The sequence below is a fragment of the Cyanistes caeruleus genome, chromosome 1 (genome assembly GCF_971803275.1).
Source record: "Cyanistes caeruleus chromosome 1, bCyaCae1.hap1.1, whole genome shotgun sequence".
Taxonomy (NCBI): Eukaryota; Metazoa; Chordata; class Aves; order Passeriformes; family Paridae; genus Cyanistes; species Cyanistes caeruleus.
This window is the reverse complement of record NC_141701.1, coordinates 68272728-68344816: the sequence shown is the minus strand read 5'-3', so window position 1 is coordinate 68344816 and position 72089 is coordinate 68272728. Positions and strand designations below refer to the sequence as shown.

General features: G+C 36.2%; 2 long non-coding RNA genes across 2 annotated transcripts; both read left to right on the top strand.

The window, feature by feature from the left end:
- The first annotated feature begins 34487 nt into the window (after window positions 1–34487).
- LOC147655566 (uncharacterized) lies at window positions 34488–49231 on the top strand. Its single transcript, XR_015289113.1, has 3 exons — window positions 34488–34606; window positions 40447–40649; window positions 46280–49231. It is a non-coding gene; the product is annotated as an uncharacterized LOC147655566 (long non-coding RNA).
- Window positions 49232–52249: 3018 nt separating this feature from the next.
- LOC147655565 (uncharacterized) lies at window positions 52250–60654 on the top strand. The gene is made up of 2 exons (XR_015289115.1): window positions 52250–52762; window positions 59133–60654. It is a non-coding gene; the product is annotated as an uncharacterized LOC147655565 (long non-coding RNA).
- Window positions 60655–72089: the final 11435 nt, after the last annotated feature.

Sequence of the window (72089 nt, the reverse complement as noted above, 5' to 3'; positions counted from 1 at the left end):
CAACTGAGCTCTTTTATACAGGAACCTGATAAAGAGCATCCCTATTCACCACACTTTTTTTTCCAGATAGCTTCTTTGGATGATAAACCCTGTTGGCAAAGGTGAACAGAAATTGAACTATTACAGTGACATCTCTTGAACTGCAAAATAGGAGTCATGAGGTCATTAGTCATCTTCCACTTGCAGGGAAAATCAAATATCTCGTGTTTTGTTTTTTCTCCTCATTAAGGTTATCTTGGGTTAATTTAGGCTCTCGATACATCCAGTAACTGACAAAGGTGAAACTGTAGTTCTGAAGAAATTGCTTCATTTTCACATGAGCAGTGCAGTACTTACTGTCCTGTGCTATTTTCAGCATTCCTTCAAAGGATAAGGTGTGACTCAACTTTTTTGCTTGTAGTTGCCAAACCAATAATGTAACTGAATAAATTTCCTTCTTTTATCCCTAAACCTGTCTCATTTTGCTTTATTTCCAGGCTTACTAACCCATTGATACAGCCCAAGTTTTGATTTCTTTTTTTCTAAATCTGCATGAAGATTTTCAGGGTTAAGATTTTCTTTTCTGTTACGTTTTTTGAATGACTGTTAATAATACAGTGCTATCAAATTCTACATTAGTCAGACTTTACCATCTGCATCATATAAGTACACACATACTGATTAAAAATCTGTCAAACAAATTGCAGTGTACAAGAGTCAAGCCTTTGTTTTGATGACATACAGTCATATCCCCAGCAGCATATCCTTTACAAAGTTTTGAAATTAAATCATGAAAGCTGGTCTGATTACAATGACAAGTACAATTAACATTTTGGTAATACCTGATTTTTGGTACTGGTATTTGATCACTATCACAGAACTTGCCCACTTGAATGACCCCAACTTTCAGTACTATTGACATATCTGTTTTGAGCCTAAAAAGGAGAGCTTTCACTTGGATAAATTATCTCAGTCCTAATGGAATTTATTTTTAGACAGATATATTCATTAATTTCTGTATTAGAAAGTGACTAACTATGTTAACTTAATGTGAGGGGTTGCATGACCTTTGTTCATTAATGAGTTGAAGATTTGCTAAGAAAACCCATGAAATCTTAGCAGCTTACTCATAGAAGTCTAGCTTTTAATAAGGAAAGCTGTAAGCATTTGTGTGAAACATTGGGCATATCAGTTCTGTGACTCCACACTGTACTCATAGGCTTCAAGTTGATTGTCTTCTTTTATTCAAGGGTCTCCATGCTAGAGAGAGATTACAGTCATGACACTGGTCTTCAGAGTCACCCTGTTTTGCATTTGTGTTAGCTTCCCACTGTATTGTCACAGCCCCAGAGACTGATGGGTAATTAAAAGTTGAAGACATCCGTGGGTTTTCAGTTCACACTGTTTTTTCATTTAGTTTTAGCTAAACTACAACAACAAGAGGCTCTGAGGCCCAGCACATTGAGTTTCTAACCAAGTAGCCAGATAGATCGAAATTTTCAGAGACAGTCTTTATTCTTATGTGTACCTTTTAAATGAAAGAATTTTCCACATTTGTATAATTTAATGAAAATTAAGAAAGCTCTAAAAGAGCATAAATTCATAACAGTTTAACTAAATACTGCTTCCCGCCTTCCTTTCCTTTTATTTATTGTTTTTAATGAATGCATCTCATGGTCACTGAGGAACTATTATCAATATCACTTGGAGAGTAGTAAACAAAGAAAATGAAACAAACCCAACCCTCAGAATGACATTTCTTAACTTTGCCCTCAAAAAGTACATGTTAGTCCCCACATGGCAGTGCATGTACCAGGTTTTGAAGGAACATGGCAAAATATTAGGAAAAAAAAAATAAAATATATGAGTGAGCTTTAAGCACTTTCTTGGCTTTCTGTTTGGCTTCAGTAAGCTAGACTGATGTGTGGAAGCAAAAAAGGCAACATTTCTCATTCCACCTTCTTATGGGTAATTTACTAGGGGGAGCTGTTTGCACCATATCCTGTGTTGCCAAATAAGAAAGGATAGGAGGTGAGCACTGGGAATCCAGACTGGCCTATGCCTTAGAATGGATAGGGCAGCAAGTCAGAGAAATGCTGGAAAAGAGAAAGACAGCTGTGATTCCCTGTTCATGTGCATTCCGATAAAATTCCTGGAGTGCCTAGAGGACAATTCAGGAGGAACAGGCATGGCAAGTGGGAAGTGACCATCTGGGTGGAGGAGAGAGGAAGGATGCAGGGAGACAGCCAAGAGTCACCAGAGAGGCAAAAGAAAGTCATTCTGGCTTGCAACAGGACTCTCTAGGTTCCCATCAAGTCTTAACACTTTCTGGGATGACAGCAAGGTCACAGAGAGCAAAAGATAGAGGAAGGATGCATTTTAAGCTGTGACCCAGAAAAAAGAATGAAAGAGTGAAAGAGTACTATGCTCACTTCAAAAACAAATGTCAGCTCCAAGCCCTCACTAGCTATAATAGAAACTCTTTCTTCCAAGGTACTTCTTCCTGAGGACCTTTCTCATTGGCTAAGCTGGAAGAAATACTGATCCTTCCTCATTTCAGGACCCCAGCATGTTGACATGAGTGAAAAAATAGACAAACAAGCCAACATGATTGTCCTAATGTTCATTTCATGGGAAGCCCCAGCACAAACATCTGAAAAAAAATACCCCATTACTTCCAGTTTTTGTGTATTGAATTCTTTCTCAGAACAAGCCTTAAACTAAAGTAATAATTTTCTTTTTTCTTCATGAACAGCTGTACTTAAATGTCTGGAGATTCCTCATTCCTTGCATATATTTTCAGGACATTCTAAAAGATTGCGTGGGCTTTCTCCGGGGAGCCTGTCCTGAAGATGTGCAAACACAGCTAGTACTGTCATTCTGCCACTTTTCATAGTGTTATTGTGAGTATCAAAACATATGGTGTTTTTCTTAAAGCTTCAGCTACCAGAGTAATGACTGTTTGTTGTTTACTTAGGGTATCAGCCTTGGAGATTTTAACATTGAGGCATTTCACAGACCTTACTTGTTTGAGGCAGAAACTCATCAAATCCTTATTTTACAAATGAAGAACAACGGCCATGGAAAGATTAAAAAGTCTAAGGTCACTGAGAAGATCTGATGCATGTATCCAGGTTTTTCCAAGTCCTTTAGGCTATTGTCCAAAACACTGATTCATATTTTATTCAGCTTTCACGTAACATTAGCAAGCAAACAGAAGACTAGAATACTTTGATCATGCAAAAATGACTGAAAAGGTTACATCTAAAATCTTAAGGTTCTAAAAAGAAATAAGAGAAAATATTATTTCTTCTTTTAACATTTAAACAAATTTAATCCATTTAGGTCTTGAAGTGCTCTCCAGCACAAGAAAAAGAGGAGTTTTCGAAAGAATACTTTTCACAGTATTCCTTAACTCCTCATACACATATGATAGAAGACTTGTTGAGCTGACTGACCAGATTATAATGATGCAACCAGCCATCTCTATATGTCTTATTAAAAGCATAATAACCAGGATCTGGCATGTTCAGTGCTCAGGAGCCCAGTAGAAAGAAATGACAGGTTTTGAAGTGACTGACAAGTACATGACAAAGACCATTTTTGTCCTGATTCAGGAGAAGCTGGCCTTTCAAAAGCATTTTTGCTGGAGGACACTGACCTACCAAAACAGTCAATGCCCCTTATACGTTGAAAAAAGCTTGTACTCAGCAAAGAGAAGGACTGCCTGAGGATGGAAAGAAATGTTCCCTTTAAGAAAGGTGATAAAGTAGTTAACTTAGCAATAACTTTTTGACCCTTTTTACTTCAGAAGAATGGTTTTATATTCAGACTAGATCTACAGTACCCCTTCCCACATAAAGAATGTCACTACCAGAAACTCCCCTTTGCAATTTTTTCTTACCTTGAGGTACACAGGGGGAGGAGAGCTGCTCAAGATCTTGCACAGACCTCAGGGTGGAAATGAAACCGATACAGAAGAGAAAGTTGCAAAATCCAATAAACTCAGTATAGGCTTTCCCTTTGATTCATTTTCCCTTTGCCTTTGCAGACCCGATAGCCAGCAGAAACACATTTCTCCCCTTCCAAACCAAAGTGAAACAAAGCATAGAAGCATCCTAACTCCAGACTAAGGAAATTAGATAATATGGAAACCCAGCTGTTTGTAGACACAAAGGGTCCATGTTTCTTCCTTAAGTTTTAGAACTGCTTATTATTTGTTATTTTCTGGGTTTGTTTTTTTTTTTTCTTTTTAACTGAAGCACATTATCTTTGGAGCCTTGGCCCTAACTTATTTGTGTCCTCAATGAGAAGGCACATTTCTTAAAGTACATAAAATATATTTCACCTTTTTTCTTCCCTGTTTTCAGAGCTATGTTATGCTGCTGCCCACTCAGAATTTAATAGCTGAAAGGAATGTATTCTAGCTCTTGATTCCCCATCCAAGAGTCCTTTATCAGACTGTTTTAGCTGTCTTGGTCAGTAACCTTACCTAAGAAGTAATTTTTAGACCTCTCTTCCATTCAAATAATTTTGACAAACAGTGGTTACTGAGCAATTTAGACCTCCTAGAGCAAACTGTAGGGTTTGCTTTTCACCGAGATGAAATTACAGTACTTTATAACATTGTTTTCTATCTTTTTATTTTCTCCCTGCATTCAAAGAAAAAATTTGACTGCCTACAAGTAGTGGCCAAAATACTACAGAAAGCAGGACACTAATTACAGTGACAATTGGAAAAAAAACAGGAATCTAGCATTAGAAGTTTTTGAGACAGAACTTAATTCCTGCTGTAACATACATGCATATCATACTGAATTTCATTTTCAATTCTGCTAAAATTGATTTAGTAAAAGGCAAGGGCAGCATGATTTACATTGTGGAAAAGCAAAACACTGGAAACTTAAAAGCCTCCAGAGAGAAAAACTAACTCTGATACTTCTGACAGTATAATTTCCTTCCTGATTATGCTTGAGAGAAGATAACTGTTAGAGAAAAATTCTATAAATGCTGAATTGAAGAAGTACACTTGCTAACTGCTCTGACAGCCTGCTCTGTGATCATAGAAAATGTAAGCACACTAAGCAGAGCAGGGCAGTGTCATGATCTGTATCTTGAATGCTTTGTATTGCTTTAGAAAATACACTTATGCAAAATAAATTTATACATAGTAACTGTGGAATACAAACCACAGTCTGTAAGGACTTTAAGAGGGCTTTAAAAGGGTATTTAATTTTGACTGAAAGTGCATGACACATAAAATGGAATTAAATGGGAGATCACAGTCAATTATGTGAAGTCTTCTAAAATCTGTATTCCTTTTCTACTAGGGGAGTAAAAATACCAAGAAAATCTCTAACACTCGCAGCAAACACTTCCAGCATAACTGCAGCCTTAACTACCCTGACATTAGAGGATGCAAAATGCTGTAGCTCTCCCATGACAAGTGATGCAACTTCTGAATACAGTGAGCAGCTCAAAGCTTTTCACTAATATTAGTGCCACTGTGCGTTCCCAGCAGATTCAAACTTCACAGAAGTACTGTGTCTCTTGCAAGCATGCAGCATAGTTACCTTTGATAAACATAAGGATGTAATCTTTGAGAGGGTTACAGTCTTAGACACAGAGGTAAACAAGCACAAAAACTTATATCAACTAGACATTAAAAAGTAATCCTCATGCAATACAAGTATCTGCACTGATCACAAAATCCAAGGTCATATTAATGATTTGACTTTCCAACTTCATTTGTAGTGTTGCCTCAGGAATTTTTATTTCTTCATTCTCCCTATATAGGAAACTAAGGTTAATCACAGTCCTCAAGGTCTAGACTGTTTTCCTGTGATGGGAAAAGACGCACACATATTTCAATTTCACCCCACTACAGGCTGCAGAACAGTCAGAGGCTGATCAGGTTGTGGAGTGTGGAGGCACTCCCAAGCTTAATGGATTAGTACTTCAAAGAGCAGAAGTTTTATGTCATGTATATGTAACTAGTTCTTATACAAAATAATTTTACCAGATTTTTGTTCATCCTTTCCAAACTATTTTTCCTCACTATGGCTCTCACAAAGCTGCATTTCAGCTGCAAAAAAACTCTTTCACTGGGAGAAAAATCAGGGTTTTTTTAAAAATGCAAATATCCCTATTACTCCTGTTAGCAGCATTCTGTGATAAAACTAGGAAGGGAATAATTCCCTGAGGTATTTAAGATGTCCCTTTTCACTTCTTTTTGTCAAAAAACCCCCTAAGAATAAGGGAATTTTGTATTCAAATTGATATTTCCCCCATTCTTTGACTTATATAAATTTGCATAATACTATTCATTATCATTTTCATTTTGACTTTATAACCTATATGGTCATCAGCTGTTATGCCACTGTTAGAGCAGATCAATCACTTAAGCCAATTTTTTCCTGTCATACTAATTGTTGACAAAGATTAATTGCTTACATTGCAGTAATATGGGCAAGTTCTACCAGAAGGCAAATCTCTCCTATCCCTCCCAGATCCACCTTCAGTACAGCTTGTGGTCAGAGGTAATTAATACTGTGTGCATTTTTACTCTAAAAATTTAAAATTTAGAGTAACATTTTTCATATGCTTCTTGCATAGAAAAACAACTTCAATCTGCTACAATATGTCAAAATGCTACAGTCAAGATGTTATTTCTCCCTTTAAAACCTGTGGAACAATCACAGAATATATTATATCTCAGAAAAAAAAAATAGTGTAATGTACAATAACATCCCAGGAGGAATGAGTTTTCTATTCCTTCTGCTGGGAAAACCCTGCTTGAAACATCTTTATGTCTACAAAACATCTATTTATCATTCTTTTTATGATAAAAAAAGAACTCTCATAAATAATTCTGCTTGTATTTTCCTGGTAGCAAAAGTTTTATTTCTAAGCACCTGAATTTCTGTCAAAAGCTCATACATGTTCTCTGTTTCCCTGGTGGGTTCACTGGAGAGAGACTGAGAAACTTTAGGACCAGGTGCCTGCAAAGGAGATCTGTCATGAGGTACAGCATCGGAGAGAAACCAACCTATCCAACTTAATGATCCAAATCCTCAAGCTGAGTTTATTTAGTAAAAATTTCAGAAAGAAGTGTGAAACGTTTTCCTGGGATTGTCTACAATTTTACAAAATACAGTTTAATGATGGAACCTCAGTGGCCTGTGCCATTAATAGCTTGGTATGTGGGGGAAATGATTTTTGCTTAGGGGAAGTTACCTAAGGAAGATCCCCCTTGCTTGGAAGTTGGTGAGGGTCTTCAGTAAATTAAAGGAGAAAAGACAGAGCAGATCTTGAACTATGCAGAGCATTCAGACTTTTTAGAGGTCTCAATTCCAGTCTAGGGAATTCCACTGATGCCTTCAGCAAAGTTCCCAGGACACTTCAAGCTGATCCTAATTCTCTGTCAGCAATACTCACAGCTCACACAGTTGATGTCAGGTTGAATAAAGTGTAGGCAAAGGGGTGAAAGTCACTTATATGAGAAATCTCTATTTTGCATTCAGAATTAGAACTCTTTTTTTTTCTTCTCTCTCTCTCTTTTTTTTTTTTTTTTTTTTTTTGTCCTTTGGGGATTGAAAAGAAATTCTGATCTTTGAACAACTTTCTTAGGAAAATTTATGGTTTGTTTTTACTAAAGGTATAAAAAGGAACAAGAAAATAACAGGAGATTTAGAAAACTTAGTGTTACAAAGAAATTGGGAGCCAGACTAGGAGAACTCATCAAGCCCATTAAAACATGATATCCACACTTCTTGAATCTGTTGGAAACCATTAGAAGAGTGTGTTTACAAATTAGGTGCTGGGATGGACATTACAACAAAGTAAGGAAGTTTAACTTGTAGTTTAACTTTTCACTGTGTTTAAAAGATTCACAACTGATCAAGCCTGATGGTTGTCTCCTTGTCTCCAGCAGAGAGACAGGTGGTATTTTTCAAAAGTTGGCATAATTCCAAAATATGCCTATTGCAAGAGCTGCTGAACTCTGGCAGGAGAAAATGTGAAACTTAATTAGTTATGGACAACTCTTCCCAACATTTATTTCTACAAGTGAGTTCTGTGATGATTTTTTTGTTCATAAAATTGTGTGAAGGTAGGAACTCTTTCATGCTTTCATATCTAAAACTGATAGATGAAAGCATTTTTCAATTTTTTCATAGAGATATTAAGAATTTTCAGAATGAAGTAGCAGAATTTTGCATTGCACATTAACTCATAAAAATCCCTTATATTAAAACAGTCAAAAATACAGAAAATCAAATTTAAACATAGAGGTACATTTCCCTAAAATAATTCCAATGACATTGATAAAAGCCCTTTATATATATTATTTCAGCCATATCTGTTGGGAAATTTGCATTTAAGCCTTTGTGAAAAACAAGACTGTCTGTGATGTCACAATTTGTAAAGAACTGCAGTATTAAATGCTGCAACCTTGACCAACAACACAGTGTGAATACAGAAGAGAACATTCATATTGCAGTATACGATATACATTTTATTTCTGATTTTTTGTTCTAATTTTAGTAGAAGTTGTAATGGTTTTCTAAAGATGAAACTGTGTGATTGCTTTAATATGGCAAGAATACGATGCCATGTTTTAGTGAAAAGAATGTCACATGTTCTAAGCTTATGTGTTTTCCTTGAAGGAGTTATTTCTTTTTCTCTTTAGATCATTAATAATAGTGAGCTAACATGACAAATACAGTGTACACTGTATTTCACTACAGTCTATATCTTTTGCTTTGCCAAGAAGGCATTTTTAAACTTCTGGGACAGAGTCAAAAACACAACACCTTTCTAGGATTTTAAATAATTAATAGAAAAATATATATCACAAAATTCTGTTGGAGTAGTGCTAGGAAACTTTAAATGTTTGAGGGTGAAATATCTATGTCTTGGTTTTTCATAAAAATAAGTGGCCTCCTGTTACAGGAAAGGAAGAAAAACAAAAAAGCAGACATTGATTTCTAAGACCTACTGAGGGAATACTTCTAAGCTAATTTCATTTTTTTTCTTCAATAAGATGGATCAGTACAGTATGTTTGTTTCTCTCCTGTAATTATAAAGCAAGTCTAAAAAAGACTAGTTCATACCTCAGCACCTAGCTTTTAAATTTTTAGTGAGAACAGATATATTTTTATCCTGGTTTAGGGCAAATTTGGAGAAAAAACCTTTGAATGGGGTCCCTTCAGAAAGGAAATTTCTCCCCCAGCTGGTTTGGAAGAAAGATTCCTTGGAGAGAAGTGGAGAAAAACTGTTTATTTAACAGAAATTTAATAATATTAAATAATAAAACCTTTCACTGTTCAGTGAGATGGAAAATCCAGAAAAAGTTCTTTTCACGTGGTGTAGTTCAGCACACTCAATCACTTATCAGTCCCTTTGGTGCTGGAAAGTGCCGAGGCCCAGGCCCCAGTGGGGCACAGGTGTGAGCTCCCTGGGTTTGTCTGGGTTTTCAGCCCAGAGCAGGTGGTGGCAGCTGTGGGAATAGAACCCACGTCCCCGAAGGGACTGGAGCCTCAATCCAGCCTTGGAACCAGTCTCACAGGTGCAGAACTTACTATCCAGCATAAACAGAACAGATGATTGGGGATACAAGCATTAATAAGTCATCCCAGGACAATCTTAGATATCACTGTATACTAAAATTATTTCTCTTCAAATAACATAGTTTTGAAATTATCAAATTTTTAACTTAGATTTTTTTCCTATAAATAAGGAAATAGATTCTCCTGGGACATTTTAATTTCAGCTACTGCTTAGATATCCATACAGCATTTTTTTTTATTTAAAGAATATTTGAATATATTTTTTTTCTCTTCCCTATACAGTTTTTCAAAGTAGGCCATTAACAAAAAATAAAACTAAGCCTTCAATAAAATAAAATTAAAAACAACATCCAACTTCATTAAAAAGGAGACCATTTTGTTTCATATTATACAATGCATATAAAAAGAGCAATTTCTGAACAAATAAGAGTGAGAATTATTTAAATGGAATAAAGGCAATTCTATATGCATGACATCATGATTCTGTTTTTTCTGATTTTATCAATTTAAAAAATATGGGGATGATAAGTCAAGTATATGGACATTTATGATAAAGATGTGTTCAAATTTAATTAATGTGCAATTGTTTTTTAATCCTCTACTTAGCTGGTTAACTAAAAGCTAATTCCATATGTTTTGAAATATAAATGATACAAAAATAAATAACTTTTAAATGGTATTTATTTTGACTTAGAGAAGAGTCTAGAATCTTAGATCAGTCAGGAGATGAAAATAAGCTTCAGGTATTCTTCACTGTCTTTTCAATTGTTCATGAACCACACTTTTCACAGTCATTATTGCACATCCATTTATAGGACAGAAGCTGAGTCTTTACAAAAGCATGAGTTTCTGTGAGTGACTCATTGAAAAGATAGCATAAAAGCCTGGGAAAACACCTTGGTAGTATAAATTACTTTTCACTTCCATAAATCTCCTTAAGAAACTTAGTAAAAAGGTTGCACAGACAGATATATAAACAAATAGTTACCTGTGCTTTACAGAACATTTAATTTTCTCATGCATTATTAATTATAATATCTGGAAGTTCTATATTGCTTTCATTCAGAGAACTTGAAAGCCCTTTAGCAATTAAGAATGAATTACTGAATGCAAGAAAATTATATTCTCTAAAAATGCCAGATCAGTAGCATTTGGATATTTTCTATCAGTGTTTTCTGAAAGCAGCAATAGGCCAAGGACCACAAACAAATAGTAAACTAAGGATTTTATCATTTTTATTGGTTTTTGTTTTAATCTTCCAGGTTGACCTAATTGTGACCTTCTGTTTTAAATGATGATAAAAAGTTTCCTTTCAGACTCTGGAAGGGGGGAACTAGGGATGTTAGAAAAACCTTTCATGACAGCAGACTTTGAAAATAACATCTTGTGCAAGTGAAAATGTGGTTACCCAACTGGTTGCAACAGGTCATGAGCAAAAAGAAAACCAAACCAAACCAAAACAAACCAGGTAAAAAATATTAAATAATTTTTCTGACTCCTGAGTCAATACAGCTTAGTTACCAGACATTAAAATGCTTTCAGGCCCCCCACAGCAGAGAACATAAGAAAAGGGTTAACCTTATGCAGGCAGCCAGAAACAGCATTAAGTCAGTTATAAAATGGAGAAAGCTGAGTTGGTCTTTGCTGTTAGTGATGGCTAAAGACTAGCAGGACCACCACTGGATCTTGTTGTCTAATGTTCACACTTTATTTCTGTGCATGCATACACACACAAACATATATATATATATGTAAATGTATTTATATGTTGTATGTATGTGTAAATTGTGTTAGGTCAGTTTACACATGCTGGATTATTTCAGCAGTTCCTGTACTGCACAATGCCGTGGCACCTTCTTCTGTAACAAACTCTACATTTAATAATTTGGTAAACTTCCATACCATAACAACTCACAAGCTCAGCATGCTGTGTAAAATAGGTAGGGATTTCCTAATCATGGGATGATATAAAGAATAATTCTGTAGGAAGTATCGAGACTTTAAAATATATATTTACAAATAGTACTTACTTCTGTTTGTTGTCATTAATTACTATTGTTATTAGTAGTGATAAATAGATTTACAGATAATTAATTTTAATATTACTGGCTATTGAAGTTACTGGTATATATTTCTTAAATCCAGAGAGTTCACTGGATTTCTCAGAATTGCCTCTGTAGAATAGCACACTGAGTTTTATACTTTCATTGTGTGTTTCAGGGCTATCAAAAAATTTGGCTTTGCATATTTGAATTCTGATGACAATTTATTGTGCAATGATACTTTAAGCAATCTTCTGGAATTTGCAGGAAATCCCTTTTTTTTTTTTGCTTCAGCATGAAAGTTCTGTGTTATGTAAATTCCCATTTGTATTCTCAAGTTCTGTTGGTTCTGGATCTTTGTTGTTGGGTATTTTGTCATTTTCTTGTTGTTTTAATTTCTATCACCAGTTAATATTTTGTAAAAAAGTTATGTAGTAGTCTTTTAAAAATAATTTTTCACTTAGGCTTAGGGAGTATTTTATTTTTCTTCCATGCATGTTCATATTTGTGTAAATGCATGTATGAACATCCCAAGACTGTCCAACTCCAAACAAAATTTAGACTTCTCATGGCTTATTTTGTGACTCTAAATATCTCTCCTACTTAGTCTATTTATTAAGTACACAAGTAGAAGCTTTCTGATAAGTTTCTCTGACATGTTCTGTTATGGATTTTATTGATTTTGAGAAGTTCTGACATCTCTAATGTTGCCATCAGAAGTGTCCTTTCCTCTGCCATTCAGCTCAGGTGTGGTTGTGATATAATCAGCATAATGCCAAGATTTCTTTTTTGTACCTTGTTTTCTCTGGAACAGTGTAGCAAACTGATCAAGATAAATTGAAAATGAATATCCCAATCTATGGGCTGAGCAGATGCCAGTGTCCTGGCAACAGCAACAGTGGCAAATAATGAACTAGAAATACATTGATGACTGGAAGAAGTAAGGTTAAGAGTCTCTGATCAGCCTTTCAGTTCTAATTCAAAACCTTAAACAGGGCATGGATGGAAGTACTGGGAGGGGAATAAAAAGTACAAAAGTAACAAGTACAAGGAGGGGAATAAAAGTGGAGAAAAGGAATTACTGTTCTTAATTACTCATTTGCTAAATGAAATAGTGCATCTTCTGCCTTAAACACTACCAATAACAAAGTTATAACTGACATAATAATTTCTGTAAAATGGAGGAAAAAAGGATGATCTTCACTTCTTTGATGTTATTAAGGCAGGGTTTATTATCACTCAACACAGCATAATTGAGGCTGGAAGGGACCTCTGAAGGTCTGATGGTTTAACCCTCTGCTCAGGGCAGGTCTAACTTCAAATTTAAATCAGATTGTTCACAACCTCATGCAAGTCAATGTCTGAATGCCTGCGAAGTTAAGACCCACATTATGCACTTTTATTTTTAACCCTTCTCCATAATGAAACACGTTAATTCAATTGAAAACTCTGTACTAAAAGCCTAAACTGGGAAAGATCAGATTAAGTCAAGCAGACCAAATGAGAAGGTGTTGTATAGGTTTTTCTACAAAACCCTAATTCACTCTGGGTATCAAGAAACAGCTTTCAGTTACCTGATCAGATGTTGTCTTACAGCTCCTACTTTCACTCTACCTCCTAAGCTCATTCAATGCATAAGAAGGGTACACAAAGAGAAAAATAATTACACATAAACACATTATGTCTGACATTTTCTCACTACCAAGGGAGATGTAATAAGTTTTGCTGTCCAAGATAATTTATTTCATTAGAATAGTTCTACTTAATAGCCAATAGTCAAATACAGAAGCCTTCATTTGCTGTTCATTCTATAAATTAAAAAAAGAAGTGAGGCCTTTTTAATAAATTTAAAAGGGGCTTGTTTCTTTCCTCTTTGTTTCTACCATTCATATTGCAGGTATAGTTATATCTATACACAGAAAAATATGTATATATTGTGCATGTGTATGCAAGAAAGACTACAAACATCAGAATTATCTTACAAAAATAGGAAAATACTCAGTAAATAATAAATTATCAGAAGAAGTAAACATGAGGACAATCAGTGAAGACATTGTGTTCAATCACTTTGGTGTAAAGAAAATTGCTTTATTTATGACATGTAGAAAAAGTCTACCCTTATTTAAAGGAATACCTATCAATTAAAGTTCAGAATATCCTAAATACAACTAAGAACAGTGATCATTTTCTCTTTGCCCCTCCTTTTTGACTCAAAAACATACTAGAGCTCTTTTAATCCAGAGTATTCATTTAAAGAATTTTTGTCAGCAATAAAGCATTTTTAGAGATTTTTTTTTTTCTGGTAACCTCTTTCCATTGCTGACCAATAAGTTTGCTGTATTTTTACTTCCAATTGTCTTGGAGCTTGTTTTTTACTCTTGAGTGTATTATTTCCAGCTGCCCCATTACTTAATCTCTGCATTCGTTTTTCTTCAGTGCTAAGGACTGTTTTTATTGTTACTGCCTATGTGAACCTATACCAATGTGACAGCAACTGAAAATAATTATTTCTTCTTTCCTGAAAATAAGAAATTAATTTCAAACCTTGTCCCACCAAAGCTGGCAATTACAATAACAACTACCTCTAACTGTATTTAATTTCTATAATCTGTGGTATATTTAATGGTTACAGAATAAAATAAAAAAACCCTAGCAACCATGTGTTCAGAAAATAACATTTGTTCTGAGGACACAAGCAACGTAAATAGGAAATAGATCCTTTTGGGTGTCAAACACGTTAGTAAAATGCATTAAGACCTATAAAACCTGTTGTCAAAATCCAATTGAAAGATGGTCATCCTTGCAAAGTATCAGAAAGATATATAACATACAACTTGTACTAGTACTAATTAATCTATGCTGTGCTCTAAACTGTTATTTTCACAATAGTTTGAGTTATTAAAAGGTGTCCTCAATTATAACCAAAGAACTGAAATCAGATGATCTAACCTTGTTCCTTTTCTGCCCACAAATTATACATAATGGGGCAGCTTGCCTTTTTATTTCTTCTTACTCACCACATGCCATCATTGTCCATTGTCAATTTTGCACACACTTTCCTCTCTTAGTGGTGCCCTTTACTTCTGTTCAAGAGGACCACATGAACTATTTGTGTCTCACTCTTCAGCCTGTGGAGTACACATACAGATGTTAATAGTTTCCAAGAGAAGACATTTTCATTTTTCAGAGAAGAAAGGCATGGAGCTGCTGGGGCTTGTGTCATGGGCAGCACGATCAGGAAAGCTTCAAATGGCGCAGGGTATCAATTTGCTGTGTGGGTTAGCCAGTACCTACACTACTGCTGTGCCCAATATGTTCACTACAGGCTGTTTTCGATGTCCCATGGTGCAAGGAATGTCATGCTTCTGGGCTAACCTTGGATCCCCACTGCACCATGATCATGTAGATACGAGGACACCAAAAATGTGGAATCTTAGCACATGGCCAGTTCCTTTTTTGCACAAGTATGGCATGTTGTTTTCCTTTGAACCCTCAGATCATAATAGCTGTATTTCCATATGGCTGTCAGAGATCAAAAAGTACTCAGGCTCTTCTGGGTGAGGAGGAAAAAAATGCCATACCTTCAGTGAATACTGCTTTTAGGGTTATCTGTCTTTGCAAGCAACAAAGTACTTTTGCATGATATTCCATCTAAGGAATACCGTTCACTTTGTGCACCACTGTGATAGATTGGCATTTAAGAAAACATAGGGAAACACCTAAGGAAGTTAACACTGCTGGAGGCTAGTGGGAGTTTTTCTCCCGGCCAACAGCTGGCCATTTCTAAGAATTGACAGCAGTTTTAACCATTGAAAAGTGAGATCAACCTGTGAACACCACCTTAAGACCTAAGCCTGAGAATTTCTTTGTCTCTTTGTTTCCTGGCTGTGAAAGGTAACAGAGCTCTAGCTGGCTCCTGTTCCATGCGGCCCGGGCAGGGGCTGGGCTGGGCCTGCCGCGGCTCCCGGCCGGGAGATGGGGCCTGCGGGGCTTGCCCCGGGCTCTGGCCGGGCCAGGCCGGTCTCTGGCTCGGCTGCAGGTTTTGCTGTGACTGAATTCACCAGAGACTGCCGAGTAAAGAAAGAAAAAAAGCTCTTGACCTGCGGTGGGCTGAGACAGTGACCACACTCTCCAGAGCAGCCATGAAGAATCTTCCATCACAGACAGCTCCAGCTGCTGCTCCAGCAGAGGTCACAGAACCATCTACAAAGCCTGGGCAAGATTTTAACACTTTCACTACCCAGATGAGACTTGCAGATTAATCCTTTTTTCCAGAGAAAGAAAGAGAGAGTAATCAACATGTGAAGAGACTTTATAAACTACCAGAGACAGTAAAGGAAGGAATTAAGCTTCAGAAGAGGTAGAGAATAAGGAGATGCTTTAATTAAGCTGAAATATTTTTCTGTTAAAGCTATGGAGATGGACAATAGTGTAATGAAAAAAAACTCCTTTAATTCATGACAGAGTATATTGGGAAGAATAGAGTAGTTCAAAGTGTGGATTTTGAGCAAAAAATGAAGTGATTGTGATACCGTGAAGTGCTGGAACAGAGAGAGAAGTAATAGTTGAAGATTTGTAGCTTTGTAGAGGCAAAGAGAAAACTTCTGTTTCCAGAGAGGCTCACAGAGACAGATGAAGAGAACTTTTGCCTTTGAATAACTCATCCTTAAAAATGACATCCCTAGACTCATGGCCCATAACACACCTCAGAGTGATGTGAAATGGGAGGAAACAACTGATGGCAGATTTCTGGGCAGCTGGCATCAGAGAAATAGAAAACTATAACAGAAATAGTTTTCTTGTGAGAAACTCCATAGATTAGCAGAAGACTTCTGTTTCTCTACAAAGACTGATGAAAAGTTTCTAGCAAGAATTGTGACTGTTTTAAACATGAAAGTTTTTTTGTCTCTATGTTATCATGTGAGCAAGAGAATAGTTGGGTAGTGGGGGAAAAAAGGGTTTTCTGGAAGTTTTATTCTGGTTTTCTTATTCTTGTAGTTTTGTTAATAAACTTTCTTTATTCCTTTTAAGTTTTAAGCCTGTTTTGCTCTTGTTCTAATCCATATCTCACAGCAAGAAATAAGTAAGTTTTCTAGTGATTTTTTAGTTGCTGCTTTAAAACTACAACAACCACACACTATTAAATATATGTAACTTGTGAGTGTTCATTCTGATATATCACATCCTAAGGATATGACATGTTTTCATTGCATTATCTTTATCTCTCACCAGAGTCATTAGTTGAATGTGATTCTGGAGTGCCGTTTATGCAAAAGAAAATTACCTACTCTGGTTTTGGTATCAGGTGATGATCTATAGGTATTAGGTGCATAGTCTGACATGTGGCTGAACTGCTACACTTGGAATCTTATTCTTTCATGGGCTGAGCAATTAAGTAATTCAGATTAATTAATGAAATGTTAACACCAAAATCAGATAGTCCTACAAAACAGGTATGTCAGATGTTTCAGTTCTTAGTATTTCCATCACCATTTCTAATCACCACCCATCCCATGAGTTGTCATTTCTGATGGCACATGCAGCTCTTTGTCTAGAGATATGCTGAATAACATATTGTAACCCCCTGAATGTCTGCAGCCCCAGAAAACACGCTTCCTTTAAAATGATCTTTTAAGTGTTTAATACTTTAAAATTCCTTTGATATCTATACTTGTGAATATTGCCTATTTTGCCCTATGATTTTGTGTTTCAAGAACAAACAAATTTTCTGATTTCTTTGTTATATAAACATGGAAATCTTGAATATATCAACATCATTTGATGCTTCCAGTATATATTAATATCAAAACTATTTAAATTTCTTCGTCATAGAAACATGTTTATCTTTTACAGGCAGTTACCTGTTAGGGGCTAAACAACTTTCTGATTGAACTCACAAATGCAGGCTCCAAAGACTGTTTAAAGAAATGGTAATGATTTCATCGCAACTATTTAAAGTTTCTTCAAGAATGAAGACTAAAGTTGCTTGGATTTATTTCAAGCTGAATTTCATCTCTGTTAAATATTGATGAAGCTGAAAGCAGAGAAAACATATCTTTCAGCTATTCAGTGAAAACTGTAGTGAAAGAAAATGAAACAAGTATGGTCAGATATATTGTGTTACAGGTTTAGAATACATATTTGCAAATAAGGATCTTACTTACAAAGTTATTGACCCAAGGAAAGAATGCCAGCAATTTAATTTCAGATGTAGCCAAGCATGAAAGAGACATATTTTCATCACGAAACTGCAGAAAAAGGGCAATATAAAGGCACACTTAGTAGGTCCAGGTATTCTCTATCTTATCCAAATGGCAGTCACCACTTTTCATGGTGGTCAGTTCTGAAAATACACATCGATTAGGACAATGTTTTGAAGAATGCCACCGAAGTTTCTTCATTTAATTGAGGTTTTTTTGTTTGTGTAGAAATAACCCATGTTTTTCTTCCCTTGACACCTCATGGCATTTTTTTGCCATGTAAGGAAGTCACAAAGTTCTTAAGGGACCTGGTTGAGAACCCTCCTTTTTCAACAAATTTATAAACGAGGTGGACACAGAGTGTGGTGACAAAGGCTGCAGCCCAGCAGCCTTTGTCTGTGAACAGAAAATAGCTGAAAGCAGGGAGGATGTTAATTTTCCATTTGCTATGCTTGCATCTGATTTTAGCCTTGTTTGAAATAGGATACCTAGTTAGATGGCCTTAGGTCACATCTGATACAGAATACTGTTTTAAGGCATGGCAAAAAGTGTGAGTCATATCTCTGAATTTGCTGTAAGGGACTCACAGACTAGGACTCACATAATCCGAATTATACTTTCTTTTTTCTCTGAATAATGAAGCTCAAGAGAGAAATTTTTAAGATATATTTTCTCAGCCTCAGCAATTCAAAATATTCCTTTTATTTTACAAAAGCAGTCAATTACTATTATCATTATTTCAATTAAATATGCGATCAATTATTATTATTTATTATATTATCTCTTCAGAAGTGTTGATTTATGTGTCCTGTAGAGGACTGCTTTGTCAGATCTGGCACCTGCCCACCTGGCCCTTTTCAGCATGGCAAGAGATATTCTGCAGCATCCCAAGTTCCCTAAATATGTCCTTGGTGAGATTTTTCTGATTTGTCTTATGGATGCTAAATCTGAACCACAGTGCCTGTACAAATTGCAGGCCGCATGGCTCCTCAGGCTGCCTGAGAAAGTAGCCTGGGAAAAATATGAGAAGGAATTAAAACAATTCTCAGGGACACTAAACAGCCTTGCAGGTGTTGTTTTGCAGCCTCTTGTTTCTCCTTGCAGGAGGGAGTCAGAGGGGTTGTGTGCCACTGACCAATGATGGTGATGTAGCACTTTGTTAAACAATAAGAGTTTCTTTTCTGTACTTTCCACGTATCTGTCTATAAGACAGGCCTGAAGCAATAAACTAGAGAATTCTCATGTTGAAACTCCCTTGAGAGTTTGTGTCATTCTTTCTAGCCATTCCCAAATGGAACGACATGTCTGGCTTTGATCCTTACAAGGGGAAGCATGCTTACTCTTTTTAACCACATATGTTTTGTTCTTATTTACTTTCAATAGGAGAAACAAGAAATGTGGCTAGAGCTTGTTATTCAGGGCACCATCTAGAGAAAAAAGTTCCAGATTTCACAACAGTTTTGGCTGATCTTAACAATTTATTACCTTTAGGTAATAAATAAATAAATTTAGATAAATTACCTTTATTTTAGATAAATTACCTTTATTACCTGCTTTGCACCTATCACAATCTCAATAAGAGTACCAGTTAAGGATACAGTGTTTACAAGACCCTTTTTTTTTTTTTTTTTCCAAGATTTCCCTCAGTGCTAGACACTGTTGATGGCTCTATTTCCACAGGTTAATTTTTTTTGGAGTTGGATTTTAGGGTTAAAATTAAAGGTAAAATTTAAGGTAAAATTTAAGGTATAATTTCTGCGTAAATACTCAGGTATTTAACAGTGATCCCCTCTCTGCCAGGGAAGTGAACTACACCTATGGTGTTGGGAATCACCCCTGAGGCTTGGGTAATTTTTGCAGGAATGCAATTTACTTGTCAAACTCTTCCCTGCCAAAGAAGTGCTGAGGTACTCAGGTTTTAGAGATGCATTGCTTACACATACACTCTTTCAGCTCCTCATCCTGATGTGTTGCTGGCTATCACTGGGAAGACACCACGTGGTGGTAGGTTGCTAGTATTAACACTGACAGTGATCAGCCTGGATACATTTCTGCAAAGAAACATACCTTGAAATCATTATTAGAAGACAATGTAACAACACATCCTGTGAAGTCAGTGAAGCCTTTATAGTTCAAAACCCTGGGGAGAAGGTCTCTTGCCCTAAGGACTGGCTGCAGGCTGCATGCTTCTCTAAGTCTCTGCTTGCTTTTTGGCTCTGGCTTGGCCTAAAGACCACCACATACGGCAGACCTGTAGCTCTCAGGGACAGAGCAGCCTCCTCGTTCCACAGGTTTTGAATGTGAAAGACAGGAGCCACATGAGGCATCCTTCCTTTCTGCTGCTCTGTCACACCCTTTTTAAAAATAAATAAACAGTATGCCTTTGATGAAACATAACTATTGAGACAGGTTAAGTATCTGTCACACTCAAAATGAGCCATACAACAGAAAAATCAGGAAGGAAGATTTGATACAGAATTTGGAAGTGGTAGTAGAAGAGTGGGAGTACATGTTATTTTCAACTCACTGCCTGCCTTACTGACAGACAAGAGAGATGTTGTTACCTGTCATAGATGTGTTGGGATTTTAGCTGTGTATGTTTGTTTATTTGGACTCTGGTATAGGTTATTTTTTGACCTGATTAGATAGGTACAACAATACAGGAATCATGACAACATATACCAGAAGCTTATGGGGTGTTCCTTGGTAGAGGGGATAAAAGGCTTTTTTATAATTTAATGTCTATATGGTCCATCTTATTAAGCTGTATTTCTTTCTATCCTCTTCTTCAAGTCCTGTTCTTATCTCAGTTACACATGTAAACCTTAGGAGTCATCCCACTATATATATTGGAATTGTTAGACATTTATGTCAATGGAAGAAAAAAGAGTATTTTCCCCTACTTTTCAGATCACTGGCACTAAGAAACATAATGACTTCTCTGGTACTGTAATATTCTGTCATGTCAATGAAATTACTATTTATTGTACATTAATTTCCTTATAGAATAAGCAAAGGATAAAAGTAGTGGGCATACACAGTGATCCGCTTTTCTAGATTAAATAACTACTTTTCTTCATAAGACATCATAAACCCCAGTAGTATTGTACATTTTAGTGCATCAAAGTACTAATATTTTCCTTGTCTCTAGTACACTACAAAAAGATCTTTCAGTGTAGATTTTTATTTTGTATTTCTGACAAGTAATTAACTACATGAAGAATTTAATAGAACTTATTTTTTCTACATCTTTTTTCTTGGGCTACAAAAACATCTTAGCTTTAACAGCCCCATAAGCCTGCAACACTGACCAATAATCACTGTTCTTATCCATTTCCTTTAGCATTTCAGCCTGAATTATAGAAGTACCAGCTTTTCAGGATCTGCTTTAGGCCTTCCTTCCAGACTGAAAATATCCCAGAATGTTCAATAAGTCTCTCAGAATACTTAAAAAGCATTTCTAAAAATGTCAGAAATTTAGAATTTTTAAATAGTAATTAGTTTGGAAATGTTCATTAAAAAAAAAAAGTCTTTGTTTCCCATGTAAAATTACATTCTTCCTGAGTAGCAACAGAGACAGGAAATTCCGGTCAATATAGTTACCTACTTCTTATCACTTTAAAATTCACATCATTTTAATATAAGGAAAATTGTAACCATTTTATTCTTTGACTTGGGATTACGCTCAACGAGAAATGCAGCATCTACCATCATAGTCCAATTGTACAGCTTTGTTAGAGGGAGCTAGTGGGAGCTTATGGGGCCATAACACCAAACCTATAATGAAATTATCTCCTCAGGTGGTGTAAATCTGCTCGAATTCTGTTGTTCAAGTGGAGATAGACAAATTCACATCAGTTGAGAGTATAGCCTATATCTTTTTGTGTCCTTTTCATTTCTTTTTCTCCCACTGTTATTATTTCTGCTCCCACATGCGTAATTTTTATCTTTATGACAATACTGTGAACTGAATTGTGATGAACAATGCACAGTTCCTGCCCAAGCAGTCTTTTGTTCTGATTTATGATCACATTTTCTTCTGAACATTCATCCAAGATTTTAGACAGTGAGGTCAGGTCAAAAGTTGAGGAATGAGTGTTTTGACTTATATAGCATAATGAACTGAGGTCAATTTTGTATCTGAAATAGCTTGCAGAATAATAATTTTCTGTTTCAAGCTTAGGTTTTCTACTTTTTGTCACAAAAGCACCTATCTACTCTGTTTTAATCAATATAATTCATTTTTCTGGTTGATAAATGACCTCAATAATGTTGTTATTCATTCAGCATTGAACTAATGGGCAACTCCTTCATAATAGTAGGCATACAGAGAACACACTAAATGCATTAGTAATCACAGTCAGGAAAAAGAAATCTTATATCACTTTTTTTGCTGCGAGATCTAGGCTAACATAGAAAAAACTGAAAAGGGAAAAGAGGCTCATTATCAATTGGTTTAGACTGATCCATTGTATGGTATCTCTTCTGTAGAAGATCTGTATAAATCAGTTCAGAATATGTATTTTAGATTCAGAATCTAGAAAGGAAATATAAGTCAATAAGGACTGGTAAACAATTGCAACTATGCTGATGCAACATACCGATCTTTTAAATAAGGATTCATATTTGGTACCTTTTTAGTTCAGAAAAGCACTTATTCTCAGAAATTTACTCCAGGATAGATAACCCAAAACCCATAAACAATACTGTCTTGAAGATTATGTGTTATGGTATTTATATATTTATAAATAAGGAATTTATTATTCAGTAATAATAAGTATTTATTATTATAAATTGGATTGAGCTTTGAGTAACCTGATCTAATTAAAGATGTTCCTGATCATTGCAGGGAGATTAGACTAGGTGGCTTTTAAAGGTCCCCTCCATCCCAAATATTCTATGTGTCTGCAATTAGAGTAGGTAACTCTTACATTTTTAGCCAAGAAAATACTTTCTGCCTTATGAGAGTAATGGGCAAGAGAGGATGTTTCTTCCTGATAGGAAAAAGGATTCTTTCTGAGCCAAAGGAAGAGGAAAGAGAAAAATTCCACATTATGAGGGCAGGAAAAATGTCATCAATATAGGGAAAAAGGAGAAAGCTCTATTCTTAGACTGGATAAAGAAATTTGCTTGGTCAAATTTTCTTCATATTGCACTTATATTCCCACCCTATACCACTGCTCAGACATAAATGATGAAACACTCTTGCAAAAATACAGTGTTCCAATTTTCATAAAAATGGAAAGCTGCAGAAGTCACAGGTGGGGTTCCCTATGTATGCTGCCTTCATCTGACACTTATTGCATCATATAGCATCAAGGTGCTGCTGTTATAAGCTGTGCAAGAGAGTCCTTAGCTGTGTCTCCACAGCATGGAAGTAGCAGCTTGTCTACCCAAGCCACAGCTTGAAATGGAAGATGAGACAGGAGTGTGTGCTGACAATGTTACATTGGCTGTTTCACTGTACCATTTCATTGGTTATTGTCATATTTTATCCACAAATGAAGACCTTGGATGACAAGTCAGGAAAGAAAGTGTTTCAATCTTATTTCTTTCATCATAGTTATGTAAAGAACAGCCCAAGAGAAGCTCTGAAATACTAAGAGCCATCTTCCGCAGAGCATCTGGTAGGTGTCTATTTGAAATTTACACTGATAACAGATTGAAACATGCTCACCACCTAAATACTTCAATTAAAGCTAAAACAGTTGAGGGAAAGAAAATTGTATCAGTGCATTTCTTACTCATTCCTGTTTTTATCAGAAGTCTCAGAAAAAGATCTCAGAGAAATTTGGTACCAATCCACATTTCTGTATCAATTAATGACATCTGTTTGTAGAAATTGTCAACTGTGTAAATAAAGACAAGCGAAAAGAAATCTGCCAGGATGAAAACAGTTGCAGCATATAAAAGTGGAATATGCTGTATGTCTGACTCTCAAAATGGCCCTTGAAAATGTAATTGCATTGGAGAGAATTTCTGCTCATGCAGAGCATATACAGCTGAATGTGAGGATCAAATGCAAATCCTTTTGAGTTGGTTTGAATCTTCAGACTGAATTGGTCACTTTACTGCTGCATGATATAAGGGAAATAAGGGTATAAAAAGATGTGAAAACAGAAGATTAGGTGCAAGGGGTGAAATTCTGTTCTTAACTACAATCAGTGAGTGTTCTGCTGTGTCCTTCAATGCAGTGTGAAATAAGTTGCAAGCATTTAGCCAAGTCTAGCAGCCATTGCCAAGTTTTTTAGCAAAAAAAATTGAAAAAGATGTGTAACAGAGTCACATGAAAGCTGATTTGATGACTACTTAACTTTTTTATAAAGTAAAGTAGTCTTATAAAGCTTTTACATAAAGCCCACTGTCTAACATCAAGTGGAACCAGTCTGAATGGTTTCATGATCTGCATACAAATGTTCCTTTAATAAATAAAGCATAAATATTCAGCCTAATTATGACCTGAAAGGAAACTAAATTTTGAATTGAAAAGAAACCCTAAAAATTAGACTTCTTTCTTTAGTCTCAGCTTCACCCACAGGAAGGGGTAAGTTGCACCCTTTAATGAATTTAGGGATTAGGGAGCAGAATAGAGAGTGATATCTATGGTGTTTCTTAAGACCATGTGAGTGTGTTTTTTTTAAAACTACAGTAGTTTCTACAGAAATTGGTCTATTGAAATCAATGGTGTCCAAGATAAATGCAGAAAGCAAAGGAGTCAGCTCAAGTCCCGCATACAATCTTCACTCTTGCCTTGGCACAGCATTGAACCATGACAGTATTGCTTTGATTGCAGTGTGCATATCAAAATTTGATATAAAGAAGAAAAGAAAATGGAAGACTTGGCTCAGGATATTGTGGAAGGGATAGTTGCTCTAAAGAGCATATGTATACAAGAAACAGGCAAAACAAATTAAGATAATCCATGCTTAGGGCCTAGACACATCTGTTAAAAGTGCACCAGCATAATAGGGAATGCAATCATCATGCTGCTTTGGAGATCTGCTTCATCTGTGACTCCTCAGAGTCACAGATGAAGAATAGAAATTGCTTCTACATAAGGGTATCCTTCCCTCTGGGCACCCTCACAACTCAAATGACTGTGTGAGTCAAGTGCCTCTGACAAAGGGGTTTGAAACAGTCTGCAACCTTTAGTTGTAATGGCTACTGAAGCAAATTAGTGCCAAAACATGCCAATTCCACGTACAAATATTCAGAAGTTACTCTACTCCCTCCTTTTTTCCCCTTCTGTGACCCAAGGTGTGGGAAAATTATGATATATTTCATGAAGATTTTTACTTGATACACTCTCTTATTTTGCAATAATTCACAACTTTTCCATCACAAAATTAATTACTCTGTTCTGAGATGCCAGAGCTTGAGAATAGAAGGTTAAAAAGAAGTCTGTTTGTATGTGGGTATGAAAGTTAGTTGGCTTTGGTAAGAAGAAAAGGGTGATCTGCACAGACCTGCACATCTGTGTTTGTAAATGCCTAATTCATTTGCATAACTGTTTCAAAAATGTTCAATTTACAGCTGCTACTAGAACTTTGACTATCAAGGGCAAGCATCTGAAAATGTGTTTTTCTTCTAAGATGCACAAACATAACCTATGCATTTGGCAACTAATCAGGGTTCTGTATCAGACTGGAAAGGCAATAATCAGGAAAAAAAATGAAATGAACCAAAAAATCCAACCAAGTTTAAGCTCAACGCTGCTTCATGATGGTTTCAAATAAACTTTAATCAAAGTATGAAAAATAAAGAGACAAAGCCTCAATCTGCTCAACCCTACAACAAATAGGAATGCTTTGGAAGGTTGATTTTTTTCCTGGTTCTATGAAAGGAAAATTACTCTGTTCTTAATTGCGAATGCGGACAGATAGCACACAGAACATATTACAAATTATCAGTAGAGTCATCAAATGAGTTGAGTTTGCATGAAAGTTGGGAAGGGAAGATTCGTGATAAAACCTGCCTCGGTGGTTCTGTACTGTTTGTACAGTGCTAACACAGGGAATGTAGCCATAAGTCACTATCCCCTTCTACGATATTAAAAAAAAATTCAAAATTTTTTCTGCCCGTACTCCTTAAAGGAGTATTAAGAATTCTTTAAAACAAACCCATTCTTTATAGAGATTTCCAAGCAAAGGCACAGGCACAAATACCCTATTTCTCCTGCTTATTATGACTCCTGGTTATTTTGACTGAATGTCACTGCGGCAGGTGACCAGAGACTAAAGTGGACAAAGTGAGTTGTCTCAATAACTTACCCTGGAGTTGAGGTTTGCCTTAAAATAGTAACATTTTGAAGTAACTTGTCAAAAACATTCATATTCCTTCTAGCTGGCAGTCTCTCCTTAAATCCATCTGACATAATTTCTTGTTTCTCCTACCTCATAGCAGTCAAGATCTCATAGTGTCATAATGGTGATGGCAAAATGAAAAAATGCATTTTCTGTATCTCATATCAATCTTTCTAGAGCGTTATTTAAATTTCTGCTGCAAGTCAATCATGTTCTGAACTAACCTTTTCTGTGAAAATGGACTGTTTAAGGGTTTTCCAGTTTTTGTGACCTGTTCTGGTGTTCATCTCGTTTTTGGTGACTGCAACATTCAATTAACGTAGATTAACTGATCATTCTGCAAGGATGATCATGGAGGATCTGTCATTCTGACTATTTCAGTTAGGTGATTGTGCTATATGTATCATTTCACAACACTTGTAAGGTTGGAGGATGTAGGAGTATGGTGGAAAGAAAATTTAAGAATAGGCAGTTAATACTCTGCAGATTCATGTGTTTTGTTGCCTTTTCTCAGCAGTCAAGTTTTTCTCCCAAGGAGGATGGAAAACGCCCAGCTAAAGTTTTCTGAAAGTATATGAATCATATCAACTTGCAAAAACCTAGTGGCATGATGCAGTGTGGCCACCTCTTATCTCCCACACCTTTGTCCCGAAGGGACACTGCAGCCAGACACTCTCAATGAACCTGGGATGGGACAACACTCTCAGCAGCAACTTGGCACTTAGATACCACAGTGAAGGTAAGTATCCTTGTGAGATTAACAGAATCTCTTAAGATCACTGTCTAGGTAGAAGAACAAACAGTGGGAAGGTTTGCTACTGTGCCAGTCCTCTGTGCCAGTGTGGATTCTGCAGCTACAGCAACACCAACAAAAAAAACCCTGCAATTGCATCATTTCATTCTCCACACAAAAAACAGAAGTACACTTAGTGCTAAATCTGGGATTCCTTTCCAGGTCCTCTGCTCAAACACACCTGAGAATGGGATTTTCTTTCCCTTGAAACATTTCAAATACATTGGGCCAGGATGCTGCTTTGCTCTGAATACAAACCAAGCCTGAATATGAAGAGAAAGGGAAGTTTATGACTCTACAAAAACAGTTTGCTCTCAAGGCAAATAATAAAAATAAAAAGAGGTGCAAGTTATATAACTCTAAACTAAACCCTCCAAGAGACAGCCAGCAGAACAAGATGGAGTCAGATGCACTTGGTGTAGGGAAATATATCTGAATGGTTGTTAAATATTACCAATGAGTTAAACACACAGAAATATTCAGAATTTGATATCTGAATGGTTGTTAAATATTACCAATGAGTTAAACACACAGAAATATTCAGAATTTGATATCTGAATGGTTGTTAAATATTACCAATGAGTTAAACACACAGAAATATTCAGAATTTGATAAAAAAATTAGCTATACAGGACGTTGTTGAGGGATTTTTTTTCTTAGAAATTAATAGATAAAAAGAGGGGGAGCAGGTTTTTGTTATGTTTGGAATACTATTTCATTTTATTTTATCTAAAGGATTTTTTTCATTTTTAAACAGGACATAAAATGATAATTCTTTGGAAATTATCACAAAATAAAAATCTAAAGAAATAAAAACTAGTGTTTTTCTATTTAATTGATTCAATTGTCATCAAATTGAAAAAAAACAAAAATAAACCACATTAGAGAACTTATAGATGGAACAAATTTGTTTTCAGATAACAAAATATGCTATTACATAAAGTATTTTCAAAATGTAACCTATGAAATATTTATAATCTAAAAATGTACAAATTAGGTATCAGTATGACAAGCTATTGGTGACATACCTGTGTCACTTTCAAACTTCAGCTTCAGGAGACTATATGAATCTGTTTTGTTAAAATGGGAAGGATTTTGACAAATACATGGAATGATGCATGTTCTGAACAACAATCCAGCACCAAGACCATGATCCAAAAGCTTGACCTCTATGGTTATTTGGTTATTAGCATTGTTATAATTGCCTGTTAACCACTGCTCAATTCAAACCATAGGGCTACCTCAACCTTTGGCACCAGCAGAAGTGTGGACTAGAATATGCAAGTATTTGTTCAATAAAGTGGTGTCACAGTGTCTCAGTATAGAATCCCTGTAACTACGTGGACAGTGAAAGTTTTGGACTGTGCTTACCACGCTCTTCCACTTCTGTGGAATGCTAAAAAGTGCTTTCAATTTTAACCTTACGTTATATCTCCATAAACATCTAGAAAAAAAAAAATCAAAACACATTCAAATCATGCTTCTCCTAGTAGGACCTGTGTTAAGATTTCCTCTGTCAAGATATATATGAGTACAAGGCAACAATTTGTTTGGTTTGTTTCAGCACAACTTGCATGCAATCTAATTTCTATAATATATTTTCCTGATAAAAATCATGTGATATTGAGCTTCTTAACTGTTAGAGGCAAATACTTCTAAAGTAATAGCTGATTTAAAAAAATAAAAAATAACCTTCAGAATTCATAAAGGAAAATTCTACATCTAACAGGCAGTTTTCTAGAAACTCAAATTTAATTTACATGGTACAAAAATGGATTGATGATAATTATATGAATTGTTAGATCCATCTTCACTTCTTATAACCTGAATTGCAGACGATGATAAACTGCTGATGGCAGAACTCAATATAAGATTTTCAGAACTATCTTTTAGCTCTTACCAAAGTTAATATCTTATCACATACATGTAGAAGCACATTTCTATCAGGTCTAGATGTATGAAAATATGCAAACTTTCAAGTGTATCTCTAGGCTAAACTCATCTCTCATACAATACATTATAATAAATCTTATGTGACGGGTACATTATGGCTTCTCGTGGGGGTATAATTTTCTTTTTAACATAACTTCAGTCTTTCATTTGAAGTTCCTTGGGGAAAGTGATGTGATAATCAAAGTGGGGTAACAGCAACTTTCCTCTCAGGGTTTGGCAAAGAAAATAAAGTAAGATTTTGTAGCAGCTGAATGGAATGTTGGTTTTAGGTACTGAAAAAATAATAATGATCTAGCCTGTGTCAGGTGAGAAGCACACTGAGTAACAGATGCAACAAGACAGAAGAAGATCCCTTGGGTTGCATTTGTAATGATAAAAGACTGGACTGAGGCCTTCTGACATACATGGAAGGCTGCTGTGAAATACAGATGACTTAAGATCAAATTAGTCTGTACTTACAAAATAGAATACTCCTGAGTGAGAACAGTGTGAGAACATGAAACTGAGTATATCATATTGGGCTCTCTTGTCTTGAACTTCCATTTTTATAAGTGGAAAGTCAGGTGGGGACATTTACCTTCGAGGTCAGTCAGAGCTGATATATAAAATGTAGGTCTCTTCTCACAATAAAATTAATTGAGTGGAAATAGGGGCTTTTTGATATTGCAGTGTTTTGAAGCACTAGGAGATTGACAAAACTGTAGGAAAAAGGGGGAGACTGTTCAGGTGTTGTTTCTAAATGTTTGGCACTTTGTTTTGATTGTTTTTACTATGATTCTGATATGGTTTTGTGGGTTTTTTTTTAATATTTTGAGAATAATTTTTAAGAAAAGACTGCTTTGAAGTTGTCTCTCTGTATTTTATAATAAATATCTTGATTATGCCCCATGTCTCACTTTCTGCTCTGCAGAATCTGGAAGCTCGGGAGAACTCCAAACTCTGCTGCATTTGTCAAAATAGGAAGTGCTTCTTTTCAGAGACCTTGGATATATAATGTTATTTAGGCACCTGTCACGATCTGCTAATACACGTGGGAGTCATGAGAGGTTTGTTTGATCTCAGAGTGCAAAAAGGACACCAAGGGATTTCAGTTTAAATCACAGCAATAATGCACCTTTATTTTAGTGCCAACAATGTGTGACACAGGAGAGAGAGAGAGACAAAGAGAGAAAAAGGGGGGGTTATAACTACCAATGGACGAGATGGGGTCACTGGTGTCTTCTTCCATGGGGAGATCTCTCTCGAAGAAAGTAAGTTAGAAAAGTCACTTTTATAGTGTGTTTCAAAGCAGGGGCAGTTGGCCAAGAGGTGGGGAAATTCATAGGCCATTGTGCTGAGACCTGTTGCTTTAGGAAGCAGGTGTAAGGTACAGAACAGGCCAGTCTTCACAAGTCCCTGCTCACCAGCAGGAACAAAGGCAGTGTAGCTTGGCAGCACAGCAAGCACACCTGCAAACAATCACTTGGCAAGCATCCACCTCAACCAGGCCAGAAACCCTGAACAAAGTCCCCTGGGGTCTTCAGGGTCTTAGTCTCTGTTCTTCCAATGGTTGTGAGGCAGATGAGGGAAACTTCAGGCTGTCTCTTACAGCACCAAAACTGCCCTGGCTTCATTATCACACTTCTCTTTCACACTGATGAGAGAATATGTTTTATAACATGGACCAAAATCAAGTAATTCTAATATCTGAATTATAGTAGAGTCTATATAATAGAATCAAAGAATGACCAAGTTTGGAAGAAACCTTTTAAGATTAGAAGTTCAGCTGTCAACCCAGCACTAAACCACTAGCCTCTGCCCTAAACCACTAAACTGTATCATAATAATGGACAAATAGGCAATTTTTGTTCATTCTGCATCAAAGAATCTGTCATAATCCTTTTTTTAAATTTTCTGTTTAAAAATAAAGTCAGTGAAAGTCAGTGGTCTGATTTGGGAAAAGCAGTTGAGAAGACAGGATAGAAATTATGTGGTCGGATAGACAGAAGAGGCAGAAGGAGACTTTCAGAAAAGATCCAGGAAACTGCATTTTGAGCAGACTGTTGAGAAAAGAAGCAAAGAGAGGTACAGTCAAGCCTCAGTGGAGATAGAAAGTCTGGGTTAGAATCTTCTGCAAACCAGAAAGTCCTTGAGCTGAATGAAAACAAGCCTCAACATAAAAATTTGTCTGGCAGAAGCACAATAGGAGACAGGCATAGCAACCTATCCAAGTCCTTCTTCATCTGTTTTCTTTCACAGTTATTTCAATTCTATCTGTTTAGAAATAGTATAGATAACAGTTTCACATTTAATTCTAATAAAATTTGGCTTTTGGAATGTAAAATGATTATATATTTATTAATTTTAGTTTCAAAAGCAGATGGCTTTAATCCTGAAAGCCCTCCATAGATGGAAATATGAAGCATTACCTGTGATTCCAATGAACAAAAAATTAGGCTTCCTTTCTCTATACTGTCTTTAGATTCAAAATGTGTGGATTTCATAGTGGATTTTGCTGTATTTTTATGACAGTGCCTTTAGTCAAGGGTTTCTCTTGCATGGCTTTTTCAATATCTCAGCTGTTTAACTTGAAACTCCATTCATAAATCTAAGGCAGGATATCTAGTCTTTAAAAACAAAGGTACATCTTCAAATTTCTTTATGCCCAATGCTTCCTTTTCTGTTTACTCTTAAAGACTCATGTCCAGACATTCTGCTGATCTTGGCATAGGCATCTATCTTCTAGAAAACTTATCTTACTCAGGTTTTGCTCCTCAGGATCCCACCAGCATCAAGGGTGGGACTGACTGACTGTTCAAATGCCCAGAGAGCAATTAAATTACACGAAAAGACACCAGATTGTAGAAGGAACCTTTGAATCAAAAACCACCTTGCTGCTACCCAGATTTTATAACATAACAGCAAATGTTTTGCTACAGATATGAATTAATTGCCTCTGCACTTCTAACCTAGCTGTCATCTTCAAAACTCCAGGTATGTAAAGGGATCTTTTCAAAAGATCTCCATAATCTACAGGTATTTTCTTTCATAGGAAAGATTATTAATCATAGGTTGGATTATTTTCCCTTACCGAGAAAAAATTCAAAGATATTATTCTTGCCTTCAAGATGCAGTAATTCTACATTGTGTAGCTATGCATATTTGGCAACCCAGACCTATTTGCAATGCTTTTTATGGGGGATCAGAATTCAAACTTAGTAACCTTTTATTTTTGACTCTTGATGTGAAGACATTTTTGTTACAGTTTCACACCTAGTTTACTATTTACTTTTGCTCTGGTGGCATTTCACAATTCAAGAAGCAACAACACTGATGTCTTGAGGCCTTGAAGCACTCTTTTTGTAGCAAGCTGACCTGATCCTTCCAGAACTGCCCTAAGCACCAGACAGGATACTTCAGATTCATTCTATTGAGGAATTAGTGTATTTGATGTGATTCAGTTGAAACAAATAATTTGTCCACCTGTGCATTGAATTTTTAGGGACCATTAATTAGTGAAAAGTGCTTGTCCCTTGAGTGGGATATGCTATCCATAATTCTGGAGCTTGGTAGCTCTATGCACAGGACTTGGCAAAGCATGCATCAAATGAACTCAATTGTTAGCTAAAATGTGCCTCAGTAAGCAATATTTTCTATTCTTTTTATAATGTAAGCTGTGATTTGTGTATGATCTACTTTTTCCTCTGACCTTCATGTATTGCTTGTCTTTTTTAAAACATAAGCTGTTCTAGTCAGGCTCTATTCATTTCTCTATGCATGGCCAGCAATAAATGCATTATAGATGCAAGGTCTTAATAAATGCCAGTGACATCTTTAGCTTTCAGCTAATACTTTCCTCTTGCTGATGATAGCAGTGTTAAAACACTAAAACTCTAATGAAATTTGGAGCAACAATTTTTTCCTTTTCTTCCCTCCCCTTCCTTTTTTTTTTTTTTTTTTTTGGTCTTGGTCTGGCTGGTATTTGGGTGAGGTTATTTGGTGCAGTTGTCTGTTAGTCTTTTTGGTCTTTTCTTTTTGATGTTAATGAACAGCTTGAACAGGTTCATGTCTTTCTAAAAGATGCTTTATCAGTAGTTCAGTATATGTGCATACACAGGTCCAGGATGTCTTCTAAGTATTAGAAAAAACCTTGTAACAAAACTAAAATATTCTCTGGTGTCTACTTTTTCCTCTCATAACAGGCAATACCAATACAGTATATTCAGAGGTAGAGCTGATAACTCTTACTGAAAGCCCATTCAAATGCTTCATAAAAGCTTTGGGCTTGGTTGCTGCCAGACCAGATATTGGATATTTCTCTTTTAGCTTAAAGACACCTTTCAGATGTAGTGTCAAAAGAACTCTTTAAAAGCAAGGTTTCTGTCACTTCCATTGTTCATTTCAGCATTCAATAGGCTGGATAAATGTTACAGAGTATAATGGACATGCCATTTATTAGCTCTTAATGGGAAAAAATTGCATATCCTATGCTGTCTACAGTCAAATGCTTTAGAAGAAAATTAAAGTATTGCTCAACAAAGAAAAAGACCTAATTTCTATCAAATTCATAACCTATTACATCAAATATATTTCTGCAAAAATGATACCTTGTGTCACCTACTGCATTGTATTTGTCACATTCTGGAGTAAGTCAGTTATATCATCCAAAATATCATATACATCCTTCTTAGTAGCAAATAAATCTCCTACTGAATTGAATAAATCTCTAGTTGCATTTTACATGTTTTACATGTCTAGTTTCCATTTACATGTTTTTCTGGATGCAGAGTCTGATATGTTTGTTAAAGGTGTAAATTCCCGGTAAATTAAATACTTGATATACATCTGGCATAACATTTCCTGAAATATCCGTGTTAAGAACAGGACTGATTGTATGAGCAGCTGAAATTCATGCATCAATGTACTACAGCACTCAGATCCACTTTCTAGGAGACACCAATCATGTCAGTGGGGTCAAATCACTGGCAGGAAAAGTTTAGGTCAACAACAGCTCTACAGCAAGGACTATTACATATAGCTGACAGAGTGGCTTTGGACATACAACAATTTGGCAGGGGCTTCAGGTGTGCAGAGAACAAGATTCATCAACATGAGTAAAAGAGACAGTAGAGGAGACAATCAACTCTTTTTCATGTGTACTTGCTTTTTTCTGGATCTTTGGTAAAAGACTTCCCAAGTTCTGCTGAGCCTGTTTCTACCTTAAATTTTGTGTCCTTCTTTATGATTGCACCTCTTCGCATTTTTTTATGTAATGCTCAAAGTATGGAAATAGCTATAAGCACAACATCCAAACTCTGATTACGAGCTGGGCTAGGAAATGTTTCTAACCTTGTTACTTTGGCTAGCCATCTGCATTTTAAATAATCAGGAAAAGTGACATGCATTGGAAGTGAATGTGTTTTATTTAAAGGAAGCTTTCTGTACAAGGAGAAAAAAATCTGCTATCAGAAAAAAGTGGCTCCCTAGGAAAAATAACTAACAAAGAGAATAATTATCTCTTTCCCTGAGGAGTTGGAATGGCATTTCCTCTGTACAGAACTGCAGGTGAGCTCTCCCCAGAGTAGAAATATTGTTGAAAACCAGTTTCAGGTGGACTCATGCAGACAGGGAGGAATAGCAGATCTCCAGATGAATGCAATTAGCCTGCCAGAAGCTTGTGGATACAAACCATGGTAAGAGAAGAAGAAAAGCTAAGGCGACAGTTGGTGTGGAGTGACATGCATGGGGTAGTCTATACCAGAAATCAATGACATATTGTGTTTCCAGGGTGAGTAGCTATAGAAAATGTTTAAGAAACAATAATAGTAATTAGTGTTTTCTTAAAGAAGCAGCAAACCTGCCCATTATCACTGCCTAGCATAGGACAAACAGCATGAGTTGCATGAGATATGGATACTGAATAAAGATATTCTTGCTTCCTACCCTGGACATACAGCAGTTCAGTTATTTCTGCAAATCTTGAATATTATTGTCCTATTTTATCTTTCTTTAAGAATGACAGGCTGGAAGAGCAATAACCCTATATCATATAGAGTCTTTAACATCTTTTTCATTTTCTCTGGTGTCCCACTGTTTTACCACCTAGCCTTCTCTTTTATCTGCAGATATTCAGCTGTGTTTCACTCCCAATGCTGATGTAACTGGATGTGGTAAATTATTTGAGATTTCTTGATGAGATATTTAAGTTCTAAAAATAAAAGAATATATTTTTTTTACTTCAGTGCAAAATTTTTCATACGGAAAATAAATGAAGGTTTTTTTAGAAGGCAGTCAGATTTTGTTCATGATCCTTGCAAAATCCATGATGCCATTGTTCTTTCATTGTTATTTTTCTGAGTTGAAAAACTATTTATAGAAGGGTAGAAATAGTCCTGAAATTTGAGCAAAGATACATGAAGAGTATCCTAACATTTTCTGTAATTTTTCCATAATACCATCACTAGTTTTGAACACCTCTCCACAGAAAATGAAGAATATTCTTATTCTTGTTTGTGATATTCTTCTTCTTTAAGGTGGGCTTTTTTTCAAGGAACAGCTGTTTTTGCCTTAAATCACCTTGTGCTGAAATCATTGATGCTTTAAAGTGGTGCAAATGGAATTTGCTTCAATCTGTAACTGCTCTCCCAGTTCTTTTGCAAGAACAGTTCTCTCTGTTCTTGCAAAATCTCATATAATATAGATTTTAATGTTGAAATTGTGCTGAGATTGTAAGTAGCTGGTCACCGGTGGGGACCACAGACACATCAGGAGCTGCAATTTAGCTGTCTGCAATGCTTGTGATGCATGTGGCAGGCTACAAGCTCCTGCTGCCCTATTCTGCATTTTTCAACATTAACACAAATTAAGAAGAAATGAGGCTTTTATTGTTATAGAAAAATTGTCAGCTCCAACTCTAGATCTTTCATTCAGGTCCAAAATCTATTTCTAACTTCAAGGACAAAAGATTGCACTTGATAGTGCATCTGATCCAACCTCAGGTGATGTTTCCATCACCAGAACTATGATACCATGCACAGCAGAAATCAGCTCCCATTTGAAATTTGAAATTAATCTCCTCTCTCATTGCCCTGGTACAGGCATATATTGTTCATGAGATATGATTTTTCTCACAGTACTACTTTCCTACACAAGCTACCTCTGCAAATAAAATGGGATTTTCTACCGTGACCCAATTTTTCTCCAAATCCTATAAATTAAGATCTGACTAAGCACCACACAGAAGTGGGAGGAGATTAAGGGGAGGATAAGAAAAATTTAAAATATTATATTTGCACTTTCTATGACTATCATGCATATGCCAGTCACTGTACAAGTTCAATATATCCATGGAGATTTGTCAGTGCAGATAAACTTTCTCATATATAATTTTAGGTATTTAGGCTCATAAAATGGATACATACAAAGCCTTGGAATTCAACCTACTACATATACTTTTGAAAATCAGCATAAATGCTATAAATATAAAATATCAAACTTGTCCCTTATTTTTTGCCTAAATTTGCAAAGTTATGAACAAAATAGCATATTTAGAAGAATATTTGTACGCTATTTAGTTTCTTGACTTATTCACTATTTTAAAATTCAATCTCTGCTGCATTTAGTCTTTCAAAGTGATCTTTTTTTTATTAATTATTTAATATATGTTCAGGTAACCATCCACAGAAAAAGGTATAAGACTTTCTCTTTACAGACCTGTGTTGTGCTGCTGATATTGATGGGACATCAAATTAAAAACAGGGTAGGGACATTTTGACCTGTATAATCTAAGAAAGGGGATGTAATTAAAAATCAATATTTCTCCAGAAGAAATGGGTAAAAATAATAAGTAAAAAAGTCTAAAGGCCTGACCATATTATTAGATGTACTCCATAACTAAATATTTTTCAGTTTAAAACTAGTTGGGGGCAATTCCTTTACAGAGAAGTTAAGGGAAAGGTTTTTTGTTGTTGTTGTTTATTTTTTTTAAGTGTTTACATATAATGTCTTCATCCTATTAAAAATACAGACTTTCTAGTGCTTTTGAAATAGCAGTCACAAAGATATTCAGATTCAATATGACCAACTCATAAATCCAAAATATGGAAATAATAGGATGGCTGCTAGCTTTGCTCATGCTAAACTTCTTAAAAAAAAATAAAAATAAATAAAAGAGTGAGAAAAGAGGAAGAACTAGGAGATTTGGGGAGAATGGAAATTCTCTTTAATGTAAGATGTACAAAAAGTCTCAGGACATGATGGATAATAAATTAGAAGGTTGAAGCAGATTGAAAAGGGTGAGAGTGCAATTGAAAGAGAGTAAGAAAGAGAGATGCTATTACAGTGGCATCTGGATAATTTATGATACAGCTGCTTAGCCTCTAGAGGCAGGAAGACATTGTTCTGAGAACCATAACAAATGACACAGGATAAAGCAAAATGTTGTTTTTTACTGAATGAAACCTGTACTGATTAAAACAAGAAACCAAAATAAAAAAAATTTAAAAATTGGAAAGAAAGAAAAAAGGAAAACTACAGAAACTATGGAGTAGTATGACACACCAAATTAAAACATAACTGGTGTCAAGAAAGTTAATCACAGATTAGTTTTTCTACTACAGGGAGATAAGGGAAATCAGTAAAATTATGCAGTGTCCCAATTAAAAAAACAGAGGAACCTAGCATTTTTTGGGTAATGAATGTTTACCTTTTAAAATGTCTTATATTTGGAGATATGTAACTAAAAGCATAAATAATTTGAAAGTTATATTATAAATCCACAGGACAAGCATAGGCTTACTTACTACATGAGACTCCAAGTCTAATCTCCAAATTAGAACTTGCCAAAATACCAATGGAAAAGAATGGTATTCAAATGCTTTGTGGTAGTATTACCTTCAGTGCATCTATTAGTCTTTATGAAAAACAGAATATTAGGTTAGATGGCACTTTGCTGGGATTCAGATGATTTGAACAAGAATAATAGAGTATTCTAATTGTTTTTTACTTCAACATAATTTTCAACTGCATAAAACTCTCATGCGGAAGTTTGCATTTCTTAGTACAGTGATCCACTCATCATTTATCATAAAAGTCACCTTTGCTTTTTATTGCTTCCATCTTTCATTCATGAGGAAGGGAAAGGAAAAATGTTAGCAATTTAGCCTAAAGTTTTGTATGCACAAACAACAGTATAAAAAAAGCTCTATTGTATGGTCATTTGAAATGACATTTAATTTTGTTCTATTTTTGAAAAAAATATTAGGGTATAAGAAAGTCAAGGACAGGAAACTTTTAGAAAAAATATCCTGCAGCAATCAAAATTACTAGAAATTATAGAATTAGACTTACTATAATAATAACTTTAATACAAATGTAGTCCTATTTGCCAAATAACTGAAAAATAGTCAACCATCTCAATATGATAGAAAAACAAGGAGAAATTCCTCCATAAGCTGAGGTCTGCTACAGTAATATGAAATCAAATATGAATAAAATGAAATTAACAGTACATTCCTCTTCCTAAATTGTTTTAAATAGTGATTTGTATTCCATAATTATGTAAGAATGGTGAGAAAAAACTTTTAAGTATAAAAACATTTCTTTTATGAATGGGCACATGTTGCTATGAGAAGTCCATAAACTTAATTTTTTTCCACAAATATTGATGACCCCAAAGCAGCAAATTCAGCTGAATGGAGATAAATATATTGCATTTATTCTCTTATCCAGGTTTACAAAGCACCAAAAGAGACAAAACATTTTTTCTAATCAAGCATCCAAATAGTTACTGCAAGTCACATTACTGCTAAAAAGTACAAAGACAAAAACGTTTTCAGTAATACAGTGAATTTTGATAAGTCTTATGACATGTTGAAATGACATTTAATTAAAAAAAAAAAAAGAAAACAAAGATTGGGCACAATTCTTTGCTAAGATGTAATTATTTACACCAGAAAAAACATTGTTAAATACATGTGTGTTTTGTACCTCTTTGAGTACATGAGTAAATGCTGCTCCCTGGTGTAAAAGGACACAAGCACCTTCATCTTTTCAACTCATTTCAGTGGGAACTTTGTCACTGGCTTTGACAAAGACATGCAGAATTACATTCAAGACTCTGCATTTACCAAATGTAGATTTCTTCTGGCTAGACAGGAGCTTATGCTGTGGTGTAGGCAGAGTCCAGAAAAAAGAATGATAGGTAGTTATATCTCACACTAAATCCCTACATCTCCACAGTTGTTGACTCATCCTCTGTGTCTTCCTAACAGAAAGCTGGTCACTTTTAGCAAAAAATAAATTTTGGAAGATAATGCTGCTTGGGAACACTGCATGACCATCCTTTGGCATCCTGGCCACAGGTGCAACTGCATTTCCTTATCTCCAGCATGAAGAGAAGCATGTCAGTGCTGTGGAGAAATGAAAATGAACCATTGGATCTAACAATGCCACCCATCTTTGTGCATGTTGAGCATTCCCCACTCGTAATTATTCCTGTCTGGCTGCCCTGAAACCTCCAGGCTCCCATTTCTGCTTAGCTTCTTTCTGATATTGACATTCTCCCTTCCTGGCTGGGCAGGTGCACACTTACCCTGGGGTTGTTCTTGGAGGCAAATCTGAATTGTGGTCATCTGTATTTCATTAGAACTGAGGCTTTCAAGAATTTATTTTTTTTTTTCCAATTATTGAAGGTTAAAAGAATTTATAGCAAGTTTATGATGAGGAAGACAAAAATTTTAGGACTTGTACATTATTTTCAAGCATCTAGCATTTCCAATAGTAATAATATTTACTTAAAAACCCTGAACAACTACTACCACACATACACACAAAACTAAGAACAAAAAACCCCGAAAACAAAAGCAAACCAAAAAAACCTCAATAATATGTCCTACTGGCTTAATGAATGTAGTCTTGTTTCTTGTTAAAGCTACAAGTTCACTAAAGGAAGCCTTCCAGAACTTGATACATCACTCTGTGGCAAATTATAATTAGCATTGCATATTTACAACATGTGATTAGATACCAAGAGATTTTTCAAAGCTAGCATAAAAATTTACAGTGAAGGTGATAATGATTCTTTTGGAGAGATATTCCTTTGTTCATTTTAGAATTCTCATAAATGTTTAAATAATAGAAATTAGGTTTCCAAGCCAATTAATTTGTCTGTTTCTCATTTTCAGTGATGTATTTTAATTACACTTTCAAGCCTCCCTTCAGAAAGGGAGACAGCATGCAATGATCAGGAAATGCAAAACCTGTAAAAGTCAAAAAGGATAATAGAACAAATTCCAGTTTTGTGTCTTAGTCTCATCCCATATAATTTCATAATATGGAGAAAGAGGTTTAAATCTTACACACTTTTAATTTGGTAGGGCATGCAAAGCTCATTTTATAGTGTGGGTGAAAGATGAATTTTGGTTCATCTTAAATGTTTCACACCAAATTTACTCCATGAATTAAAACCAATATGTGATCATTTTGTATTACAATACACAGGGTTAATTCATTTTTGATGTAGGATATGCACTGAATAACAAAAAGTAATTTCTAGTTTTCAATTCTATTTGCTCCTTACTGTTTAATCCTTTGTCTGTGTTTGGTCTTAAAATATGCTTAATATTGAAGGCATACAACTACAGAATATTTTTGAGTCACTGAACCTTGAAATGGAGGATGGGTGCATAAGAAAGTTGATTATAAGGAAGGAAAGAGAAAGTGAAACTGACTATTCTTCTTCTGATCATGAGACCCTACCTACAATACCTGCTTTGGTGAGTCCATTCCAAGGCAAATTCATCTACTGAAGCATTAAATTGATGCTAATACAGGTAAGTAATCATAAACATGTATTAAGGAGCAGTATTCTAGATTCATCCTATACATATCTACCTAATACTCAAATATTTTCCCTTTCATCTACCTGTTTCATCTCTTTTCTTGACCATGACGTATTTTCATTTATTGTTCTGTGAACAATTTCCTTCTGCAAAAGAAATTGAATGCACAATTCCATATTTTAGAGTCTGAAAAATATTAGGTCAGACTGCAGCATGCACCTGTAAGCAGAACAAGGAAATTCTTAATTTGGTTTAGATCTTTTATATTTGAGACAAATCTTTCCTTATTTTTTCTCCTGCGAAGTTTTGTGTAGGGGAATTTTGGAAGTGAAATACTTGGTCAAATACAAACCTCTTCTAATGTTTTACCAAGATGTAAGTGATGTTACAAATAGGGTAGTCAGCAGAATTGTTCTCTTCTTCAGAATTTAGATGGGGGAAGAATAAGGCAAATATTTAGGCTCCTTCAACTTAATAAAAAAAAAGAGAGGTGAGTAAAAAAAAGAATGAACGGATGATGTAGTCATGGACACTACCGTATTAAAATGGTAGGTTATTTTGCTAACCCATCAGCCTTCATCAGCACAGAAGTCACATTAAGTCACAAAGTGAGTAGAAGATGAAAGATTTGTATTAAGGTTTTGCTTTTCAGGACTTTGAGTTCCTAAAAATGCCTTCAAAAAGCATATATGTATTCTGTCTCCTCCCTACTTTGCAGCCTTTTAACATCAGGACAGTAAACTGTCAGAACAACTGAACTGGTCTAGAATTTCGACCCATGTAGTCCTATTGGGATTTCGCATGGCTATGGATTGACTTGTTGCCCTTGATGATCTGTCCTTTTAGTGTAATTTCTGTTCATATGTGCCCTTTTAATGTTTTAGTTCAAAGAACCCCAAGTCAACAGATATTTGCTGCCAATAAATCCACATGCACCTTGCTCATAATTAAAAAGAGGAAATTCCTAAATTCCATGATCACTGAGGGAGTGAAACCTAAACTGCATCTAGGTACACATTTTGCCCACTCTAGCCTGTTGCTAGTTCCCTGCAAAACAAGTTCTTCCACTGGAAGTCTAGGCAGAAAATCTCATGCTGTGGCTGTCCTGATTGCTGCATCTTTTGCTAGAGCACAGCTGCTCCCACTCTAAGAAACAGATATGTAGCTCAGCACCACGGATCTTTTTAAGCCTTCTCTCTCCTCAGTGTCAAATTGAAATTCATGTTGCTTTCTCTCTGTATCCTGGAAAGCTGGGGAAGGAGGTGGAGAGAAGTAGAGCTGGTTCTGTGTAATGTCCTATGCTGAAGTTGGGTGCCCTAATGAAAAGCCGTCCTATTTACAGATTTATTAACCCATGTCTTCCTCCCTGCATCTGACAGTGGTTCACTGCTTTGAATCTTTGCCAGGACAACAAACTTCATTCTTTTATTTTGGTCATGAAGTTTTGTTGCAGGAAGTTCATGGGAGAGTGAATCTTATTCATTATAGTGGGATTCAATGGGACTAAATTTGCAGGGCAAGGTCATAGTTAATAAGGGAAAAACAAATAAGGAAAAAAACCCCAAAACAACCAAACAACCCCCCACCTCCCAAAGCCAACAGACATGCATTCACAGATTCCACATGGAAAAAAATATTTAATTAACAGATGTTTTCAGGTGCTCTATAGATGACATTACTCATTCAATAAATATGATAATGATGTAGGAAAAGTCATGGTTAAGAAATGGTACAATAGACAGGATTTTTGTTTTGGATCCTGATAGGAAAATGAAATTTCAGTCACTAGGGAGCCTAGAAAATATGTTAAATAAAATTAGACACCATAATCTATGTTCCAAATATGCAGGCTTTCTTTTTTTTTGCCACATATCTTAAAATCCCTGCATTTGCGAAGCTCTATCTGAACATTGACACGATTTAAATAGCAGCAGATAAACAGATTGAGACCTCAAAACTATTTTTTAAGAGCTGTTTTCATGGCAATTTTCACATAGCTTTTTTTTTTGACTTTTCAATAATGATCTGAGATTGGAATTAAATCTGATTTGAAAATAAAAATGCATCCTATGTAAAAGTCACTAGATTTTTTTAAAATTTATTTTAAGCAAGTTCAGGATACTTCTGTGATTTTTACAATGACTTTTTATGTCATTGAATAAAGATGAACAAAACAATTGTTATATTCCCACCAACATCCTGCCCAAATTAACTTACATTGTTTTAGTCCAAGTCAAATTTTTTTACATCAATTGTTTTAGTCCAAATTTGAGGAATCCTGTCATATATAATTCACAAGTGAACAAATTTCTTCCAAGCAGAGCAAATAATTAGTCATATGTGGGCTTAAAATTCAGACTGTGTCATTAGCTTCCTATTGATTTTTGACTGAGAACAAATTCCCATGGTCTCATCTAACTCACATAATATGATGGGTAAAGAAGATCCCTCATGAAAATGTTGTGTTTATGATTTCTATTATTTATTTTTCTTTTGCAAATAATAATTATGGTATTACTAAGATCTGCTTTAATAAACATTCCATTTACTTGACTAGTTTCTTAGATTTTTTTTTTTTAATTTATTCTTGGAAATTTATATTCACTAAACATTCAGCTTTGGGGACATATTTAACACTTACTGAAGTTAATGGGATTGTCCATATGTTTAAAATTAAGTACTTTATGTGCTTTCCTGTATCTGACTTTTAAAGGGGTGGCAAAACCAGTCACAATTCATAGGCACTTCTATGTTTAGAACATTTAAAAAGTTCATTACATTTGACTTTTCTAATTACAGTTAAACAATAGGATAAAATTAATATTCATATAAAGTTGAAGCATTGAACTGGCAACAGGAAGTCATAAAAAAGTTGTCAGTGAGATTTTCAGCAGTTTGAATACTATCTCCACCAGAATTTGATGATGTTTTTCTTTCCATTGAGGGTTTAGATCAGTTTTACATTCTCTCACAAATGAAATATTTTCTATAAATTATAGCGTTCAATACTTATAACTACTTATAACATTCAATATTTTTTCAGTTCTCACAGAAGATACTGATTTTGTATTTATTGCTAGTGTAGTGATGTTGTGTATATAAAGTATATTTATTTATGAAAATCAAATTGCTTTGTATGAATATGTTTATTTGCTGTGACAACATTAGCATAATATAAGAATTCAGAAACTGGGTCCAATTTGTTTGTGAATCAAAAGATGGTTAACGAACATAATTTAGACATTTTACAGGTGCATGGAATGCCTTCAAACATGAAATAAAGAAAAAGGAAAAAATATTTTACTTTCTAGTTTGCTAGAATTTCAGATATTTACGTAAGTCTCAATGAAAAAGTATTCAGAATGAAATCACTTTTAGTTTCTAATATAATAAACATTACCATTTACATTTCAATGACCATACAGATCCCCACATCATCTTTGAAGTCATCCGTTTGTAGAGTATTATTAGCAGGCAGTATTTTAAAGCAATAGAAGTGGTACCACAATTATATCCAAATTTAAGGATACTTATATCTGATACTAAGGTCTATTTTGTGTCATAAACTGAAAACCACAACTAATTGTAATTCAGGTGATGCGTATAAATATTAGTGTTTTATTCCACTACAGATACAAGTAATTTAGACTGATGGGCAGCGATCATGGAGAATAGATCACCAATAACCAGAAATCTGAAAGGGAATTGGCAAATAATTGGCATCTTTTTGGTGCTGGGCAGAGGTGCACTCTATGATGAAAAGAAGCACAGACTATCAGAAAGGAATGCATGTGGTCGGTTTAGGTCTACTCCCTAAATTTGATTTTTTATGTTTCAGTCTTCTTTAAATTGTTCTGTCAAAGTAAAATTTGTGTCTAACAGCTTTCTTTGCAGAAGTTGCCAAAGAGGGCAAGAATAATTATCATTAGGCCAAGAATGTTTATCATCCAGCCATGTGACATTCTGCACGCACCTTTCCACTGCAGCTCGTGTAACTTTACATGTGTCTGCCTCTTCCAAACTTCAAATGTTTCATTCTGTCCCTCTGCAGAGAAGCCTCATTTTATGGGATTACAAATTTTTTGCAAATTCTTTATTAATATTTGTTTATTTGTTTTAATTTAAAATTGTTAACTTTGCCGCTGTTTATAGCCCATCCATCTGCTGTTGGATTGGCTGAAGCAATGAATACTGCATCAAGGAAAGTGGGAGGCGACCAAAGAGCTGGATTAAATAAGAGAACATAAGCAGGCAGAACAGGGAGTCCCTTACCCAAGAAAGAGTTTGAAAGAGACTTGAGTGAGCTGACATGACAGACTGTGGTCATCTTGTGTACTGCATGGATGGGCAAGCCTGGGAGGAGCCAGAGCAAGATGTTATTTGGGGTCCCCCTCCTGACATTGTCTCTCTTGTGCTCCACTCTAGGTGTACACAAGTGCTTTTGTCACAGAGAGAAACAATACATTTTGGTTTCTCCTTCCCACCAGTTTCCACCCAATATAATGGCTCAAGCACTGCTACTGGAATTGATCCTGTATTTGAGCCAGACCAAAGGGTTCAATTATTTTTCTCTAAGGAACCATGGAAACAGCTGGTATGGGCTTGCAGAGTTATATATATTTTTTTATGACGACTTAATAATACCTTTATTAAGGTAAAAATATATTTCATTTAGGCTCCTCTCAGATGTTTTGATTTATGATTAATATTTGCTTTGAAAACATAATGAGAGTAGTTTCACTTAAAATCCAGGAAAATGGAATAGGCTTGAAATATTAATTATTTAATCCTTTTTTCACCTTAAATATAAAATTTTATGTTTGAGTATTTTGTTAGTTGATCTGTTAGGAGGCTTGTTTATTATTCATACATACATATTTAGAAAACACTATGAATTGTAGAAACTGGGAAATGTCTTGGGATATTTACAGAGAGAGTGACACACATGGACTATGAACCATTTTCTTAGTGGAAAAGGAAAAAGGGAAAAAAAAGTTTAAGGGATCCATCATTTAAAAACTGCAGAGAGAATAATAAAAAAAAAAAATTACACTAAACCTGTTAACATTAAGAAAATGTATGTGTCGTGGTAGGTATGTTCTCTGTTCCTGGAAATGTTTGTTGGGTCTGGTTGACTTTGTAGGGTTATGCCCCTGTTTGATCACTAGCAATTGATTGTATGCCAGCAGCAAGTCACAGGTACTACAGCTTACATTTTGCAGAAAGTCAAAGAGTATAACAATATGCTGTAAAGAGGGCTATTCCACTGAGCAGAAATTATTGTATGATATGTTGCGCAATATTCATAATGGCTTTTTATTGTTTTTAATAAATATAAAAATGAAATCAATGTTAAAAATTACAAGCCCTGCTTTTATCAGTTAAATGAAGTAGCTCACCTTTTATGGTCTATGCAAGACTGATTATTATAGATGCATTCAAAATCTGTTTCTTCCTAAGCATGTCTGTATAGATTATACAGATATCAGCTTCAGACAAAAAAAAAAAAACAACAACAACAACAAAAAAATATTAAATTGTTTCTTGGTTTGGCTACATGTCAATTTACATGATTTTCCTTTCATTCTCTTTTTTTTTTTTTTTCCGTTTTTCCTTCAAAGATATGACCAGTGTGGAACAATAGCCTTTGAATGGGCACTCTGGAAGAACACAAAGAGCAAAAAGGCATTTGTAAAAGCTCAGAGCAGGGAGCCAGTGGAGTCAGGTATGTTCTGTCCCTCCTGTCAAGACTGAGATACGAAGGATGAGCCCTCCACTCTTGCTCAGGGACAAGGAACACCAGCTGGAGTTTGAAACTGCAGTGAAACTGTAGCTTCCATAGAGTGCTGAGGATGGTTTAATTGTTGTCGGTGACTGACTTAACATAAAAAGTTTGGTTTCTTCACTGAACCGTGTCTTCATTTCCTGAGGGGAGACGGGATTTCATCTGTTCTGTTGTAGCCAGTGCTTATAAGTAGCAAGCTCTAAGCAATTAATTTGTTTTCTATGTTATCCTCTTGACATGTAAGGAGTCTTGCTGCTTTACTGGAGTTTGGATTTGACCGTAGGTCCTAGGAAGCTACAAGTTTTTCAGAGACTGATCAGAGAGTCTGAAGTTCCCTGGTTGCCTCTGTTCAGAACAAAATAATAACGAACAAAAGTTGATAAAAACAAAGAAGAATATGTATTCTCATTATCTTGAACCCTGTAGCATATTACTGATGTTCTTTATCTACAAGCAGAATTTTTATGGGTATCAGGCTCCATATAGAAATGGTGTTATCATAATATTGTGACATTAATTCTTGCTGTATTCTTGAAATGAATTAGTAGGGACATAATTTTTGTCATGTTTTGTCATGCCTGTGGTCATTTGACATAAAATCTGTCAGATTTACATTGTGAAAATGTCAAGGTTTCTTGCAAAGTAAAGTTATTAGATGCTGAAGGTCATATAGGAACATTAGCAACTATTGACACTGAGCTATCAAAGGCTTTATTTTTCTAACCATGTTTGGTGAGACTGATGCAGCTGGATGTCTGGTAGCTAACTGATGCTTGGAAGTCAGTGCCTGGATTTAGACTGAAAGTCTATAGAATCTCTCTGCAGTTTGTCTTCATTTGTATTTGAGGTGTGATGTCTTTTGGAGAAAATTTAGGGAAAAAAAATTCAAAATTCATGCAATGAAAATATTAATTTTCCTTGTAACTGTGGACCACTCTTTCCTTTTACTCTATTTCCAAGATTAGCCTCTTGCACCTATTTGCTCCACTCCTAGTTAGCAAAGAAAAAGAGGGCATTACAACATGACAGTGGTGCTCAGCCTCTCTATTTTACCCTGTTCTTCTGCACACTGGGGAGAGAAGCCCAAATACAGGCAAGCATCCTCTGTGATACTTTGTTAACCTGAAACAAAATGTGAATAACAGCCATGTGGGTGCAATATCAGATGAACCTGTATCCTACCCAACACAGTGCATTTTACACTGGAAAATTGTCTTGGACCTTTTAACTTTGCTGCTGACTTATGACTGTAAGTTCTACAGGTAATTAATATTTTGTTTGTTTGTTTTTTAATATCATATCTCTTTAATTATATTCCTTTTGCTATTCAGTTATGCCAGATTCTCTGTTACCTTGAATAGGAGCAACAGAAATTTAAAAATAAGCGAACTCCTCAGAGTACCCTTTTTCTCCCACTTTGTCACCATGAGGAACGATGTCAATTTGAGTGTAAAACAGTCAGGAAGATGGTGTAACTGCATCATTTGCCTTGCCTCTATAGCCTGTTTTATAACTGACAATTTTCTCTGCTTGACCCAAACAAATGAGCTCTTGGAATGATGGCTGCTGACTTTGCCTGCAACTTAAAGTCATTATGCAGTAAAATCTTCACGGTTTCCTCACATTATGAAATAGAGAACAGGAGGCAGCGTTTCTCCTCAGTAGTATTGTTACCTCTATGGGGTGTGCTGCTGAAACTCCTACATGCTATAGTTGCTGCTATGAGTCTTATAAAAATAATAATTCTGATAGTGTGTTTGCCCAAATGTTTTGTGAAGCTCTACAGACTTGGAAAAAACTTTATTATTGTGTAGGAGAGTGTTTAATTGCTGCTGCTATCTTACTTTCAAAATTAATTTACTTTGCTTGCTACAGAAATGCCTTACCAAATATTTCATAATACCTTTCCTGAGATAATATGCAAAATTGACCTGGAGCTTTGCCACTCATTTTTGTTCCTAAAATACCATATAAATACTATTGTATGTCTAATTTGATGGAATCTGGTTTGGGCTTTTTTTTTTAAGATAAAAAGTTCCAAATTGTAGTCATCATATTTATAGCTACATATACATGCAAGTAAATAACTATGGAATAAATAGTCTATTAGTCTGCATCTGTTCAGATGTTACCACTGGATATATTTTCAGAGTTCTAGAGTCTTTTACTAAACATATACTTTATTGGGATAATCAAACTTATGGGAGTCAGATGGAAGCTTGACTGTATTGCATACTACATATTGGGTGATAAATTAAGTTCTCTTATTTAGAGAAATTTTGAAAAGATAACTTAATTGGTAATTTTTTTTTGATTAGTGTCCCAGTCTCATACTATAGGATGCTCGTATAACATGTATGTGATTTTTACACTCCTGGTTTATGAAGATACTTGTTGTCAACACTGACAGGATCTTATTTACATTTCCTTAAAGCCTTGTTTCTTATTTGAATGAAATTCAACAGAATTTAGTATTTCTTTTTTTTTTCCAAGAGAATGCACTGTACTTGAATTTGTGTTAATACATAAATCATATTTAAAATTAAATGCAATAATAAAGTAATCAGGAATGTAAAATGCGGTGTTCAGCTAAAGATTAGAAAATTCATATTTTATGTGGTTTCTGTTATGTATCTAGGCTAAATTAAACTCAGCAGAGCAGATAAGTCCATTGATGAGGCAATAAAATGCAATCTGAACATGCTGTTTGTCTTACTGTTAGCAGTATGTTAAGTGGAAAATATTGAAATTGGAAAATTAACATTTTAAATGGTGCTATTTCTTTCAAGCTGCTTGTGGTCTTTATTTTAAGCTCTTAGAGATATTTTTTCTTTTACTATTTCTCTACTATTTATTTAAATGCTCCAACTGGAGGTCGGAACAATTAAGCTTGGTGGTACAGAAACAAAATTAGGCATTTCTGCTTCAAGCAGCATACACTTGAAAAGCTCACTCAAATAACACTGCAAACACTGATATGCTAAATTGTAAGGACAAAATAATTTTTTTTTATTGAAGTTGCATTTCAAAGCTTCTGTGTCTTTAGAGACAGAAGTCTTCTTAGTCAGGTTACAATTAGTTTCTGAATATTTTTGAATTAGAAAGTTTAGCCAAAGTGAAGTCAAAAGAATAAAGTGAAACAAAGGCAAACAAGATAAGTGAGAAAAGTAAGATACTATAAACCTGGCCTTGAAAATATGTGGAATGGAAAATGAGCATATTTGGATCTGCAAATGATAAAAGTATTTAATTATTATAAAATATTTTAATATTTTATTTTATCTTAGTTAAATATTATTATTTTATTGTAATTATATGTAATTAATTATATAAAGTGTCTCCCTGAAAGTTGTGCTATAATGAAGCAAGCCTATCCCTCCCTCTACTTCTGAGCTTTTGAGAAAGTAAAACAACATAAAACCTAAAAGCATTGATGTTGAAGAACTTCAGGAGATTCTTATTTGAAACAAAAACACTACTAGAACAGAGTAACTGCCATCATAAATAAAAAACTTTAGGTTACTGTACAAATGCCATCAGTAATGGGATGAAAGTAGTAATAAAATTCAAAAATCATGATTATGACTGATATCATGGGCAGATAGCTTATGGTCATTCAAGAGCTAACTTTTTCTCAAAGAATCAGATATCGCAGAAGTCTCATGCACTTTTTAATGGTGTTTCTTGATGAGCCTTAGGGCTATTTTTAACAAAAAAAATGATTCCTCCTATGTTTTCTGCATATGAGATGGTAGGCATAGTCTAAGGTAGTGATTTATTTTTTTTTTCATGGTATTTTTATTGAAATGAGGCTTTAGGATGAGCCTGCTCTGCCTTGTAAAAACTCTCTTTTGCTTTTTCTCCTTTCCAGTCACTCTCCCCTGACACTGGAGCCCAGTCATTCTGGGAGATTGTGTCTAGATAGATTGTGTCCAAATAGATTGGGATAATGTGAATCTGCTCCTTCAACATCATAAAGCACTAAGGACCTCACAATCACCAGTAGTGAGAAAAGTCTGCATGAGTAAGAAACAATTGAAAACTCTAAGTCTGGAATTGATTTACTTTTTATTTTTTACAATCAACTTATCAGTTACTAAACTTTACTTTGAGTGGGTAGATGGTCTAAGCATTGCCTCTGTCAGTCTCAAGAACTGTCCTGAACCATTGTAAATGAAGCACTGATCATCTGGGACCTGCTTTAACATCAGGCTCAGTGACAGTCCACATTATCAAAGAGAATGCTCACCCATAAAGTCTAAAACTGCTGCCTTAATGTATCAAGCAATCTCTTGTATGTGTGTTATCTGTCAGACTTTCAGCTTCTCCAGGAGCTGGGTCAAAGTTTGCATTTGAACACATGTACTGGTAAGCCTGTGAATTAACTAGGAGAACAGACCTTGCCAGATCTCTTTAATTGTAAGTCTTGTCTGTTTTACAGTTCTTTTCATCTCTTTTGTTACTGTCTTCTTATATAGCTCACTATTAGTATCTAAAGATGCTAGGTGACATTTAGGAGAGAGGCTTTTCTATAAATGATCAGGCTTTGCTGCAGTGTTGGGCACCAGCCCAATTCCAGAGTTTAAAGTGTTATGTAAATTCATTGCATGAACATCTATCAGAGAAATGCTATTTTCAAAGGCATAAGAGAATAGATGCTCTTTGTCTTTGAGAATGCATGTGTAAGACATGCGTCACTAGCCACATTAAATGCTAACTGCAGCTTCAAACTTATAATGTAAGAATATCCTTTGGCCATATATTATTCCACAAAATTTTATATGCAAAAAGTTAGAACTTAAGTGCAAGATAATGTTTGCTCTCCGCTTGGCTGTTTGATTGCTGAGAGTACCGAGAATTAAGTCACAGACAAGTGTCACAGTGTGAGTATTCAGCAATGGCTGATTGCTCCAAGTACAGGTGGCACAGTGCATTCTAATGTGTGTTAGATGGATGTGGGTGTTACGTGGGTAAATGACGAGGTCACTGAGATCCTGGAGGTCTGACACTCAGTCCAACAGACACATTTGCAGTCTGGATGCTGTCCACAAACTACATTTAAAACAACAACCAGGTAGTATATTTTTTGCAGTAAAATTTGTTAACGTGACTAGTAGAGGTGTCAAGGTCTATAGGGATATTATCTGTCATTTTTACTGCCTTACCTGCTAGAAGCTTGTGCCAGAGAAACCATCAAGATGTAGTGGCTGTAGTGTGCACCATCTTCTCATTATTGTAGTACTCTGAACCACTGAGAGCATGTATTTTCCTTCTGCTCTGACACAGGTCACTGCTGTGAAAACATAATTTGAATTTCTAATAGATTTTATGCTATGCACGCTGTGAGAAATGAGAGAAATACCTTGAAACAGCAATGTTCAGGGTATCTGCTGATGACTTGGATGCACTGGTTATCCTCATACCATTCATTCCACATCAACTCTATTTATCACCTACTAGTTGAATATAATATTAAGGTTCTACAGAAACTGTATTCTCTCATCTGTTGCAGTGGGACATGAGTGTTCAATGAGGTGAAGAAAAAATAATAGAATAAAAATTTACTTATTTGAATCCCACTGGAATAAATTTTGAGAACTGAGACATGAATCTTAATTGCTATTTCTCTAGCCTTGATTGTTCTGGAAGCTAGAAGGCCATAAATAATCTTAAAGATTCACAGTAAAACAATTGATATTCTTTGTGCTTTTAACAGGGTTACTTACTGCTGATTAATTTTGTCTACTTGTGAGGTTGACTGAAATAGTTTGAATTTTTAAAAAATAGGTTATTCTAATTCATAGAATTCCTTCCTTCCTTCCTTCCTTCCTTCCTTCCTTCCTTCCTTCCTTCCTTCCTTCCTTCCTTCCTTCCTTCCTTCCTTCCTTCCTTCCTTCCTTCCTTCCTTCCTTCCTTCCTTCCTTCCTTCCTTCCTTCCGCACTTCCGCACTTCCGCACTTCCGCACTTCCGCACTTCCGCACTTCCGCACTTCCGCACTTCCGCACTTCCGCACTTCCGCACTTCCTTCCGCACTTCCTTCCTTCCTTCCGCACTTCCTTCCTTCCGCACTTCCGCACTTCCTTCCGCATTTCCTCCCGCACTTCCTCCCCTCCCCTCCCCTCCCCTCCCCTCCCCTCCCCTCCCCTCCCCTCCCCTCCCCTCCCCTCCCCTCCCCTCCCCTCCCCTCCCCTCCCCTCCCCTCCCCTCCCCTCCCCTCCCCTCCCCTCCCCTCCCCTCCCCCACTGTTAAACTCAATCTAAAGTAACTTCACCAAAGAAATGCTCTACAAGCAGCTTTCTTCTCCAAAATTTTCCACAGGTATGTTAAGATTGTAGTCATCTGTAGAAGATGATAGCTTCTGTGTTATATTCCTTTTCCTATGATTGGAAACTGGCACAGTCCTTGGATTGCAGAGCATTTGGTAAGTGGAATCCTGTCACAAGGAATGTTCTGACTGGCAGCAGATATTTAAAGTCCAGTGTGAGCTGAAAAAGTTCAATTTTCTTGTATTCTTGAGCACAACACAAGAAAATTAAATTCTTTCTCCTCTGCATTTCATAAGTCTTGCATACCATCTTGCTTTATAAAAGAATACACCTGTATAAAGTAATTTGTTGTTTTTACTGCTCTAGAGCTGTTTTTGTGGAACTTGGTTTCTAAAGCATCCTTTCCACTTTAAAAATGCTTATATAGCACTACTTTAAAGGAACTAGTTGAAATAGCGTGATGCAGCTAAAAGAATTAAATGTTTCCATCCCATTCAGGATATTCTCTACAGGTTTTGTTTTACATATTTTCTTAACCTCTGACTGGAATAAAACAATAGATATTTAATTACAGGGGAACTGTTCTTGTAATTTGCCACAGGTTTACTGCTGCAGACTTGCACCACAATAAAAAGTGTGCTTTGCACTGAGGCATGAATGTAGTCATGTACAGAGCAAAAAGGAAGTGGAACATGGATGTTAAACCTTATACCCCATTCTACAAATGATGGTGTTGTTATTTCTTGAAAAATGGTACAGTTTAGGTGCTGTAAGGAGGGAATATGCATTACATTTTATTTAGACAATGATGCACAAATGCCATCAATTTCAGGTGTAAAAATTGCATGAGATTTCTAACTATAAACCCATGAGCCTGACTGCAATTCTTGAACAGGAAGACTTTTTGTTCCAGTCTTCTATGTACCTGCAAAATTGTAGATGCAAGTCTTGCTTTTGAGCAATCCAGCAGCTAAATGAGCAAAACATGCCATTAGTCAGCTACACATTCATCTGTCTGTGGAAATTGCACATGACTTCTATTTATCACTGTCTCAGGTGACAATAGCATTTCTAACCCATAGTTCACCACATGCTTTCTGATAGAAAAGCTCCTGTTTTCCTTCTCTTGCAAGTGTTTTAGATTGATGTCATGTCTGCTGAAGAAGATACTCTCTATGACTTCGAGATGATGGCTACTAAAGCTGTAAAGACCATAGGGCTCTCAAGTACAGACATATTTTTGCAGGAAACTCATTAATTAAGTTCATTAATTAGGAATAATTATTTTTACCCTGGATGAACAACCATTTCCTGACTAGTTTCCATGGATGTGATCATTTAAGTTACATCTTCGCACTACTGCAACAGTTTTCACAAGATCTTTTTCTTGTTTAGGCTGCTAGCCTCAAAGTTTACTCTGGGCTTTAACAACTAAGCTGAGTTTCCACCTGACAGCATCATTAACAAAGACTTTCTGGGCACTTTGTGTCGTGACCTACAACTGTGCAATTTCCCTTCCAATCATATGGCATTGCAACTTTGATTTGGAGACTGTGAGCTTTCATAAGTATAGTTGGAGACCAGATTTGCCCTCCAAGCTTATTCTTATTGATGATGATGATGATGATGATGATGCTGGAAACATTGAAAAAAAATATAGTCAGTTTGGCATTTGGCATTGGCAAAAAAAATAATGCCAGTCATGGCATTTTTCAAATAGTCATCCAGGAAGCAAATTGAGGCACAGTGACTAAAAAAACCCACTCTAGTACCATCATAAAAAAGAGCCATTCCATTTTTTCAGTGAAGGACCTTGCTCTAAAAATTCTGCCTGCAAGTCCAGCAGGTGATCCCTACTTTACGAACAAGCCGTCACTGTGCTCTCACCTTGTGCTTTCCATCTCTGTGATAACAGACAAGGGGGGAAAAAGCCTTAGGCATCTCATTAATAGCTAACCAGCCAAAACTGGGTGGAATAATGATCACTTGTTTGCAGGCAAGGAAAATTCTCTGCTAAGTAGACATCAAAGGTAATGCTGACCAAGATGGAAGTCAAAGAGAGATGCCCCTGCATCTGTGGCTCTGCCCTTTGGTGTGCCTATATAAATTTTGACTCTGAAGCTTTCCCATTTCTGATAAAATATATCTCTTGAGTTCCTGATATACCTTCCTTGAAAGGTTAAGATCAATCCTGCCAGGCAGTTCAGGCAACATCTGAGGGATGTTCTTCAAAAATCTACCTCCAGTAACAATCCCCCATGACATTAGAGCTTTCTTACAAATCCAAGGATTTCTGAAGTGGTCTTGATATTCATCTGCTGCTGCTCTGCTTCCTGAACTCTGGCTTCTCCTCATTACACAGGAAGGGAGACAAGTACATGGAAAGGGAATTCCAGTAGAAGGGGTAGGCTACTTGAATTTTCTGAGCAGTGAATTTGCCAAATGTGGAACTGTAAATGGCATCACATTAAAAAATGGATTCAAAATAGTGGGTCTTAAAATTAGAGAAGTGCCAAGTTAATTAAAAAAAAAAAACCAAAAAAATCCCAAACAACTCATTTAACTTTTTCTAGATAAGAAAAAAAAAATTAAAATATGATAAACCCATTTTTCCTTTACACAGGCTTTGATTTTATATGGAACAATATATGTTGGTACTGTATGGTGATGATTTTTAATGCTGAGAAAAACTAATATTTTTGCACCTCTTCTCTAGGGATAAGGAATAGGATCCATTTAGAGGGTCCAATTAAGAAGGAAGTATTGTGTTGATGCATAAAAATACAAGTACAAAGAAAGGAAAAGCAAAGACATACAAGAGTGATGTGACCGGAGCCCTAAATGTGGTCACTACTGGTTGCCATTCATGACTAACAGCCAAGGTTACCTCAGCAGCTATTAGGATCTTCTGATGAATATAGATGACAATGAAGTAATGTTGTTTACTGAGACTCTGAACGGTTTCAAGGATAAAATACAAAGTGCAGCTGATGAAGCCAACTGACAGGGACACCACAATTTCCTTGTCTTTAATTTTTTCCTTATGTGTCGTGATCTGCAAAGTAATATTGATGCTACAGTAGTTCTTAAAATAGATGCCATTATGTTCATTAGACGCTTCACATCTGGATATCACAACCAGTGTCTGTTGTAAGTAGCAGGGGGGAGGGAAGTAATTTTAATCTTTTCTGGGTTTTCTTGATTAGATATCTTAAACTTCATAAGCATTTATTTAATTCCTATTAGCATTTAACAGTCAAATGCCCTCAATGGAGAAAAATTATCCTAGAGGCAGCATAGAAATTGATGGTTGTTCTGTGATAGATCTTCTCTCTGACAAGGACTTAAATATCAAAATTCTAATTTATTTATTATGCAGAAAGATGACATTTTATCCCTCCAACCATTTGACAGGAAGACACTATAATTATGCTTTTTCCCTGGTTTCCCATTTTCCCCTCTGTATCTTTTTTGAGAGATTATAAGAGTTCAGACTCCCAAACAGGTTTGCCCTTACAGCAACATTTTTGTAGTAATCAATGCATGTGCTGTGACTGGTTCTTTCTAGATCATTTCTTCTAGCTGATTTTTTTTTTTGCTTTCACACACTGTTACGGGGATGACAGATGGCAATGTGTTTGTTAGGAAAAGTGGAGGTGACTTTAATGCACTCTCTGTACATCTCTATGCTTGCTCTATTATTAAGCTCTGATTTGTTCTGAGAGAGAGCACAAAAGGCAGTCACTGTATCAGAACACTATCTTGCAAAATAGGAGTAGTGGAAATACTGCATGTAGTTGTGGTTTGTTTGAGTAATTTTCTCTGGAAAGATTATTATTACATATTGCAGTCAGAAGCTGAGGACAAGGAAACACAACCAGCTTGTGGCAGCTACATCATGTATGCAGCTATTCATTTATGCTGTAAGAGATTTTTGATAATATTGTTAGTGGTTTATAATGTGAGCAGTGTGTCACATGCTCTGAAAAAGCTGTGCAGCCTTAACAGTCCCTAAAGACAGCTAACTGCAAACCACTTCTAATATTTTGACATTAACTTGAAATGCCAGTCTTACACATCAGCTTGGTCACTGGAGCTGTCATGCATGACTTACTAGCATTTCTGAAAACAAAACTAGAAACCAAGTAAGAATTTGGAAGAAGACTGGCAAGAAATGGCTGGACTTTAAAAACATGAATTTTGTAGGGACATGGGTAAGCATCACGAAGGTGGAACACAAATGCTTGGACACTGGAGAAGTGTCCAAGCTGTCTCTCAGTCCTTCTACACAGTCTGCAATGAGCACTGAGGGTCCTGGCAGGGCATTCAAATGTTTTTTACAGAGCAGGGTTAGGTCTTTGCTGTCATAGAGAAGAGGGGGTTTGCAGGCTTCCCTACTTTCTCATTGTATTCCTGCGGCAGCAGTGGGGAAAAAGGGGCCCCTTCTGCAGACCCCTTAATTTGGTGCCAGTCACCCCCTTGTTCTACAGCCCCTGCACTGCCTCTGCTAATGGCTTTCACCCAGTCACAAAGATAGTCCAAGAAAGTGCTTGCTTGCTTGGTTGAACAGTGTACAGGCAGGGTAGTCCAGAGTGTGGCAGTCAGGTCCTTTTCCTAATGTGCCTTGGCTTTTGGGTTAAATTTGCCTGGGAGGTAAACCTGGTCATTTTGAACCATACAGGCAGCAGGGCCTCTCAGATGAACCAGAAAGCACTTGCAGGGTTCTCATGGCCTGGAATGGTTTCTCACACTTTTTAAGTCAGGGAATTGCATTTTAGTGGTCTCTCAGGATTCTCCAGTGACCTTCATAACTTGTGCTTCCCAGGCCAGTAGTGAACCGCCTATTCTGTGTCAGTTTTGATCTAGAATGAGTTTCTTTTCTTTTATAAGGAAAATGATATTTTTGAAGATAACAAGTGGAGAAGCTTAAGTAAAAGGTCTGTTTATAGAGGAAGATGAAGATGGTAGAGAAGAAAAAAATATATTGTTCTTAAAGACTCAGCATTATTGAGAAATAAGATTTTCTTGGAAAATTGTTCTCCAAGTGTGTTTGGAAGTGGAGCCCAGCAATGATTTGTATTAAAGAGTAATTTATATTTTGTTGCATTTGCAAGCCAGATAGCCAAACCAATGGAGGCCGCTACCCTGTGTGGCATGCACATGCATGTGACTGTATCACATGTGCCACTGAACACATCCCACTTTTGTGTGTCTCTGTCAGAGGCAGGTTTGCTGCAAGGCTTCTGCCATGCTTGAAAGCTTGTCATACTACAGATCAGTCAAACTAAGAATCAGCATTGCCTTAACCATGCTGCCAGAAGATAGGCAGAAAAAATTCTTGTTGGTTGAGTCAGCATAGAATTTTTATGCAGTGCAGAAACATGTGTTTTCCAGGCTTCAGCTAAGTATCCTTTGTGATTCTACTTTTTTCAAAATGCAGTTGCCTGCAGCATGCGTGTATTACTGCCATGAAGACCTTGAAAACAACACCTGTGGTTCCTCACTTATCAAGTTGGTTTTGTTTTTTGTTTTTTTTTTGTAAGAAACAATGTCTGTGATAGGAGTTTTATTTATTTTTGCATCTGAAGTGAGCTCAGTAGTACATGCTGTTATCGCAGTGTTAATGAGAAAATTCTGTAACAAAGAACACACTATATTACATCTAATAAAATGAGTTAACTTAAAAGTTTCTGTTTTGGGGCTATGCCTAACTCTCATATAAGAATGGTGGTGCCCTGGCACTCATGTTTTGTACTGGCTATCATTTTAGGAAAACCTGTAGGCAGTAAGCTATCTGGGTCAGAAAACCATTTTGTCTGTTGGGCAGCGTGACTCAAATTCATTTCTGACTCTAAGCATCTGGAAAAATAATCTGTTTTCTTGAGGACCTTTTCACTCTGGTGTGAGGACCTGAGGCACCTCAGTTTAATTGCCCAAGGTTAGAGAAATTTGTCTCTTTTCATGGTTGTTTAAAAATAAAAATAATTCCATTCCTTCCCCAGAAAAAATATAGCTCCTCTGTTAGTGTTACGCACACACAGATTTTCATGACCTATCATTTGCAGCCTTATCCCTTTGCTGCTCAAATATGCCTTGAATATTTGGCACTCAGATGACTGTAATTTCTTCTGCAATCTCTTTCCAATTCCCTTGAACCACACACAATGTGTACAATTATCAGAATACCTTTTCCCTCTGCAGAAGTCTTGTACTTGTAGTCACTTGTATTTTTTAGTCTACAAAGAAACTAAACTAAACTAGTAAACACCTCTGCAGTGCAATGTTAAGTTTGCTTAGCAGCTTAGAAGAAGAAATAGAAATAGCAAATTTTAGCAGAAAGTGTAATGAAGTGTGTACATACATGTATATACAGAAATTGTTAAAATAATTTTAATGTTATATTCCTCTTTTTTTTTTCTTAGTTTGGTACTGTGAGGCAATATGCTGGATTTGGGTGGCAAGGCTTTGGTAGTGGGGGAGATGCAGGGTTGGCTTCTGTGAGAAGCTTCCAGAAACTCCCCCCATGTCTGGCAGAGCCAATACCAGACAGGTGCAGCTGGAAAGAAGCATGAGAATACATGAGAACAGCCCTGCAGACACCAAGGTCAGTGAAGGAGGTGATCCAGGTGCCAGAGCAGAAATTCCCCTGCAGACCTGGGAGGACTCCACACCAGAGAAGTTGGTTGCCCAAAGGAGGCTATGATTCCCTAGAGAGTCCACACTGGAACAGGTTCCTGTCAGGACCAGTGGCCCCATGGAGGGAGCACACACTAAAGCAAGTTTGCTGCCAGGACCTTTGACCACATCGGGGATCTGCCTCTGCAGCAGTTTGTTTCTGAAGGATTGCACCCCATGGAAGAGACCCAGGCTGGAGCAGTTCACAAAGAACTGCAGCCCGTGGGGAGGACTCCTGGGGGAGAAGTTTGTGGAGGAATGTTTCCTACAGAAGGGACCCCAAGCTGAAGCTGGGGAAAAGTATATGGTGTCCTCCCCTGAGAAGAAAGGAGTGGCAGAGGCAAGGGGTCATGAACAGACCACAGCCCCCATTCCCCATCTCTGTCAGCTGCTATAGGGGAGGAGGGAGAGAAAACAAAAATTCAGGATGGGCAGGGAAAGGATTAAGAGCAGCTTTTAGGAGGAAGAGTCGAAGGTATTGGTTAATGAGTTCATCAAGACTCAGCAACGTGTGTGTGTAGCCCAGAAAGCGAGTTGTATCCTGGGCTGCATCCAAAGCAGGGCGAAGGAGGTGATTCTGCCCCTTCTCTGCTCTACTGAGACCCACCTGGAACACTGCAACCAGCTCTGGGATCCCCTGCAATAAGGACATGGACCCCTTGAAGAAAGTCCAAAAAATTAACTGCATCTCAGCCAGACCCAATCCTGGAGAAATACAAAGTTCACATTTCAGTGAAAACATACATTTTCATAAGTTCAAATGTGATGACACATGTATGTTATGCTAATTTTAATTTCCATTGAAGAAATATTATTTTTTTGGTTTTTTTCTTCTCTTTACATTCCATTTTTTCCTGAATATTACTGTTTGGATCAATTATACCATAGATAAGGTTTTCATACCAAACTATACTACAAACGAAAGTTGATAAAATTATCTTGGACTTAAAAACACACTTTCCCTTAGGAAATAATAAGTAGGTGATAAAATCCTTATGAAAATAGTGGAAAAGTGCAGAATGTGCTTTCATTGAAGTAGACAAAAAAATGAAGGAGAAAGTTGATTTTTTTTAAGTTGTTGCTAATTTTGAAGTTGTTCCTCATAATTGTGGTCCACATGGCAAGTTGTTTATTTTTTTGGTTTCTTGTTTTAACTGTAATTTTCAGTAGTAAGGATTCTCTGTCACAGTCTATTTCTCATGTAAAAATAGAAGAATTGTTTTCGCTTTTGCAGTGTTTGTACTAAATAAATATAGCCAGTTGAAGAGCTCTGTCTGCCTGGAGAGATTTCATTAGTGTTGTGATATTGTCAGAGGAATGCCAGCATAAAATCTCCAAGAAGTCTTGGAAGATGGATTACCTCAAAATTTGCTATTTGTGTTTTGAATTTTTATCAGAGTATACTCCAGCTTTAATTTAATAATATGACATTTCTGGAATTAGATTGGAGCACCATAGATTCCAGATTTGACAGGTTTCAATTTTTGTGTTTTGTTTGGTTTAAAAAAAAAATATCTAGAAACAAAAGAACTGAATCTTTGACAGGAAAATGATACATAGATACACATGGAATTACTTTTAGCCCCCATTTCCCTCTAATTTTTTCTTTCCAGCTGAGATAACCCAACCAGTGCCCAGCATTTGTCTCCTTACAACTTGCTTTTCTGTTGATGGTGGGAGGAAGTGCACATATAGCTTTGATCTTCCATCCACAAGTGAAGAACTGACAAGAAGGAAGGCTGTACGTAAAGGACATTCAACTAAAATTTGGACCACGTGCCCACATAACCATTTTACAGAAAGATATAATTGCCAGAAAAGCAAGAAAAACAGTTTATATCATTCAAGTCAGGGACAGGATTTTTTGCTAGTATTCATGAGATATATTTTCATCCTGAATATAGTGCAAATTTCATATTTATATTTGAAACAGAAAGGCAAACCTGTAATTAAAATTAACTAATTATTTCCAAAACCCATTCCCTCCATTTCAGCTCACCATTGGATGGAAGTGTCATTTTGCTGTTTTCACATTCAACTGTAAACTTCTTATAAATTACATATTTTGGGAAGTAATTTTTACATTGTAACAGGAATTTTTCAAGCTTCTAACCCATTGCAAAAAACCTTAATGATAATGACTGCAAAATTCCATCAATAAATATATGTAAGACATTTTATTACTAAACAATTTTTTGTTCTTTTTCTCATAAATATCAGATGGTAGCTTTCATTTGAGAATGAAAGTTTCTATCTGAACACATGAGCTTCTGTCTGAGCTTCTCATTGTTTCTGGATACTGATATTAAGACGGAAGACTGCAGTATCCACAAGACCATAATCAGTGAGGTTGGAATCTACTACTTCCTTTCCATTGTACTTGTTCTTTGCACGTAGATGGGACATCTAATCTGCTGTGTCTGAAAAAAAAGTAAAAAAATAGAAAGAGATGAATTGATAATTTTTTGAACCTTGAGGTGAAAAATTGGTAAGATAATAACCTGTTGTCATAATAAAAGTGTTGTATTCATGATTAAGTTGAGTTTAATAATTAGAAAATCATCCTATGGAAAGCTCTATAGCAGTTGTCAGTAGGATCTCTTGGGGTGGCTTAGAGGACCTGTTATTGATCTCCAGGCATTATCTGTTTAATTCTATTAGAATTAAAGAAATTAAGGATGTGGCTTTAGAAATATTAATATTTCAGGTAAGATTGAAGGAAAATACTGTTATTATTACCTATGATATATTATTCCTGAATGTGATAAGCAACCGGTGTCTGATCAAATAATAACTAAAAGCACAAAAGATAGAATCTTTGGTCAAGTCTAAAACATATCAGGAAATGTTCAATAGTGGGAAAGAATAGAAAGTTTGTGTTGAATAGCTGCTTATTCATCCCTTTATCCTCAAAAAAGTTTGTTACAATGAGTTCTTGATTACAGTGGGAATATAGACTGAGTCAAAGAGAATATTTAGTGGAAGAAAATAATGTGCAGAAATGTGTCTCTTTGATGTGTCTTGACAATTCAAATTAGGAGGCATGCGAAGCTTTAGGGTAAGTGTATCCTGTCTAAACACACTAATCATCCGACTCACCACTATAAATTGCTCCAGACCTTGAAGGCTAATCATCTAAGTGCTTTTTTTTTTGTCAAGAGAGTAAAAAAGAAGTTTCAGAGGGCAGCTGATCCCATCATCTACTGTGAGTCTCAGGGACCTGATTTGAAAACCTTTCAAGAGCACTTGTAATTTCCCGCTACTTCTGCAGTGGTCATGGGTGGTCAGGTTGGATGAATTCTCTCCAGAAGCTTCCTCACTTGCTGGTGAAAACATGCTCTGGGTTTCAGATACACAAACTATGTATATTTAAATGGCACATCTTTGATTTGAGATTTTTATACTCTGCAATTAAAATCTTCTTCAAACTCGCTCTCCTGCCCCAACTTCAGAAAAAAAACATGTTAACGTTTTATCAAAGGACTATTTTTATTTCCTTTATACTCTTATAAAAAAACACACACACACAAACACGCACACACACACACACACACACACACAAACGCACACACACACACACACACAGACATGAACACAAAGCCCTAACAAAACAGAAGACAACCAACCAAAATCCTCAAACCCCACCAATCCCAAAACCAGTCAAGTAGAAAAGACCCCACCAAACCAACAACCCCCATCCCCACCCCCACAAAACCTCAATACAACGGTATGCTTCAAGTTTTGTTACATTTCAGTTGCAGTGTGACTTGGTTTTCCTTGTACTTAATTTATTAATACTTGTTAGAAGTGTTTACTAAATATTCTGATACCCATGGTGTCAATTTTCAGCCTTTTTCACTTTTTTTTTAAGATAAAAAGTACTATGAAGTTTTCAGAGGAAATTGAACATGTGTTTTCTTGTTAACTATTTTTGGCAGCAAACCATGTAGCATAGAGACAGAAGAGTTAGAAGCAAGACTTTAACTCCTTTGCTTGACAGTATTCCTGTTGTTTAGAGATTAATACCTTACTCAGGGAGATATTGAAAGCAGCAAAATCTGCTACCTGCCTTCTATATTCTAAATCAAATTGATGCTTTTAACAAGATTAAATCTGAATATGGAGCTTTGCTGATTCAGTTAAAGCTCTGAAAGAAAGGACTGTCACTAATTTGATCGACTTTAGACACACACAAACACACATCAAAAAAAAAACTTTAAGCATCCTCAGAATATATCATTGATGAAGAGCCTTGTTCTGTAACTACAGATATATAATCCCTGACAGGTTCAGAATGTGTCACTCCTCAGCAGACATAATATTAGCCAAACAGAAAAATAGTGCTCAGTGGAGAAGATGAGCTATCTTCTAGCATAGGAAGGGAAGTAGCCTTTTATTAAAAAATATACAGACTCCTCTGCTCACAAACATAGCACATCAGTTTTAGCACTGCCTTGCAACCTTTTCAGCTCCTGGTCAGAATCACCACCAGACTTCTCACAATACTAACAGACAACCTCTGTGAAAACAGGAAAAAAGTTCCTACTGCTTTTAGCCAGAAAATAAGCTTTCAAGAACACCAGCTGTAATTCAAATTTGTATGCACACACACATCTGTGTCTGAGAGCTGGAGGACTGATGGTAGCAGAAGCAGCAGAAGGCTGTGCCTGTGAGTCACTTTTATGTGTAGCCCAAGAAGGACCAAATGATATTGAATTAAAAAGCTCAGTTACTACTATGAACACAACTGTAGTTAGGTCAATGTTAATAACAAGATGATAAAGAAGTGTTTAGATGTATATATGTGTACATATGTACATGTGTGTATGCACTTGTTACTATTATGTAAGCCTTGACAGGGGCTGAAGCTATGAAAAGGGTTGCCCGTTTTAAGTTATCTATGGAGTTAATCTTGAAGCGATAAAGAAATCACAGCTATCACAGCCTCTCATGAACACATGGACATGGAAAGGATAAATGTCACAAAACTAGTTGCACTGGTCCTTCAAGTCTTCCTTTACTTCTCTTTTTATTTTTTTTTTTTCCACCTGGGTTACACAAAGAAGTAGAAATAATTTGTCCCTCCTGACACCAGGGTATTATATGATTGCATATGGGGAAAGATGTCTATATCTGAGAGGACTATCTTTGCCTGATAAAAAAAAAATTAAGGTTTTGATGAAATAATTTCAGTCGTCCTACAAGAAACAAAATTAACTAATTGGCTTCAATCTGGGCTTTGAAACACATGGAGACTGCTAAGAAGAAGCACAGAACAACCAAACCCTTCAATACTTTCCAGATCAGATTCTAGCTAACATAAACATAAACATAAACATAAACATAAACATAAACATAGACTGCCAGTTTGCCTGGGCTTATGGCATTTTCACTTCATTCTTTTTTCTTATATATATGTGTGTCTATATATGGGGGGGGGGGGGGGAACAGACATATGTATTTATAGACAGATATAGATAAAGTTGATATAATTGATTTTTTGTTTCCTTTGGCAGCTGGGTTGCGAGCATCTCAGGTGCCAGATTGTGAGCTCTTACCCTAGCCTGACTGCCCACCCCCACGAGTTACACGCGGTGCACAGGAGCGGTTCGCACCCCCGACCCCTTCTTCTCCCAGCACTGGGAGCGTGTTACATTTTGGAGGCTCCGCGCGCTCCCTCTGGTGGCCATCTGATCCCAACCATCCCAGAGTTGCTTTTCCAGGGAACCCGACATAGGGAATCAAGACATAATTTTGGTAATGAAAGATGGGGATATATTAATTAAAAATGCTCTGCGGTTGTTTTGATCATAAGAAAGAGCAAGGGAAGGAATGAACAGAAAAAGCAGTCTAAATATTCCCTGAAGCCAGGAGTCAGGGAGATCTTATTCCATTGTGGCTAAATTTTGCCTAACCTCTGTTAATGCAGAGAAAACTTTGCTGAAAATCTGTCAGCATAACTTACTAAGGAAAAAAAAACCTCAGAATGAAGGTTCAGTAGGGTCCTCCAAAAAAGCTTGACTGAAGTAGCATGTTTTATTGAAGTTAAGCCTACAAAAATATCTCATTGAGGTTAATAATGTGAGATTTATTACCAAAACCATCTGAGTGCTCCACTTCAGCCTTCCAATTACTGCAGAAAGATGAGACGAACAAGAGAGAAAGACTCATGGCATAAGATAAGAGGGCCAACAGCATAAAGCTATCAGTGCTTTGCATCTAGCTTCAGCAGCTGATATATTTCTTAATCCAAGTCCTTGCAATGAATGTGGAGCCAGAGCACCATGATACTGACACAATCATCTCTTGCTCTACAGTGCCAGTAACTGGAGGCACTTCTTGGTGGGCTATAAATCACCTTGTGGTCCCACATTATATCATGTAATAAAAAGAAACAGTTTAGAAAGTGAAAAATGATGCTGAAGTCACATTTGTTTCTTTTCCTTTCCTTGTAAACCAAATTCTCTGAGATAGTGTAGTGTTGGGGTTAATAGAAACCCAGGCAGAAGGCCATGGGAAAAACCCTCCTAGTTATGGAGAAGAAAGTATTACCCACACTATCCCTTGTTCAGTTTTATGTAAATGTTGACAGAAAGTTGTTTCCCTTATTGTTATTGGTTTATGTTTGGTGCATTATTTTACATATTCCTAATCACCCTTCCCTACTGGACCCTTACCCTCAGACTCCTCCCTGGCTGTAGCTTATATGAATTATTTTATCACTCTGACCCTCACCTTTTTAGTGCACCCCTTATGCCATTTGGATTATATGTTTGTTATTTTCGTATTAAAAACATTCATACTTTTTGGGGTCACTAAATCGAGCCAGTCCTTTTATCATTTGGCCACATTGTCCCCAGCTGGCCTTGTCTCGAGGTCATGGATCCTCCACCGAGACAGCGTAGAAGAGGCTGTATGGAAACATGCCAATAACTGCCAGGTTTCTCCGGGTTTACCATGCTGTGACCAGAAGAATGAATTTGGCCCTAGAGAGAGCAAGACAGATTAGACTTTATGTGTAGACATTGGCATAAAATCACACACACACACGCACACACACACATTCTAATGTTATATATTCCAATTTCTTAAATATTTGATTAATAAACTGTCTATAACTTCCATACATTGAAATACAAAACACACAGATAAAAGGATTATCTTGCTGTAAAAAATTAACTACTTATGTTTAGCACAAATAAAACAATTCCAGAAAATCATAACAACATCACATCCAACACAACCTTTTGCAGGACTAATGCTTTTTTTCTTTATTTATTTTTTCCACAAGCACCAGATTTTTTACTTAGCTAACTTTTTCTTTCTCTGACTTAGCAGATTTTGCTCAACCCTAGGACTTAGTGCTCTATTTTTAGAATAGTTATTTTCTTATAAAAGAAGGAGGCACTTGAAAGACCTGCTGCTGGATTTCAACACAAAATTTTGGTGGTGGGGTCAGCAGGTGAGATTAAGTCTACGACCTTCAAAGTTGATCTGCAAGACATGGTACACTGTGGAAATGCAAGAGGTCAGAGTTCATACTTGAAAATCAGAGGCAAGGTAGACATGGAACTGGTGATTTGATCATGGTGAGCTGAGATCCTGATGCCAGGTAGGATTAAAGAAGCTTAAGAGCTGCACTGACTTGGGTCAGACAATGATAGCTTTCAAGAATTCTGGATGGCTAAAGATTAATCAATGTCAGAGCAGTGAGGACACCCTGTATCTGCTACTGCAGTCTGCATGGGAATATGAAGTCACACAAGTGAGGGTGCCTTCTTGTCACTGACTAAAATACTTTCTGTGCTGGGATCTCATAAGGCATGACATTGTCTTCCCTGCCTTTGTGCTGATTGTTCCTAAAACATCTAAGAGTTGCCATTTCCTTGGTTTGTTCAAGATGTCTCTGACTTTGGCTACTGCTTGCAGAGGCAGTACTGTATATGGGTGGGAGCCTCTGGTGTGATCTCCCAGATTCCAGTTGCTCTGGTATTTCTGACCTGGCTTGCATGTAACCACTGTCTTAGGTTACAATGTAAGATGTGCCCAAAAGTATGTATTCTATTGCCATCTTCATAAGCTTTTAAAAACAGGTGTGGCAGTGTTCTTCATCTCTTCCATGACCCATCCTCCCTCCAGGGACATATCTTCTGTTGTGTTGGGCCATTGAGTCTCACTGCATGACTGATAAAATTACATCCCCCCATTGTGAGATGCTCCACCCAGGGGAGGGACCAAGCATTCCTACCTGGCTGTAATCTGAGGTTTGTAACACCGCTAGCAGCACTGGATTCCCGGAGAAAAGCTACTTAATCACCACCCGGCCTCCAGAAAAGGACCAGACTTTACTAGAAGATCACTATTTCGACTGAATCACATTCATCACTCCAACAGGACTGCAGAGATAATTCAATCGGACTGCTATCACCACCCTGACCAACAGGGTGTCAGGTTGTATCCTGACCCTGTCAGTTTGAGCCAGTGTTTCTGTACTATTGCCTTTATTTTAATTTTCCTATTCAATTGTAATTCTGATTTGGGATCTCCCACTAATTTGCTTTCAAACCAGTGCACCACTAATGACCTAGTCTTCGTGAATTTATCCCTGTTCTAGTTTTTAAACTCCTGTTTTGGTCAGCCTTCATGAATTGCATTTCAAAGAGTTACACAGCTTAGTTGTCCATTTCATAAATGTAGCTTCTCTGATGCCTTGAGAGGATTCCTAGAACAGAGGCTAGATGGTATTAAAGGAATAAAGTAGGTATTTATTCAAAAGACCTTCAAAGGACACACTTTGGACAGTAAAAGAACCTGGCCAAAGCTACACCCAAAATGGATGACTGGTCACACGTTTTCACACTTTTATGAAGTGTGAAAGTTGGTCCATTTACATATTTGGGTTAATTGTTCAATTACAGCCTCAGATTATGAAGTCCCATCCTCCCAGATTGCTCTCCTCAATTCACCATTGTTTATGCTTTTTAGGTGTGAAACTGCAATGGTATTCTTGGTTCTCAGGCTAGAAAAGGATTGTTTTGTCTAACTAAACTGTGGAGAGAACTTGCTAATTTTATATGGAGTTCATACTGTACTAATGCAGTACAGAATCTGGAAAATCTGAAAGCTAAAATTTAAGGCATCAATTTCATTCAAATGTTGAAAAATACAAAGTAAGGAAAACAATTCTGATATTTGTTTAGAGACAAATGCATTTTCCTATGAATAAACTACAATATATATCTTTGATTTCAATCCACTCTTTCATGAAAATGATGCATAGTATTAAAGGTTAATGAGTTCATAACAGTGAATATCCCTCTAGTGCCAGGTTGCAATTTTTTAAATGAAGAAATCCAGGTGCTTTCACTCTCTGAAGTAATTCCATTGAAACCAATGCTATGACATACCATGTGAGCAAAAAATTTGAATACCTGCTCATCTTCTGTATTTTTTACTGCTCTGTGACTCCAGTCAGTACTTATATAAGGGCAGTAATAACTTTTACTGCACCTTCAAAAAATTAGAACTCCACATATGCGGATTCTTTTTCCTCTGTAACTCTCAAAGAAATTTTGAGATTATGTTGTTAAATAATTAATATTTTTCTACCTTTATGGGCAGACTTAAATTTGTTGGGAGTAGAAAGGGCACCAAAGCAAACAGAACTTTATCTTTCTACACAAATCCTTTAAGAAAGTCTTCTTTGTTGCAATATCTTCTCTGTTGCAAGAATTATTCAATCTGTGTTGTGCTAGTTTGCCTACTTCTTTAGAAATATATGTTGGAAGCAAGAGAATAGGTAGCACAAGAGATCATGCAGTTTTCTCCTCTTTTGCTCTTCACCATGAGCCTCTTGTTAAGTCATGATGGAGGGAGGAAGGGAGAAAGGATTTTCAACATATGTTTTCGCTGGAAATATGACCATGCCAGACTGCAAAAAGAAAAAAATATTTGTCTATTTTTTATCCCATAAACTAAAGATTACACACTGCAGCAAACCTGGGAATTGAGTCTGAGTCTTCCAATCACACATCTTCTGCTTTAATCAGAGGAATTTCTTTTGTGTCCCCTGAGCTCTCACCTTCTAGGTTTAAATAATACATAAAAATTCAAATGAAATCTCAGTGGGATTAATCTTTTAGTACTATAAAAATTTGAACCTGCTTTCCATATGTCTCTTTCATAGATGTTTTGGAGTTTAGTCTCCCACTGTATATGTTTCAATAGCAAGTAGAAGTCATGTACTGCTAAATAATATAAGCAAGCTGCTCACCGCTTTTATTTCTATTGAGATATTTAAGGTCCAAGACCTAAGTATGTCAGTTTAAAGACAAGCAGCTGCTTAACTGCTCTGCTGAGTCAGACCTTGGTGGTATTCAAGGATTACCCCAACTGCACCTGTGCCAATTCTGACAGCCTGTGACTCAACTAAGTACAGCAATAGGAACCCTGTGACCCACTTCTGATTCCTCAGTGGCCAGACTCCGCGACCATAACACCACAATTTTTCTCTTTTTCCTTGGATAGACACTTGGTCAGAAATTTTGTGATGGGAAATTAACATTCCTCCTTATCTTATTATAACTAAAAATTTAATTTATAAACTGTGTTCCGGGCAAGTCATAACTGAAGTTGTGTGGTTGACACATTACGCAATGGAAAGCAGTTCAGACTCATGAGGTAGCTTTAAATACAAAAGTACTTCAGAGGGACAGAGCATAGTTAAAATCACCCTGAAGAACAAATCTAAAACCTCTGTAAATGCTGAGAAGAAGAAAAGGAATAGCTTAGAAGCGCTAAGGATTGAGGCCAATGACTGGCCAATTTTACATCAGAAATAGTAAGACATGAAGCCAATTATGTGGCAAGTCTCTAGGGACTACACAAAGAAAGAGCATTCCCATACACACCTTGCTGTTTTCCCAATAATGCTAAAAGTAATTAAAATAAACTTAAAAAAAACCCCAAAAAACAAAACATACAAAAATGCCACAAAACCCAAACATGCATTCACACTCCTCAAAAATAACCCCCTCAAAGCCACCAAAAAAACCCTCTGAAAAAGTTCACAGTTTATATTTTATGTCCTGCTGAACTGAGTGTAACAAAGATTTTATCTTTTAAGGTAATCCGAACATATGTTTGCTAGGTCCTAAGCAAAGTTGTAGTAAATATTCTCTGTGAAATTTGTGGTTATGCAAATGTAGTTATTTGCTATGCATGAAACACTTTCTCCCAATGAGAACTTCAAATCAGGGACAATTTGGTAGTTTGTACACACAAACATGCATGTGATTGTGGCAGGATTCAGGCAGAATTGGTACAGCACAACCTGTACTGTTGCTTGTCATTGTGGATTTCTCAGAGCAAGCATGATGGAAATGAGTGTAAATGTCAAATCACAGAACAAGACTAGAGCAGTTTAAACAAAAAACATTTCAAGAAGCATCACAGTGGTTTGTATCAATTCATGTGTTTTTCACAGAAAAAAACATACAAAATACAAGTGTTATAAAAAATCTGAAATTATTTTCTTTACTTTAAATTGCAGTTTGAATTGCTTTTCTGTGTTACATTTTTTGTTTTCAGCCATACAATCTGATAGGAAAATAGTTCCCTTCTACACTAAATGAGCAGCTGAATTCCTGTTTATGCACTTTTATGATGCCTAAACTGACACACGCAGGGTATTCACCATTTAAAGGCAGTTCATGCTCTATGTTACTGCATAAATACATGAAATTCAAGATCTCCCCATACTCCCTTCAACTTTGCCATGAACTAATTGGCCCATTACAAGCCTTTTTACAGCAGTTGTGAGGAGGTTTTGAGATGTTGCATTTTAAAACCAGACCTTTTCCTTCAGTGCTGTCTCATTCAGGGCTTGTGTAGGTGTCAAGCATGTTCAAAGAGGGAGCTTTACTTATGCAAAATCTGTGTCTATGTCAGATGGGAAATTTGACTTTTATGTTCAAATCTGATGCAAAATGGTGTAAAGCTGCCTGAGTGTGACATTAAGACGTCTTACTAGAAATAACAATTGGTAGGTAAGCTTTTGGGGAAGCTGGCTCATGTTCTGCTACCTCACACTCAGCAGAACTCAAGAACAGAGGAAATAGTGCCTTTTGAGATCAGTGGTAGCAAAAAAGCCAATATTTGACAGAAAACTTGATAAAAAAGACTGGTCCAACTTATCCCTAATTTAATTTTTATTTTAATGTTTTAAATTCTGTTACCTTCTCTGCATTTTGACAACTATATGAATCAACAGTTGGGTCCATGAACTTACTTTTGAAGGGATGACCACTACAGTACTCAGAGATCACTGGACTGAATATGCAAAAAGAAATCCAAATATCTTCCATATGTCATTATTTGAGCCTTCCTGCTGTTGTGATGTACATTACTCTCTTATCTGCTTTCTCACAATTCTGAATATATGAAAACATATTTTGAATATTTTATTGACTCTTTTTATCAAAAGGTTAGATTTCATATTCACATATGCACATGTTATTTAACATAAAATACGCAGACTTTTTTCCTAGGTTCCTTGTTTTCATTATGCACTGAATAAATAGTCTGTTTTCCACTTTAATTTCCTTTTCAAGAAGAAAATTATGGTAGTCAGATGAAATATATATTTTTAAATGATCAGTAGACCCATAGGTGAACCATTGTGAATGTAGGCAAGGATGAAGAAG